Source organism: Cydia strobilella, chromosome 5 (assembly GCF_947568885.1).
Source record: "Cydia strobilella chromosome 5, ilCydStro3.1, whole genome shotgun sequence".
In the NCBI taxonomy this organism is placed as follows: domain Eukaryota; kingdom Metazoa; phylum Arthropoda; class Insecta; order Lepidoptera; family Tortricidae; genus Cydia; species Cydia strobilella.
The window spans coordinates 2,580,233-2,652,321 of NC_086045.1; the positions used below are offsets into that span (position 1 = coordinate 2,580,233).

The following is a 72,089-nucleotide window of genomic DNA, read 5'->3' on the forward strand; positions in this document are numbered from 1 at the left end:
TTAATCGAACTGAAGATGTACTATAGGTAGGACCTTGGGCCTTAGAAGGTTAGCTAGACGAATGACGAATATCAACTGTATTAAGCTTGCTCGTAAAAAGCAACAGGCGCTTTGAAACTATTGGAATTTTTTTAGACCTTATTTCTTCAGATATATAAAACAATATTTCATAACGTCGATTTATTTACCGATACAAATATGTTAGATAAGATGTTCTGCATGAATACCGTCAACCGGGGTGAATAGGGATGGCTGGGGTGAATAGAGACAAAATTTAAATGTGATTTGGTGCGTTATTTCAGACGCTAATTTTGATGGTGACATTCGATTGAAAATAATAATAGATTTTGTATGATACAATTTGTGTGGGTAGTTATTAAGAAATTTTCAGGTAAATCACATTTTAAGTTTTGTCCCTATTCACCCCAGCCATCCCTATTCACCCCGATTGACGGTAGTTTAAAAAATATAATATGAATATGGATTTCGGGTACCGTCAACCGGGATAAATAGGGATGGCTGGAGTGAATAGGGACAAATTCTTAAAAAATATCCACACAAATTGTATCATACAAAATCTACTATTAATTTCAGCCAAATAATACTATTAGTGTGGGTTTTTTTAAAGGAATTTGTCAGGTAAATCACATTTTATGTTTTGTCCCTATTTACCCCAGCCATCCCTATTCACCCCGATTGACGGTAGTTTAAAAAAAATACGATATTTCTTTAAAGTGCAGCAAATATTGGAGCAAAGTAGGGCCATGTTACGTTCTAAAAGCGGATTTTGGGTACGTATATTTACCAACTCTAAATTACAATAAACTGCAACATTGATAATGGTTTAATATGTACCTACGTACTGAGAAAACGGTTGTTTTAAATGCAAAATATTGAACTACATTGGATACTATTAAAATACCCACTTATATTATTAAAGTGCACCACGTCCTAACTTACTAAGTGAAATACAATATAATACTTATAACTAAGGCAGCCGTCCTACCGGCGGCGAGGAGACGGCTTAGGCCCTGGTCTGCAACAAACGCCAGACGCGGCGCACGGCGTCTGCCGTGTGAGAGAGACCACTATAGTGCATTTCCATAGTAAGCATTCGTACGTCGCGTACAGCGTCACGCCGGACGCGACCTACGGCGTTTGTTGCAGACCCAGGCCTTAGTTTCTTCGCGTTAAGAATGCAGTGAAATCAGCTTTGTCCGCCGGCCTAGCCACGCCCGTAACTAATCAGTTCCTAATAGGACCCCCTATTACTGCAATGTTCTGCCACCAGAGTGCAGCACTAGCCGTTTTAGTAAACCATAGAGTAACTTATACATACTGTGCTTTTAATATATTATGGAAATTGAATTTCTGAAATAAATAATTATTTTAGTTAATTTAAATTTAACAGTTTTTTGACAAGTTTTCAGAGACAATAAAATATGACATTGATGCATCAAGGCGGTTTGTTTACTAAGGATCTAGCGGGAAACGCGAATCAGAAATTTCGATATCTGCCTCTTCATCGCTCGAATATGCAAGAGTGACAAAGATGTTAGATAACGAAATTTCGATTTTCTAGTTTCAGATTGTGGTAGTGGCGCACTCTACGCAGAGTTTCGCGTAATAATCTCTATTGGAAAGTCAAGTTCAAAGTAACCATTTGAAGGCATATTTTCTAATTCGGAACTATTTGATCAGTTAGAGATAATTTTATAAAATGTAAGATTAAAAGGAAAGAAATATATGATTGTAATAAGAGACCTATTGTGTATAAGCCCAATGATTTAATTTTAGTTAAAAATGAAGTAGGAAATGCAAAGTATATACTTGGGCCCATATAAAGTATTAAGAGATCTTACACCTAACGTAGAAATAGAAATTAATAAGCCAGTATTAGTTCATAAAAATAGAACTAAGTCTTATTTTACTCCAATAAAAAAAAAACGTAATATTTTTTTTCGTTTTTCCGTGGGCTGGCTCCATCGCTGGGCCGGCGGACAATGATTTTACTGCATTCTTGACCCGACCGGACTATAGCGACTATTTTATTCCGCAAGAAACGTACTTGTAGATGCAGATTCCGTGCGTAAAAGAGATGTTTCTATAAAGTGAAATAAATGTCATATACGAAGCAAAAAATGACCAGCCTCCAGTGTCCAGAGCTGGAATCGAACCAGCGTACCCCGTTTACCGGACAGGTGCCTGAACCGCTCGGCTATCCGGTCACGGTGGCATGGGTCGAAATTTCCAAGTATATGACAATTTCCCGAAAGCTTGTGGCGCCCCCTGGCCATCTCTAAGGTAGAACAGTATGGTTCGACCTTCTAACTGAATCAACTCGGGTGATACGCTGGTTCGATTCCAGCTCTGGACACTGGAGGCTTTGGTCATTTTTTCCTTCGTATATGACATTTATATCAGTTTATTTATTTATTATTATTTATATAGTTTAAATAGTAGTGTGTCTACTTGAAAAAACACATATTAAAATATTTTCATAGAAAATAATTTAATTTGTTCTTAGAGACATATTTCTATTTGTCGTTTTTCACTGTTCACACTGCTGGCGAGTACGTAGAGAAATCAGGTGAAGTAACTCTCATCTCGCTGATCGCTGCCGGTTGGACAGCAGCCTAATTAAAATGTTGAAACTACGCTTACGATTCCATCATACCCTCTTTCGGATGCGAAAATGATTTTTCACCTCAGCAGCTCGAACAAGCCTACTTTCGTCACTCCCTGGAGTGAGGAAAGTGCGACTTTCCTCACTCCAGGGAGTGAAACAATGTAGCTTTTTAATTTAGTGAAGGCCATGAACTTCATACTACGGTACGGTACGGTAAATACGGTACGGTACGGTACGGTACGGTATGGTACGGTCCGGTCCGTATCGTATCGTATCTTATCGTATCGTACATATTATAATACTTTTTTTTTCTGTTTATTCTGTGTAATTCGAAATACATTTTAACCTTTAATATGTTCTCACTACTGAGGTGAAAAATTATGTGTGTAACACGAGAGCAAAGTTATTTTACATCTCGTGTTTTTGAGTCCCTCGCTACGCTCAAGATTCTACCTTAGAATCACTCGCTTCGCTCGTGATTCAATTATGGAATCTTTCGCTTTCTCGGGACTCAAAATAAACACTCGCAAGAAAAACCAACTTTCCTCTCTTGTTGCACAAATAACTATTGTGTATTTATAACTTTGTTTATTGTAAAATAGTTGCCTAACTATGAATTAAAAATAGATAGTTAGCTCCAAACTACACTACTACTACTATGCTTAGAAATGTTAAAATAGTTTCTGTTCTTACAGGTTAAACCTATTTTTTGTCTAGTGTCAAACATTCCCGCATCCAAAAATCCGGGGTACACTTATCAATCTTATTCTTATCATACATGTACGACGGGACCGGTCAAGTGCGAGTCGGACTCGCCCACCGAGGGTTCCGTACTATTTAGTATTAGTTGTTATAGCGACAACAGAAATACATTATCTGTGAAAATTTAAACTGTCGAGCTATCACGGTTCATGAGATACAGTCTGGTGTCAGACAGACAGACAGAGGAGTCTTAGTAATATGGTCCCGTTTTTGCCCTTTGGGTACGGAACCCTAAAAATAACACAAGATTACTTATATTATTACCACCCAATGTAAAATGAGAGGTGTTATTGTAATTTAGTATAAAGTGCGTTGGCATAAGATTGAACGGGTTTTTCATGAGGGGTTAGACAAAAAATCGTATATTATGCCGAAGCATTACGGGAAACTTTTCATCTTATCCCGCATGAAAAACACCTGTTCAATCTTACCCCAACGCACCCTACTTACTTTTAGGTCTCCTTAACCAAAGTGGTAAAACGAAACCCTTATACCTTTAGTTGGTCAAGCAGATCTTGTCAGTAGAAAAAGGTGGCAAATTTAAAAAAAATTAGGCGCGAAGAGATATCGTCCCATAGAAAATATGAATTTCGCGCCTTTTTCTACTAACAAGATTTGCTTGACCAACTATAGTAATAAAGTTAGTTTAAACAAATATTTTTCAGGGAGGCAGTTCATGAGTAATTTTACGGTTTACAGAAAAGGTAGCACATCTAGTTTTGAGGTTTATATGATTTACTATATTAGGGACCCTATAGTTTTTAGGGTTCCGGACCCAAAGGGTAAAAACGGAACACTATTACTAAGACTCCGCTGTCCGTCTGTCACCAGGCTGTATCTCATGAACCGTGATAGCTAGACAGTTGAAATTTTCACAGATGATGTATTTCTGTTGCCGCTTTAACAACAAATACTAAAAAGTACGGAACCCTCGGTGCGCAAGTCCGACTCGCACTTGGCCGGTTTTTTTTATATTAAATCTCCCCTAGTAGTGTGAAAGCCTCTTTCGTACAGAACCCAATAAAAAATTAAGTAAAATTAAAATTAAATATGAGTAAGGTCTATGTGGAGAAGACCGTCTATCAGGTAAGACCGGAAACAAGCTCTTTCGTCGTTTCGTCAGTTGTTCGGAACTGTAAAATTTTTGTTCTAACTGACAGGCCGATATCGTCCGGCGGAAGTACAAAAGGTCGGTAGAGCAGAAGGAGCAAAGCTTACTTTTTGTCTGTCTGAGCGAATTACGTACACTGAAAGGAATGATTGCATAACAGTACTTACTCGTAACAAAATATTTTGTTACTACTTATCCAAAAATTGGGGAGTTGGGCGAACTAGCGTTGGGCGTTATTTCGATAATTTCTTATCTAGATAATTATTTCAAATAAAATCATTTCAAATAAATTTATTCGAAGATAAATTCAATCACGAATAGTGCGTTGACAACTTTTTTATTTAGATAAATTATCTAGATGAAGATAACTGACCTCGTTTGTTATTGAGGTAATCTTATAATAATTTATATAGAATGTCACGTCGGGTCAAACCGTCACACTGACATTGCTCATAAAATAAAAAAATTATTGGTGCAATTTAATAAACGCTGCAATGTAGTCTTCTACATGACTGTACTTCTGACATTCATCTTTTATTTAAAATCCCAACTAATTTATCTAGATAAAAATGAAAATGATCTAGATAAATTCAAAATAACAAATGACGGATTATTTAATTACTAGCTTTTGCCCGCGACTTTGTCTGCGTGGACTTAGTAACCGCAGCTAAAGTAAGAATAGCGCCTGGAGAAAAACTCATAACAATCTAAATTTGAGCATATTATGCACACAAATCAGCAGGCACTTCGTTAATTATCTCAATTCCACCGCGCTTTTTACTTTCTTAAGGGATGATTTTCGGGATTAAAACTATCCTATGTCCTTCTCAGGGACTCAACCTATCTCTATGCCAAATTTCATCTAAATCGGTTCAGCGGTTTAAGCGTGAAGAGGGAACACACAGACAGACAGACAGACAGACAGACTTTCGCATTTATAATATTAGTATGGATTTCAAATAAAAGATGATTTAGTTATCTTCCCGGTTATAAAAAGAAAATTTTTGCCCAACTCTGCTAGCGAACTATGTGTTACACCAACCAACAGGTCGGTTTGTTACAACGAAATCAGTTGTAAGATATTGATCAAAATTCATTTCTTCATTACTCAAGTTCAGTTATTTTCTGAATACCTCAACGAGTTAGGCTAATTAGTTTTTTCAGTGTATACAAATACGAAATACGAGAATTAATTGCCTTATGACCGTCTTCGCCAACAAAATGTTCATATTTCTCCACATTGACCTGTGACATTTGAGAGTCCGGTTCAAAATACAGTAAAAATAAATTTTATTAACAAACAATAAATAAATGCACAGTTAAACTATAAAATAAATGCACCTAAACGTAGAACAGGCGGACTCCGGACGTTGTAAGCAGCAGATCCCCATCGAAGAATTTTGTCTCGATCACCACGTTGCCACTGGAAAAAAAAAATTGACACATTTGACACAAACATTGACATTGACATTTCATATTGACATTTCATATTTAAATCACTTTAATTCAGAATTTGACTATTTTATTTATAAATTTAATTTTTTTTGTTCACATTATTGGTTTGTATGATTATTTTATTTCTTGTTTTGTTGCTTATTATTATTTTTGGTTTACATTTGACGATCTTTTCGTGAATTTGTGATATTTTTAGGTGAAAATAACATGTAATTTCCAATTAGAAAAAAAAGTTTAACCTCTTGGGGTTCAATGTCCCAATACTAGTACAAATTAACTATAGTTTGAATCTTCTCAAATGATTTTTAGACCCTATTCTGTTTAAAATCCACCTGTATAAACCCATCCATTAAAAGTCAGTCTGTATCAAACCCATTCAAAAATTCCGCCTGTATATACCGGCCCTAAGGGAGCGTGCATAAACTGTAGGGGGCAGCACAGGAGACGTCAGATTTTTGGCGCGAAGCGTAAATGTGTAGTTTATGCTTCCAAAGTAGCCCACAAGATGGCGGCACTTGCTTTGGCGTGAAGTGTCAATGTACATGTTTATGGTTCCGATTCAGGCCACAAAATGGCCTTATCCCATATACATACAGTCTACATAAACTTACTTCAACCGCGTGAGCATTATCTGTGCAAGCATGGATAAAAAAAAAATAAGAACACAAAAACCCGGCCAAGTGCGAGTCGGACTCGCGCACGAAGGATTCCGTAAGTTTCCATCCATTACGCAAAAAACAGCAAAAAAATCACTTTTGTTGTATGGTACTTAATTTTTTTTTTCTGTTTTTAGTATTTGTTGTTATAGCGGCAACAGAAATATACATCATCTGTGAAAATTTCAACTGTCTAGCTATCACGACTCATGAAATACAACCTGGTGACAGACGGACGGACAGACAGACAGCGGAATCTTAGTAATAGGGTCCCGTTGTTACCCTTTGGGTACGGAACCCTAAAAAAGAAATTCGAAAGCTTACTTGAGCACGTTGGCGGGCATCATCTGCGATTCGGGCGCGGACTCTATTACGGACTGCCACGTGTTGGTCGAGTTGGGGATCACGTAACCGAACTCGAAAAACCACTCTTCCAGGCACCGCCCTTTGAATAGCACTTTCTGGAAATATACAGATTTTTTACCCTCTAGCGGCCCAGAGTCCTATTAAAAGGTCTCCCATTTCATTATAAAGTAAAGTAAAGTGAAATTTTATTTTTTTAAATCAGTTACATATTTACATCAAATTTGAATCTTTATTTTGACAAATCAAAATGGCAAATGGCAAGTTTTGACGTGTGGGCACAGAATAAATAATAGTACTAGGTACAGAAGATTCACTCTCTAATAAAACCCTTCTGTTACGACAAATATGGGCGCTAGGTGGCGCAAGCGCGAACAGGCGTCCGTTCCGTAGCGGTGCGCGGCAACTACTATGGCTAGACACCAAAATTGGTGTGGGCCGCATGTACTTGTAGCGACGCGACGAAATCGCGGAGTGAGCCACGCCTGGTGTGGGCGGCTGGTGTTTAAGTCGCCAATCGAAATATTCAAAATTCAGATTGATTTGAGCTTTTTCTACCCCCGATGCCAAAAAGAGGGCATCGTAGTTCTCAAACGGAATGCCCGAGTTCGATGCGGTTTTTTTTACATGAAATCGAGTTTCCTTGCGCTGGTTCTTAGCAATGTTAGATAAAAATGGGTCCAGAAGTATGAAGAGTATCAGCTCTTTTCCAAAATGATGTAAGGTATTTTTGGCAATAAACGGTTTAAAATCTTATGATTATCGTAGGGGGTTTTTTCGAGGGGTAGCGGGGCTCTTGCATATTCGAGTGATAGTCTGTGCGGAAAGAGAAGAGTCGTGGAATGTATGGGGCCTAATACATTCCATGTCTCTTCTCTTTCTGCACAGACTCTAGAGAAAAATATATTTACACTACCTTATTTATAGCTAGTGTTTTAGAGGTGTTTAAATATATATTTATATTTATAGAATGTTGGCTTGAAAGATGTTTGTGAATTCGATTATGCCCAAGGAATTATATGTCAATCAAGTAAATTCGGCATTACCATATACCTTAGGTTGTTATAATACTTGTAATGTAACAAACCTGTTCAAGCCGGAACCTCTCCAAAGCCTCAACGGAGCTGAAGTTCATCTCCCGCGACACCACCCTGCACTTCAATATGCGCTTCGGCACTCGGGCCTCGTGCTCCACATTTGGGTTTGACATGTCTTCGTTGTACTGCCACATTATTTTTCCTGAAAATTGTTGTAAATACAAGTGTTATTTAACGCAGCGTCTTACGTAAGCGAACAACTCGCGAATGCGATGCGGCGCGGCGCGGCGCGGCGGGCCCACAGCGTTTGCGTTCGCAACGAGATCGCCCACGTAGGACACACCTATATATATATATACAAAGTGCCAAAAATCCCATCGTCACCCAGTACCCATTGCACAGTCACCATCAGATATATCGGAGCGGCCAAGGTGTTCACAATATCTGAACACGCACTCTATCGCCTTGACAATAGAGGCGTGTTCAGATATTTGTGAGCACCTCGGCCGCTCCGATATATCTGATGGCGACTGTACAATGGGTGACGATATACGTACTTATATTTACATACACTCTTTTTTTTATTATCTAGTTTTTATAGAGGCTTTATATACCTATCTCCTTAGTATTACTAATGGTGTAATCGACTGCCCTGAGTTGCTAAGTAAACTGTGTTTCAAAACCCCCTCTCGTTCTAAAAGGTATCATCCCCCAATAGCAATCAAAAATGCATCTTCCAAATAGAGACAGAATAGTTTTTTAACGCGCGCCAGTCGTAACCTAAATGAGTTGTCTAATGAATTTGATGTAGATATATTCAACTGTAGAATTCCTAGCGTGAGACGTAATCTAGTGCAGAGATATTTTGAGTCTTTGGAGTGAGCGTGTTGTCGCCTTCTTGAATGCCTATACTAGTAACTTTATTACTTTCTTTTTTTTTCTTGCCTTTTGTCTTCATTGCTAAGTTAATTTGTATTTTAGTTACTCCCTTATTAGTTATCATTTGTATACGCTCTGTTTACATATGTGGCTGCGATAGTGCGCAACCTTAGTATAGTACCTATTAGTTTGTATCATGTCACTACCTGTGAGTTCCTATAATTGGCTTTCTGTATCAACCATAATTTTTATGTTAATGTCACAGCTGTTCGATCTCCAAATAAATAAAATAAAATAATAAAATAAATAAAAACAGCCATGACTCGGGAACAAATATCTGTGTTCATGACACAAATAAATACCCTTACCTTCATAGGCAGGGTCAGTACCAACTAGGCCAGACCGCTCGTCAAACAAAACGAAATATCAATAGAGAGATCTTAAAAATGTACACATACCCGAGTCTGCATCACGGAGATTCATCCAGTTACTGTTATAGAACTTGTTAAAGAAATTTCATACAGAGCAAATTCATAATGCTTCCTCTACACTATCGGCAATGATTGTTGATAGTATCATCGTCTATAATCGGCAAGATCATCGTGCAAGCATCCACATGATCGCCTGTACAACGCAACTCGGCGATTCCCTTTGATGCGTGCCCAAAAAACCAACGACTCACGGGTCGCAGGCGATCATTGGCGATGATAGACGATGACTGGCGGAGAATGCCCTCTACACTATCGTGCCTGCCAGTCAACATCTATCATCGCCGATAGTGTAGAGGAGCCATGATATGGGTCGCCAGTGTTTTCCTGCTAAAGTACGGACGCAAACCATGAAGAATTTGCCCGTGCCCATGATACCTGGGTCAATGCCAGTGTGGGAGTGGGACAGCAATATAATTATGCGCGTGCGATAGAGACAACAACAGGCAGGTTGATGTATGAAATACTTCGCGCTTAGCATTGTTACTTTATTTTTACACAAACTTGTATATAGCAAATTATCAAGCCTCAAATTTTTTATCGCATGGTAAGATGCAAGAAAACTATGGAGTTGATATTAAAACTAAAATTTAACTCATATTCATACTCATCCTCATTCATTTAATTAATATCGAAAGTTAATTATAAATGAAATAAATAATTTAAATTGAATTAGATTATATTTTAAATAAAAAAATTACATGCCACACCAAAGTAATCACTTGTTTAGGCAAACTCATATAGCATTGTCACTTATAGACTTATAGAGAATTTTCTATTATATATTACAATACATTTAATGGTATTATAATATGTATGTATGTATGTATAACTCTTTATTCTACAAAACACAGAACACAAATATGGCACAGAAATAGGCAGTACAAAGGCGAACTTATCCCTTTAAGGGATTTCTTTCAGTTAACCTTTAAGTAGATGAGAATTAATGAAGAACGGTAGACAAATATAGCACTGCGTACAATAGACTAGAGGAAAGTCAATATATTTATAAGAGAGGGCGAAAATAAATAACCAAAAAATAATAATACGTTAATAAAACGTGTCACTTTGGTCATTCATTTGCATCCGTAAAATACCACACGAACAACAAAGTTTAATTCAATATTTTTCAATTAAGAAAGTGGTTTTAGTACTCACTTATTTATTCACTCTATAGATAACATAAAATTATAATTTACCTAATACTAGATTAGTATTTATTAGTAACTTCACATGAAATATATAATTGATAGCACACTGATATAAAAGGATACACTTGAAAGCCTTTCATAATGGTTTCCACTCGGTCCTGTCGCGCCTCCTCTGCTGGCAATACCTCCGTCATCTTTATTAATGAATCCAAAATACTGCCCGTTTGCGACTTAATAAGCTTAAATATCTATCGATTTCTTGTAATTGTGGAAAAATTGTATGTTTATATTTCACAACATTAGTGACATTTTTGACAGGTACAGGTGATGGTGACGAATTTATCACAGATACTAAAAGCTTTTGTTCCTACAAAGGCGACATCTAGTTTTTGCTACTTACATTAATATGGAAAACAAGTTTTGTTAGTATAGTTGGTCAAACCAAATTGTCAGTAAAAAAGAACAAAAAGACTATACTCAACCTTTTCTTTTAGGTGCTAGTACTACTGTAAGACAAAGATAGTATGGTTCTCTCTGTCTATGTTTGAAATGAGACAGTCCAGTCCAAACACAAGAATAAAAAAAACTATACCTACTCACCTACCTCACTTTTTGGAGGTACAATTTACAATACTAGCATAAGAGAAATATGATGTGTCTCTCTGTGTATGCTTCACTGACAAACGATTCTTGCCAAACTTTATATTATTATATAAATATTAGACTATTAAGGTACATTCCCATTAGTCAAAAACGGGCAGATATGTCATCTTATTGACACCCTCTTTCCTTTCATTTCCTTTTTGAACCAATTACAAGATCTCGCCATGTTATTAATGTTAATAATGTTATAAAGATGAATGAGCTTCTTTTAGTTTTACTCCTCATTGTTTTGCTCCTCGATCTTCTAGCGTACCACGAGTACTTAAGTTTCTTAAGTTAGACAGCTGATCGTAAGCTTTGTTTTTCGTTTATCGGTCAATTTAAGGCTTCCTCAGTTTAAAGACAGAATGTGAAATCTTGAACTTTTTTCAGAAACCATATTTTTGTGCTTAAGGATAATAAAAAATAAAATGGTAAGGTAAACCGTAAAGGTAAAATAGGAAACAGTAGGTCTTTACATAAGTTTCAAGAAACTCATTATGTTCGCTGAGGTACACACAGACGGTTACGATGCGGTGTGGCGCAAAAAAACGGCCTCACTGCTTGACAGAGTAAGCGGGAGTAGCAACAGCATTCTAAATCTAAACATGATAGCATTGATAGCTAATAAGCTAGATTGTCCTTTGTTATGGGCAATGGGTCAGTGGACAAAGTCGCTTTTGTTTACAAATTATTAAATATTTTATTAGGTTAATTACTGTTGTTGTTGTTACTAACATAAGCGATAAGCTATAACTAACAAATTTATGGACCATATGACGTCTCAAATAAAGAAATTTTAATTTAATTTAATTAATACGAGCCGGGGTTTGCACCAATTAGTTTCTTGCGACCTTCTAGTTGTCAATGTTGCTGGTTGATGTATGCTGTGTTGCTTTGTATCAATGTGGTGTTCAAGGTAACATAAATGCATGAATCTAGTATAACCGGATCGGTCATGAGGGGTGGGGGGAAATGACCGAACGGGATAGTCTTATGTATCTTTCAGTAGGAGTAGCAGAGAAAGCGCTATTATTGTTCGTCCATGTCACAGTCTCACATTTTTTTTAATTCCCTACCGTAAATTTAGTATGGTTTATGGTGGGCTACAAATCTACAAATCTATGAAAGTGAAGGAAGCGAAAGGGTATGTCAGGATCGTAGCAAGTGGAAATCCGTAGTCTCTGCCTACCCCTCCGGGAAATAGGCGTGATTATATGTATGTATGTATGTATGTACAAATCTACTCGACCAATCATATTGTCGCATTGCGTATGTTTTGTCCCTCACGGGCGCACGCGTATTGCCAATCTATGTACTGCTAGGTCTATGCATAAATGATACGAAAAATTATAAACTTCGTACCTCACAATAGATGTCGCTAAAAAATAAAATGAAACGCAGTGATGATCTACTCGATTCGTATACATCGTTATTTGTACTAGACACGTTTGAGGATAACAAATCAATGTTCATTAAGCGTTACATCGTCTGGTATAGCGAAATAAAGCGTTTTTTAAGGCTAGTGAAACGTTTACCGTCTTATACGTTCCATTATACACAGGAAGACAAAATAATTACGTGCTAATTAACATTAAATTTAGTATTTTTAAAATTAATCCCTTGCAGCAGTGTTGAATTGTTAAGAATTTTCCTTAAAATAAATGGCTGCTTCATATAAACTAGTGAGATTAAAATCAAATTCTGTTAATATCATCCCACACTTGGAATGGAGCACGATTGTTCAAAATGGTTGACAGAATGACAGATCACAGAATAGAGTAGAACAAACTGGTGGGATTTTTTGTGTGGTTATTGTTTTGTATAACAATATAATCGCAATAATTGTCGAATGTACCAGTCCATTTTATTGCATTTATGTGTGCCCAGTGAAATATATCTATCAACTGATAGAATTAACTTCTATGAACTCAAAAAGCGAAACTGACGAAGCTTCAAGGTAAATATGTAATTCTCTGCTGCCTTGTGTTCAAGTTAGTGTACTAATTTATTTAGAAGTTTATTATAAGAAGGTTTTTTCCGTAAATGCGCTTATATTTTCTATTTATAAACAGCGAGCATGATGCGCAGTTGAGACAAGGTTATGTTATAGCATTACTTGCTACTTTCGTTTTTGTTTTTGTTCTTAAATGCGTGTAATGGCCGGTGTGGTGGGTGTTATATCATATGATTTTTATTTGTCAGGGGGAACGAAGCGTCATCGTCAAATAGTAACACAGCCCCAACCGAAAGGTGCTCTAATTCAGGTATATGTACGGAGAAAAACTCAAACTGTGGTGAGGACATTATGAAGCGAGCTGCTGCAAAACAGTTGATCGAGAGATACTTCTACCAGCTGTTGGATGGCTGCGGAAACCCCAGCTGTGACAATCAGTACTGTGCGTCTAGTGGAGAGGTAACTCGTGTACAGTGACCTTTACAGGGTGTATTTATAGAATTTTATTTTTGTTCCATAACAAAAGATGTTGCTCTCATGTGTAAACAAAGTTCAGAATGAATCTGCAACTTTTCAGCTTAACCATGAAATGTTAAATCTAAAATAATATGTTAAATGATTGCTTCGTATAATTTCTTGTCCTCTAGGGGCAATAACTTCAGAAGGATGGAAAATTACTTACATTTTTTTTAAATTTTTCTGAACCGACACATATAGAATGACATGGAAATCCATGAGAGATGAATATTATCATTTGAATATTATTGAATCACATAAACAGGTAAAATTTATTTCAAATGGGTATTGTTGTAATTAAACAATCCATACTAATATTATAAACGCTTACGCTTCATGTTTAAACCACTGAACCGATTAAGTTGAAATTTGGTATAAAGATAGATTGAGTCTCGGGGAAGGACATAGGGTAGTTTTTATCCCGGAAGTCTTCTTTTAAGGGGGTGAAAAAGGAGGGGGGAGGGTTGTTGTTGGGATTTGTATGGGGAATCATTAAAAAACAGATTGGATATAAAATAAGCTACCCAAATTACTAACTCCACACAGATGAAGTCGCGGGCAAAAGCTAGTTAATATATAAAGAGTGCTTGTCACATTAGTCTCTAAAACGTTGCTGTTATTAAGTAAATAGTTATTTACGATACAAGTGCAGAAAAGAGGAAATTCGAAACAAGTGGCAATAAAATAAAACACGACCGCAGGGAGTGTTTTAAATCGACACGAGCTGCGAATTACCTATTCTATATCTTACAACGTTTTACAGTACATATCGCCCTTTAAACTTTCGACATATGCACGAACAGTGCTCTTTACGCACTAGTGCGAGAAAGTAGCACCATATGTACTGTAAAAAATGTTACCTACTTGTTTGTGTTTTTTTTTTTATACCACATTGATTGCAAGTATGTGGAGTATGCATATGTCCCATGAAAGCTGCATCTGTATGAATGGGTTTTGGCTAGTTTATTTTTGGCTAGTTTAGGAACACTGGCAGATTGAAATCCACCCCCTTGTTAGTAGGGGAAGTACCATAGACCAAATCCCAAGCTGGAACCACATATTCAGCTAGTTGTTTATTATACTCATCATCATTAACTTAAGAGTTATTCTCTAGTCGGTGGAGTATCTTCCAGCTTTCCCTATCCTGCGCCAGCTCTTTGACTTTTTGATACGACACAACCCCTACATTTTCTATCACTTGATCTAAAATGCTGCGTCTGGGTTTTCCTCTACCCCGCTTCCTTCCTATCCACTCCAGGATAGTTTTAAAGAAGTAGTCGTGTCGTATTAATTGTCCAATCATTTTCCCGCGTCTATTTGCAATAGTGTTCAGAATAGCTCTTCTTTCACTCACTCTTCTTAGCACCTTTTTATACTAAAGACTGAAAATATTTGACAGGCCCGAAATCTGACACCAAATGAAGCTGCAGCGGAGGCCATAAAGCTGTTCTACAAGGAGGCACGGCTATGTGACAGTCTGCCCAACAAAGTGCCTCGTACTGGGACAAGCCCTTGCGACTCAACCAGGTAAACCCTCATTCTCAGGACTTATGTACAAGATATCTGACCAGTTGTTTCTTTTTGAAAGAAATCATCAATGATATAAAGTATAAAGCTTCTCAGCATTTTTATTGTAACATATGTAACTGTAAGTAAATCATAATGTAATATTTAACTAGCATACCTACTCATAAATGTAGCATGCACTGTTGTTAATGTTCTCCAGATAAGAAAGGGCGGTACCTCCTGGCACAGGCTATATTTAAAGCTTAAAAGGAAGTTCCAACCACTAACTTTAAGATGATGAGAATGTTAAAGAAAATAAACATTTTTGATTCTGATTTTTTTGATTTTTGAATGATTCAATATCAAGAAGTTCAATGATGTGTGCCCAGCAGTATATAGGCTATTAGTGGGTGACAATTTAAATTTAAATGGTTATCATATATGTATGATATGTATGAATTCCTAGTACAGTAATACCTCGCTTTACGCGACCCCGTTACGCGCGATTTTGCTTTAACGCGAATTTCAAATTTCACGCTAAAATGCCTCGCATTACGTGGATTGCTTATGTATAATTTGGCAAGCCATTTCCGCCGGTGGAAAATGTCGGCAAATTTAAAAAAATGTAGGCGAAGGGGGACCTCTAATAGAAAATGTGAATTTCGCGCCTTTTCCCACTCACAAAGTGGGTTCGCCAGAGTATACTTAAAAAAAAACAGTCATTTACTTCTTTGGTAGCAGAAATCCCCGCTTTGCCTGACCATTCTGTTAGGAAAAATTTAAGAGTAGGGGATTCCGTCAACCCTGATATACGCGAATTTCACTTAACCAGATTGCGGCACGTATCTCTCGCGTAAATCGGGATATTACTGTATGCGCAATCCTATTTCATGAAGGTTTATTGCCCGTGGTCATTGACTCTAAACTAAACTAAAGGCAGTGTGATTTGGGACAAGGTTTTATTTATTTTTCCGGGTCTGTTTTGAAATGAAACCTAAGGAATTTAAACTTAACAGAAATATCTTTAGTTTAATACTTATTTCTCAATTCACCAGCCCATCATCAGCGTGCACAGAGAAAGAAAAACGGAGTCATGATGAAAAATCTGAGCTACCCAGTTCGAGCGCCACAAGCTCCCGACAGGAAACTAGTCACAAACAGGACGAGTTCAAAACTAGTCACAGCAGTGAGTAATACTAAAATACTCTCCCAATATGGCGTCCAATAGGTTTGGCTATGAGTATAACAGTCCGAGCTACCCAGCTCGAGCGCCACAAGCTCCCGACAGGAAACTAGTCACAAACAGGACGAGTTCAAAACTAGTCACAGCAGTGAGTAATACTAAAATACTCAATATGGCGTCCAATGGGTTTGGCTATTCACTCGCACTCGCGGTCTCTAATAATGCGTGTTGCATCTTTCTCACTTTGATTGGTTTTGGTCCCACAATTGTCACAAACAGGCCAAGTTTATAAAATGAATAATTGCAGTAGTGACTAGTGAGTGCCACCAAATATTTTTCAATACTATTATAAACTAATTAAATCTAATCACAAACAAGGTCAGGGGGCCTCGCTAAACGCTATCTGTCTCCTTCTATCGCACTGATATGGAATAGTAATGGAGAGACAGATAGCGATTCGTTGTCGTGGCGCAAACGAAGATAATCTTGGCTAGGACCCCAGTTCAAAACTAGTCACAGCAATGACTAAATCGAAATTCTTTTTTTCACATCACCTATTCGAAAAAGGGCTTTTTCTTCCCCGCTAGGAGGGATCAAAGTGGCACTTTTCTTGCCTGCTAGGAGGGATCAAAATGTGCATATTATTTTTTTAGGTCAAATAATATTTGAGAACATAATAATTTCCTTATATGTGATGTGAAAAATAGTATGTGTCACATGGTAGTAAAATTGTTAACACTTGAATCCCGCACTACGCTTAGGATTCTAATTTAGAATTCCTCGCTACGCTCAGGATTCAATTATAGAATCCTTCGCTTCGTTCAGGATTCAATGTACGCCCTCGCCGTAAATATATCATTTTGCTCCCTTGTGACACAATCTACTATTTCTAAACCGGTTACTGCTAGATTTGACTGCTTGTAAGTATACTTTTCGTCAATAATACGCTTTTAAAGCTCCGCTGAAATGATTATATTTTATTTACTTCAAAATAAAAATGTTGTAAGTACGACAAATTACTATTTTTCTATTTACAACATGGTTAGTAATCAGCAAAATTCTCATTAACACTAAGAACAAATTAAATTACTTTCTATGAAAAATATTATAATTTGTGTTATTTCAAGAAGACACCACTATTTAAATTACAAACCATTACATTACATTCTCATCACATTGATTCTAACTGGCTACTAATGTCTAATTTATAAAATACATACCGAAAACCCATTAAATATAATGAGCTAATTAGGTAATTACTAAATTCCTCCATATTATTATAGTAATGAGCCTATTTGCCTTACATTCCTTTTATATCGAGTATGAAACAGTCAATCGTCATAGTGATACCAGCTTAGTGATCATGGGGAAAAGTGCGAAGTGGTTGATAGACATACTGGACGAGCTGCTGCTGTCCTTGTCAGGTACATTATTAAGGCCCCGTAGGTTCGTCCTCTTCTCTCACTCTCACCGAGCGTAAGCGTAAGCCTGAGCGAGATGGATGTGTAAACGGATAACAATTAGAATCTATCCTTCACATTCACCTTACAGGTGCTTACATTGTGTGTGCTTTAAATATAATAAATTGTGACCATCAAGACGGGCTTTCCTTCCTCGCCTTACTGAACCAGCCATTCCACCTCACCGCTGAACAGGATGTGCATGCTCGGGACCGCGGAAGTTTTACAAAAAAAAACCGGTCAAGTGCGAGTCGGAGTCGCGTTCCAAGGGTTCCGTACATTACACAATTTAAACAATGTATTTTTTATGTGAAATGTCTTTTAAAAACCCGTAGGGGTCGGATCAAAAACTAAGTAATTAAGTCCGATTCACGCTTGACTGCACATTTCTAATAGGTTTTCCGGTGATCTATAGGTAAAGATCTATTTTGTGTATTTTTTTCAAAATTTTTGACCTAGTAGTTTCGAAGATAAAGGGGGGGGGGGGGGGGTCATTTTTTGCCTATTTTCTTGAATAGCTTGTAAACTATTTATCTTAAAGTTAAAAAAATATATATCTGAGATTCTCACAATGAACTCTTTCATTTGATATGTAACACAATATAGTTTTCTCATTTACCCCCCAAAAGTGGCCCCAGTGTTTAAAATTAATTTGTTTTCGTTACATGTCTATTTTTGGGTCACAAACTTACATATGTGTACCAAATTTCAACTTAATTGGTCCAGTAGTTTCGGAGAAAATAGGCTGTAACAGACGGACAGACAGACAGACAGACGCACGAGTGATCCTATAAGGGTTCCGTTTTTTCCTTTTGAGGTACGGAACCCTAAAAAGTAGAGAAAGAGTTCTCTCAAAAATAAAATTGCTCATATTTAGATGTAATTTTCACTTTTTTAGCTTTTGTGCATAAATTGTTACAAATTTTAAAGTGCGTTTTAGACCTCTGTTTGTGATCTTTTTTCTGTCGAGCGAAAGTCAAAATAAAAATCTGGATTCAAATCGTTGAAGTCACTAGAGAAAATTCTCATGATTACTAATTGCGTCGTTTTCATGCCAAAGGTACCACTTTGTCGCTTGCCATAAGCACGCTCTGACATGTTTTTCGTATAAAGATACAAGCAATTTTCGTCCTTATGGTAAGCGACAATGTGGTACCTTATAATTGAAAACGTCACAATTAAATTTTAGGCAACCGTATCACCACACCTTATTATACAAAGTCACCCGCCGCGTCTGTCAGATTTCACAACAATAATCATTGATATTGCCGTCCCCAACACTCACAATCTACAGAAAACAATAACCGAAAAAATACATAAATATACCGACCTTAAAGACGAAATCACTAGGATCTGGAACCAAGAAAAAGACTACATTTTCCCCATAGTCTTGTCAACGACCGGCGTCATCCCCAAACATCTCCACCATAGTCTGAAGCTCATTGATCTGAAACGAAACACCTACATGCCGCTGCAGAAAGCTGCGATACTAAATACATGCAGAATCGTTAGAAAGTTTTTGCAACAAGATGAAGCTAGAACCGAATAAGCCGAATAACCTATTTTTAAAATGTATATCTTTGACTTTATGTCATCTACTTGGCTTAGGCCCGTAGCTGGCATTAACTATAAGCTTATGCTGAGATATAAAAAACCCCTGAAAATAATAATATAATATTTTCATTCTTGAGTTAAGTATTTGCATGCAACAATTTATTTTAATTGGTATGTGTATACCTAATTTCAAATTTGTATGCCTGTCGGCGAAGCATAGCGTTCTATAATACTTTTTGTACTTACCAACACTGTTACCTATGTTTACAAATAAATCATTTGAGTTTGAGTTTCAACAGAGAAAGTACCTTTTAAGTGTCTATACACTCTATACAATATAGATATTATCTTCTATACACTCTATACAATATAGATATTATCTTCTTCTTCTTCCACGCGTTATCCCGGCATTTTGCCACGGCTCGTGGGAGCCTGGGGTCCGCTTGACAACTAATCCCAAGTATTGAAGTAAGCACCAGTTTTTACGAAAGCGACTGCCATCTGACCTTCCAACCCGGAGGGGAAACTAGGTTTTATTGGGATTAGTCCGGTTCCCTCACGATGTTTTCCTTTACCGAAAAGCAACTGGTAGAATATCAAATGATATTTCGTACATAAGTTTCGGAAAACTCGTTGGTACGAGCCGGGGTTTGAACCCGCGACCTCCAGATTGAAAGTCGCACGCTCTTACCGCTAGGCCACCAGCGCACCTCAATATAGATATTATACATGTATTAAATTAACTACAGTTTTTTTTATCAGATGGTGCACCATTGACAGAAGAGCATATATACAAGTTGTGTGAGGAGTGTTTGGAGACCAAGGCGCCAGAACCTCTCATCAGGGCACTAGGTAACGTTACTAAATGTGGTATTTTCTATAAAAAGTTACCTTATTGTCGCCATTATTAGCGATGCTCCGATATGAATACAATGCCGCGCGACGACGTGACCGACAATAAGGTCCCTTTTCATAGAAAATGCCCCAAATATAGACCTTGGGCCCGTTTATCAAAAGCTTGTAGCTTGTAATACAATTGGAAATCCCTTTCTAACAAAAGCTGTCAAAAAGGGACTTCCACTTGTATTACAAGCTACAAGCTTTTGATAAACGGGCCCCTTTTGTCCTTGCAGTAAGGTTTACAGATGGTCAGTTAATAGTTTTATTTCATTTCATGTGACGTTTTCAACCAAAATGGCCCACTTTGTCGCTTACTATGAGTACGAAATTTGCTTGAACGTTTATACGAATAAACTGTCAACGCGTCCTTTATAGTCGTTTTTTTAGGGTTCCGTACCTAAAGAGTAAAAACGGGACCCTATTACTAAGACTCCGCTGTCCGTCTGTCTGTCTGTCACCAGGCTGTATCTCATGAACCGTGATAGCTAGACAGTTGAAATTTTAACAGATGATGTATTTCTGTTGCCGCTATAACAACAAATACTAGCGACAAAGTGGTACCTTTTGCTTGACTGTCAACGACACATATGTATATGTATTTTGTGTACATATGTATTTTTAATAACCTACGGAGGGGTGGCAGGGGTTGTTGCGTAATAAGCCGGTTTGCGCGCGTACTTTGTTTGATTTCACGTTTGAGACTTAGCCGGTGTGAGGTGACGCTGACATACTCCACTGACTTGCTGCCACATATTAAACATATTAATAACGGATCACTCACGTATTTTAAGTCGAAAACGCATTTGACAATAATGCCGTGCGCTCGGGTAGTTTCTCGCCCCCCCCCCCCCCCCCCCCCCCCATGATGACGCTCCTTGGTACGAAGTGAAACATGTCGAGCGTTTTCGACTTAAAATACGTAAGTGACCCGTTATTAATATGTTTAATATGTATGTGTCTCACGGAAGTTTTGTAATTAAAACTGCTGCCACTTAGGTTGAATCAGCAGAGCCATGCGAGCTTACAGTGCTATTTTGTATCGACATCGCCTCCCCCTTGTAGTCTCCTCTTCCTAATCCTTGCTGCAGGATCTACTGGCTGGAGTTACCCCAAGTATCATAATCAGTATATGTATTTTTAATAATTTATAGGAGAAGCGTTCACACAGCCGGCCATACTAGCACGGTGTTTCCAGGGGAGACCTCATGCGGACAGTAGTAATGGTGGAGGAAATACTAAAGGTAGGTGATTTACACAGGTGATTATACAGACTGAGGTGGTGTGGACATATGAGACGCGATGACCATGTCGTGAAAAAGGCGCTGGCCCTCCAGAAGACCACCGGTACTGACCCTGCCTACGAAACGGAAGGTCCCGGGTTCGAATCCCGGTCAGGGCATTTATTTGTGTTTATCACGAATTGTTCCTGAGTTACGAATGAATTAATGAAATTCTTTATTTTCAGGCAACTAGATAAATACCTTAAAACTAGCATACATATTATTATAAAAAAAACACAATTATGGCTGCGATACAGTTTGCAACCCCGCAGTATCAGCAAGCAGACTGCGGAATCGCCGGAACTTGACACTTATTTATTTATTTTTATACTCGAAACTCTGCGTAGAGGGCGCCAGAGGGCGCCACTACTACAATCTGAGGGTCTATCGTGAAACAAGAAAATTTCTTTATCTAACATCTCTGTCACTCTTGCATATTCGAGGGATAAAGAGGCAGATAGCGAATTTTCGGATTCGCGTTTCCCGGTAGGTCTTCTGTAAGCAAACCGCCTTGATGCATCAATGTCATATTTTATTATCTCTGAAAACTTGTCAAAAACCTGTTAAAGGTGCAGTATGTATTCTTCTTCTTCCTCGCGTTATCCCGGCATTTTTGCCACGGCTCATGGGAGCCTGGGGTCCGCTTTGACAACTAATCCCAAGAATTGACGTAGGCACTAGTTTTTACGAAAGCGACTGCCATCTAACCTTCCAACCCAGAGGGGAAACTAGGCCTTATTGGGATTAGTCCGTTTTCCTCACGATGTTTTCCTTCACCGAAAAGCAACTGGTAAATATGAAATGATATTTCGTACATAAATTTCGAAAAACTCATTGGTACGAGACGGAGTTCGAACCCGAGACCTTCGGATTGAAAGTCGCACCGCTCTTACCGCCAGGCCACCAGCGCTTACTATTTTTTTTTTATTTTTTTTTTTTATAAATACGTTTACACGACTTTACAGTAAACCAATACGTCATGAAACTAACACATAACAACATAGAATCATTACATTAAGTATTACATTACATTTCACACACGGATAACAAACATTACGTTACACTCGAGGGCCTAGCGTCCATCACCTCACAGAACCTCAAGCATTCGTTTCTCACAGCCACCCATCGCCATGCAATCAAATCGCATTCCGGTGCTGACGCCAAGAGCGCATTAAGTAGAGAGAGAGCGCGCGGGCGCGGCAGTGGCGAGTTTCTTCGCGACACAGTTCGCGCAGCCGCCACTGCTAAAAGAACGCGTCTCCGCGGTCTGAGATCTATTCTGGAGACATCTGGAACAAACAGTCGCACGAGGCGGCTCACAAGTTCCGGACAATCTGACTCTCCGCGCAGTGTTCGACACGCAGTAGATAGCAAACTAAAGGTCCGTCTGACTTCTAATGAATTGTATCCAAGGGTTCCCAAGAGATACTTGGTTGGATACAGGAACGGGTAGTACCCATAAATCTTCTTGTACAAAAACCTTAGGAAAGCTATTTGCACTTTCTCCAGCAGTAACGCGTAAGTTGATTCATACGGTAACCATGCGATCGACGAAGCCTCTAACTTGCTTCTCACCAAGGCGTTATAAACTAGCTTAATAGCCAGTGGATCGTTAAAGTTACGCAAGTTACGGATTACAAAGCCCAGTCTTCGATAGCAGTCGGTCGCAAGTGACACTATGTGCTCGTGGAATGTGAGACGAGTATCGAAGACCACGCCTAGATCCTTAACAGAAAACACACGATTTATAGGCTCTGATCCCAAAAAGTACTGCGCAAGTACTGGAGCGCGCGAACGGCTGAAGGTACAGACACTGCACTTGGCTGGGTTGAAAAGAAGTTTGTTCTCCATACTCCACCGAAAGACCAAGTTGATGTCCGCCTGCAATGATTCACAGTCGGTTTCTTGCTCCACCCCGTAAACTAACTTCAAATCGTCAGCGTAAAGGAGGCATTGACATGACTTTAGAACAGACTGGAGGTCATTAATCATTATTCCAAACAGGAATGGTCCTAGTATGGAGCCTTGACTAACGCCCGATCGAGTATGATAAGGAGCCGAGACAAAGCAACCGTGCCGGACAAATTGCAGTCGATCACGTAGATAACTTGCAAAGAATTTCAGCAATCCAGTAGAAAAGCCAATGCAGCTTAATTTTTGCAGCAAAACATCGTTATCCACGCGATCGAAAGCCTTCCTAAAATCGAGATACAGTACATCAACCTGGATACCTCTATCAAGGTGTTCCGAAATGCTATCGACCAAAATCAGGAGATTTGTGTTTACCGATCGATTCGGTCTGAAACCGTGTTGAGCATCACACAAAAGAGGTCTAGTCTGTACTGATAGAGTTCGATGGAGTATAGACTCAAACAATTTGGCCAGCGTAGGAAGAATAGCTATTGGCCTGTAATTTTCCACCGCAGTAACTATGTATAAGCATAGAGTAACTGATACTAGAGCGTTACTGTCATAGTAAATTTTGTAACCCCAGTAAATTCACTGCCATCTGTCGACACACTTTAAAACTAAAAATGAAGATTTATAAAAATACGATAAAATGTATTTAATTATTATTTATCTCCACGGGACTTAAAATTTAAGTAATAATGAGTAAAAATCGTGAAAGTTTAAATCAGTGAAATGTATTTAAATATAGATAAATGATTTATATTATTTGCATTAATTATTTTTATGGTTTTGACCCATGCATGTTCTTTCACTGATATGCGTTAAAATTGTTAAATAACAAACGAAACCGTCAACGCCATCTATACGACTGTAGGCCAAAACTAGTAGCGCCCTCTGAACGAGAATCAAATTTTCTTGATTTTCGAGGCACGTTTTTTCCTTAGACTGTATCCATCTATTACGGAGTTATATCTATCTTTGGTATAAGTTACTCTATGGTTTACTAAAAAGGCTAGTGCTGCACTCTGGTGGCAGAACATTGCAGTAATATCCCCTATTATTTTGTCCAGGAAACAAAGAAACAGAAGCTATGTGCTCGTCGAGTGACCCGGACAAGGACGTGGACAGCCTGGAGGGCCCCGGGCTCGACGTGGCGTCCTGTCGTCGCGCCTTCCAATACCTAGCTAAAGTGAGTAGTTGTGACGCTCCCAACCAAAAGGGCCCACTTTGTGCGCTTACTATGAGGACGAGATTTGCTTGAATCCTTATACGAATAACCTGTCAACGCATCCTTATTTATTTATCAGTTACTGGATTTAAATTGATACTAATCTAAAGATTGAGGTTTGCACTCTTCAAATACTCGATGGCCCTATCACTGTGGTTCGCGAGGTCTTCAATCCGTCCCATGAACTTGGTGAGAGGGGATTCCAGAATGATGTGTTCGACCGTCTGCTCGGGGTCACCACACATGCACTGAGGGGAGTCACACCAGCCCCATTTATGCCAGTTTCCAACGCCTGTTCGAATGCGCAACGCATCCTTAAACTAAGCGACAAAGTGGTACCTTTTGCTTGAAATCGTCACATTTGGCCAAACTTGCCTAAATAAGGGTTTATTTTATTTCGCAAACCTTTTCAGTGTGGCTACCACCAGTTTGGCACTAACACAGACGCTCGAGAACGTAAAATAGTTACTTTCTATGCATTTCGCTCGTACTAGCTGCGAGCGAAATGCATAGGGACCGTGCGCGTTGGAGGGTCTGCCATCTTGTGGCCTGAATCGGAACCATAAACATGTACATCACATGTACATTGACACTTCACGCCAAAGCAAGTGCTGCCATCTTGTGGGCTACTTTGGAAGCATAAACTACATATTTACGCCTCGCGTCAAAAATCTGACGTCTCCTGTACTGCCCCCTACAATTTATGCACGCTCCCTATAGAAAATAAATTACGTAGACATTAGCAAAGATAGATATAACTCCGTAATAGATGGATACAGTCTAAGGAAAAAACGTGCCTCGAAAGTCAAGAAAATTTGATTCTCGTTCAGAGGGCGCTACTAGCTTTGGCCAACTGTCGTATAGATGGCGTTGACGGTTTCGTTTGTTATTTAACAATTTTCACGCATATCAGTGAAAGAACATGGGTCAAAATCATAAAAATAATTAATGCAAATAAAAAAAATCATTTATCCATATCTAAATACATTTTATCGTATTTTTTAAAATATTTATTTTTAGTTTTAAAGTGTGTCGACAGATGGCAGTGAATTTACTGGGGTTACAAAATTTACTATGACAGTACCGCTCTAGTATAAGTTACTCTATGACGTTAGCGTATATGTCAGTTTTGACACTGTCAGTGACTCATGGTACGGGTACAGGTGATTCCAGGGACCACCGGCTAAAAACTATAGGCCTAAACCTTGTTTATATAAAGACTTACTTGCCATGCTTTTAACCTTTATATCTTTCCCAGAAAGCTCACTATATGCAGGGTTCGAAATTATCCAGATAATTATAGTCTTTGATAATTATCGCGATAATTATCCGATAAATATCGGATAATTATATCCAGGTATGGATGGTGCTATATTTATTTTATTTGATTTCTTTGATAGTAAAAAATAATGATTGGGGCGTTGCTTGCTATGTACAAATAAAAACTGAACCTAATATTGATTAGTATTTTTATTAACCATTGAATTATAAGATAATCATTATGTAACAATCTAATTATATTTCGTAAATTTTAGGTTATTATCAAATCGATAATTATCAGCCATAAAAATCACGATAATTATCCTTTCGAACCCTGCCGCTATATATGCAGGTTGTCGGTCTTCTATATTTACTATATAGGCGCTGGACCCTCGTTGTTACTATTTGTATCATCTCCCAAAGTCAACTCTAATCATTTAGAAGATATAACCTAAAACTTTCAAATATAGTACAATCTCACTATTCCGGCACTAATGCTGACACAAGAGAGCCGGATTACTGGACGTTAGAGCAAATCTGCATATTATATGGATATGTTTTTAGTATATCGTAGAAATACATTTTACTCATCATCTTCCTCGCGTTATCCCGGCATTTTGCCACGGCTCATGGGAGCCTCGGGTCCGCTTGACAACTAATCCTAAGAATTGGCGTAGGCACTATTTTTTACGAAAGCGATTGCCATCTGACCTTCCAACCCAGAGGGGAAAACTAGGCCTTGTTAGGATTAGTCCGGTTTCCTCACGATGTTTTCCTTCACTGAAAAGCGACTGGTATAAATATCAAATGATATTCCGTACATAAGTTCCGAAAAACTCATTGGTACGAGCCGGGGGTTTGAACCCGCGACCTCCGGATTGAAAGTCGCACGCTCTTACCGCTAGGCCACCAGCGCTTATGTAGTAGAAATACATTTTACTAAAATACTAAATTCTACTCTTATCTGTTTAGCACACGTAGTAAATTATGACATAGAATGATCATTTTGTACCCCAATTTTAGTGCCAGATTACGGGGTATACCGGATTATCGAGATTTTGTATATTTCACTAGACTTATATTGACCGGGATATAGACCGTGATTACCTTTTATTGTTTATGCGCTCTCGATATTTCGACGCAGTTACATGCATCTTGTTCACTGTATTTTTGTTTTCCAGGTGCCATCAGAATACTACAGTTCAGCCCTAGTGACCGCCCTAACGACCCTCGCCGAGAACATGGAGATCGACCTGCGAATAACGAAGAAGATGAGCGAAGAGGACGTCGTCAACTGCTTCGTGATCGCCTTCGAGGTGCCCGACCTCGGCTGCAGTGACTACCTGGAAATAGCGCTGCCCGCGTTATGCCATGCGGCCAAACACCTGCCTGTCAAAAGTAAGTGTAGAAAATAAACTTCATTTAGGTATAGAAAATCAAACCCAACAGGTCGACAAAACGGTTCGCGAGCCGAATGCGGATCTTTGGAGGTAACAAGTGCCATGCGGCCAAATATATGCTTGTCAAAAGTAAGTATAGAAAAAAACTTCATTTAGTTATAGAAAATCAAACCAACATGTCGATAAAATGGCTCGCGAGCCGAATGCGGATCTTTGGAGGTAACATTGCGGCTCTTTAAGACACCAAAACATCACATTTAGAGTTCTTAAAATATTAAAAACAACATTCGCAGCTCTTTGAATCCTAAAAATAATTTCTATTGCGATTGGCTCTTTTCAAAATTTTGCCAATCCCTGCAATAGGTCAATAATGTGTGGTCACAATTGAAGTTGGATAAATTAAGTTTCCATAGTCAAACATCTGTTAAAAAACTCCATTAAGGTCGCAAATGATACTTAAACTTCAATAAAGTGTGGTGGCAACATTATTACGAAAGCTAGACAAAGTATAGGAGCTGCGAATAACGAAGAAGACATCGTCAACCGCTTCGTGATCGCCTTCGGAGCTTGGCTGCAGTGACTACCTGGAAATAGAGCTGCCTGCGTTATGTCATGCGGCCAAACTTCTGCCTGTCAAAATTAAGTGTAAAATATAAACAAAATCATGTCTACCATATTAAATAAGGACTAAGGACCAAAACACCACCTTATCATGGAAGCTACATTAAGTAAATTAAGTATTAGACCTTCGAATAACCAAGAAAATGTCAAATGCGCAAAATGTTTGACATACAGAGATTTGTTTTAGCCCATCAAAACTTTTAGTGACCAAACAACTTTTTAGGGTACCATACCCAAAGGGTAAAAACGGGACCCTATTTCTGAGACTCCGCTGTACGTCTAGGAGTCTTAGTAATAGGGTCCCGTTTTTACCCTTTGGGTACGGAACCCTACAAACCGGCCAAGTGCGAGTCGGACTAGCGCACGAAGCGCAAAAATGTACTAAGAGCATCGTCTATATATATTCCGTTTCTCTGCCCCCCAAAAAATGAGTTTCCTTACTACTATTAGAACTGGATTCCCATCTGCTTGACTATTTTAATACAAACTATAATGAATGTCATTTATTAAAGAAAAATTGACGAAGCCAGTGGTGAAGGCATTTGAATAATAAATTTATTTCTCAAAAAAATAGTTATTTTACTCATATATGACAAAACATCATCTCCAAATATGAAAAACAAAAAAACCGGCCAAGTGCAAGTCGGACTCGCGCACCGAGGGTTCCGTACTTTTTAGTATTTGTTGTTATAGCGGCAACAGGAATACATCATCTGTGAAAATTTCAACTGTCTAGCTATCACGGTTCACGAGATACAACCTGGTGACAGACAGACAGACGGACAGCGGAATCTTAGTAATAGGGTCCCGTTTTTACCCTTTGGGTACGGAACCCTAAAAATAAGCTCAATTAGCTCAGGGCGGAATGACGTGTTCGGGACATTTTACAGATCACGTGCTCACTTTATGGGTTATTTTTTCTTTACAGCACAAGCAAAACTGGCTCGGATGTGGGCCCAGCACTGCAAAGACAGTCTACGTCACATACTGGAAACTCTACAGCAACTCATCACGCTACGTATAATATCCACCAACTACACGAGGAACTTCCAAGTGCAAGACGACGAGAGCGTCACCATGGCCACGAAGCTCATGAAGGTACCTTATTTCAATGCAGTAAAGTTCAAAATTGTTCTAGCATCACCTTACATGGCGACCGTGACAGCCCTCGCTATTTAGCCACATCATTACTCTGTTAAATAGTTTTTTCGAGACACTTCTACTATTGAACATGGATTAATGCACCGGTATCAAACAAAATTTTGTGAAAGTAAAAAGTACCTTATTACGACAGCGTAAGGTTTAAATTTGTATTCAGTAGCTCATCACACTACGTATAATATCCACGAACTACACGAGGAACTTCCAAGTGCAAGACGACGAGAGCGTCATGGCCACGAAGCTCATGAAGGCGGTACCTTATTTCAATGCAGTAAAGTTCACAATTGGTTTCTCGTATCGCCTTATATGGCGACCGTGACAGCCCTTGCTATTTGGCTACTTCCTATTTGGCTACTGGGGAACAAATAAAATTATTTTGAGTAGTCATACTATATATATAGTATGACTACTATATATATTATAAACTGAAATAAATATCCAAAGTGACCAAGTCCACCGGTGGCCAAGGCGGGAATCGAACCCGCGTCTTCAGCTTACGCGGCTAACGTCCAGACCACCTCGGCCACCGGTGGACTTGGTCACTTTTTCTTAGGTGTATGATATTTATTTCAGTTTATTTTAAGTTAATACCGGTGACGATAGTAAATATCGTTTATTTGATTCCAGATAGTCTACTACGCGAACATGATCGGCGGTGTCATAGAGTCCAGTTCACTTCGCGAAGAACCTGTATCTGTTCCTCAACAACTAGATCCACTTGGGGACGCTTTAGACCACCTCTACCCCCTAACATCCATCAAGAGCAAAAACCACCAGCACACAGACCCTCTAGGTACGAGTATAGTAAGCGAGACAGGCATATCCAGCCTGTCTCTGTCCCGCTAGACCCCCCTGGAGACGCTTTAGACCACGAATTAATAAACTAGTGGATGTGAAATGACTCCTATTTAGTATGAAAACCAGTGTCGCTAAACTCACACATTCATAGCCACGTTAAAATACGTCACACACTTACAAAATTGCTCTGATTCGTAGCAACTTTCCATACCAAAAGGTTATTACCGGTGGACATTTCTCGAACGAATATCAACTGTAGGCTACATGAGTGACGGTTTAAAATATAATGTCAAAGCTATATGACATACGACTCTTTCATTATCTCATTAATCTCACAAAAGCTCGCTCAACGTTCACCTAATACAACTACTCAACACCAGATGGCGTTATTTTATAGATTTAAAATCACTTACTTATTACAGGCGAGAAAAGGGCTAAAAAACCAGTATAAGTAAGGTCTAATTACGCATGGTTTGTTACGGATCTCACGGTCACGTTACACTGGTGTTTTCGAGATCTCTACACGCCTGCGAGTAGCTAACCGTTGGAACATCGTTCCATTCGATATAGGGAGGGGACAGTGTAATCGGAGTGTTTTATCGATATTTGTGTGTTCAGTTAGGTATTGATATTTCATTACCGTATGTACACATACACATATACACATTTAGATGATACTTTATTTATGATTATAATATAGGTAGTGATAATCGTGACTGTATGAAAAATAATATGTAGTACAGTACAACAAATATCTAACTAGAAATTTGTTTCTTATTAATTGACCAACTAGGTTGTTAATGTGAACATTAAATATATCTTAAAGTCAAACAGATAAAATCATAGTTCTTTAAAGGTCTATTAACTCGGTATTGCTGTTATTTTGGAATAACAAATCTGCAATTACTTACATAGGTAAGTATTCGTCTTTAACAATATATTTACTTGTAGCAGCATTTAAGGCCAGTCTAGACGGGACAACCTGATTAAATTGTCAAATTAATTGTATGGTGTGAAAGCATACATGAAACTGGCTCATCGATCCCACTTGATTTGATTGTAAGATTGTGACCTATCAAATCAGGAAAGGGGGCGGCAAAATTCCAATATTTGACGCTAGTTTGCGTGGTATGGAACACTTTTTATTAATTTAGTGAGCCCGAATGTCACTAATAATTACTAAATTAGTAACTAAGTTTTAGGCGTGTGGACGCTAGATGAGATGTATGGCAATTTTATCCCCAGAAATCTTTCTCTAAGAAATGCTCCGAGCAAATGGTGCTATATTTTTGCGGAAACTAATTTTCTTGCCCAGTAGCATTGATCCATTTATTTTTAATATCGGCATCTTGTGGGAACCTACAATAATTAATAATAAAGAAATAGAAAATATAAATCGTTTATTCATGGCACATTGCATGCATTGTACGCATAAGTACATTAAGTACCTAGTCTAATTATTTTAACGATGAAAATATGATGGGTGTAAAAAACAAAAACGTATGTAAAGGAATACGAAGGTTTGAAAGGTTGCCATGAAATGACCCCGACTTAACTTAGTGCTTGATGACCAGAGCTGCCATATTTACTTAGACATTGATTATCCCAAATAATAATTAGAAACGTGTCTAAAATAATAATTTATTACCGAACCAAACATCAAACTTGAAATATCGTAACTTTAACTTTATCGATATAAATATCGACATTGCGCAGCATCTGAGTAGCGAAGTTATTTGACATTTAGGATAGCGAATATTCCAGATAAACGTAAAGAATAGTGACAAAGGATTGTGAACTCTAAGTTTTAACTGATAAAATATAGATTTACTTAACGAACATTCGTAAATAATGCAAAATAAACAGATTTTTCGTATTAATCGGATTATATTTAAATAAATAACCACCGGTGACGGGAAATACCTCCACGTGAAAGATTTTTTAAACCGCTGTGATTTCTGCAGCTTAATACTGCACAATACGGCATTTTAAATTTAATTATCAATTTTTGTTAGACGAGCGTACGTACGACGTGAATGTCATTCGAGCATGAAGTTTACACAACAACTGAGCATAGTCTGTGCATAAAGTAAGTCGGTCGCTACTAACTGTCGGATAGACGGGAACGCCCACTTGCCATCTCCATCCTACTCCGTGCTTTAGACCACCTCTTGTCTCCTAACGTCCATCAAGAGCAAGGTACACCAACACAAACCCAATAGGTACAAGTATACTGAGTGAGAAAGACATATCGAACCTCTGTTCCATAACTAGATCCCCTAGGAGACGCTTTAGACCACCTTTACCCCCTAATGTCCATCACGAGCAAAAACCATCAGCACACAGACCCTCTAGGTACGAGTATAGTGAGCGAGACAGGCATATCGAGCCTGTCTCTGTCCCATTAGACCTGACACTTGACAATAGGGAATATTACGCGAAGTTTCGCGTACCATGCAGAGTTCTGCGCAGGGGGCGCCACTACCACAATCTGAGGGTCTATCGCAAAACAAGAAAATCGAAATTTCGTTATCTTATATCTCTGTCACTCTTGCGTATTCGAGCGATAAAGAGGCAAATAGCGAAATTTCGGATTCGCGTTTACCAGTAAGTTTTCTGTAAGCAAACCGCCTTGATGCATCAATGTCATATTTTAATATCTTTGAAAACTTGTCAAAAAACTGTTAAAGGCACAGTATATAAAATAGTTTTTTTGCCGGTACTGTACATGCAATTTTTTTTCTTGTTTCAGGAATTGAATTAGGTGTAAATGTATTAGACGCTAGGAAGCCCTACCTGCCATTCGAGGAGTTCTACAACGAGCCCCTCAGTGATACTATAGAAATGGATAAGGACTACGCTAACTATAGGACAGAAATTAGTAATGGTAAGTTAAAAGCATATCATGGATATGTACATTCGATTTTAAGGTATGGCATAACAATCTGGAGATACTTCACTGATAAAGCGCTGCATTAGAGCCATATTTTCTGTTCATCCTAAAGATTCATGCCGTCCATATTTTATAAAAGATAACATTCTTACTTTTCCCAGTCTCTATATGTATGAAGTTTCTGTTTTTGTCCACAAATATAAATACCTATTCACGGATAATAACACAATTAAAATAACTATAGAAAAGCTGAAGAAACCCATAACTTTAATCCCAGAAATAAATCAAAATTTGTTCAAAGTAAATCTAACTTTATCCATTTCAACAACAGCCTTAACAATATCGCAATTAAAATCTTCAATAAATTAAGTACTGACATAAAACAATGTAGTGACTTAAGAACCTTTGATATTAAAGTGAGAGATTATTTTATTAATAGACCATTCTACACAATTGACGAATATTTTGCCAACGCACTTGATTAAAATGATTCTAGGAATATATTGTAAAGTTGACTTTTTTTTATTTTATTTACATGATAACAATATTTGACATTCATATACCACCCGACATTATTTTATGCACTATATTTTTAGCTAGATTAAGTAATTGATTTTAATAACAAAACTTCCGTGAGACACAGACATATTAAATATATTAATAACGGGTCACTCACGTGTTTTAATTCGAAAACGCTCGACATGTTTCACTCCGTACCGAGGAGCGTCATCAGGAGCTTGCGTCCTCCTGCTGCTGCTGCTGCTTGCTCCTGATGACGCTCCTCGGTACGGAGTGAAACATGTCGAGCGTTTTCGACTTAAAACACGTGAGTGACCCGTTATTAATATATTTAATAAGTAATTGATGTAAATTATTGTACTACAATAAAAACTTACTTAAAAATATACTAGAACCAAGGACTGGATGTCCCGTGTTCATTCTCATGTGATAAACTGACGGTCTTTCCATTGCGTTACAACCGGCTGACTATTTTTTTAAATCACGATAGCATCTAAACTATCATCTGAGAAAGTATCAAGCGGGAGGCGATGACTGACGATATTTACTCATGGCCCGCGGTCTAATATGGTAAGGACCAAAATTCACCTCAAAATATTTATCTACATGCAAACTCCAGCTGAGGTTATAATATTCTTGAACTATGCAAAAAAAACTAACGCATCTAACGCTCACTTTACATTCCAGGTAAAAAATTCGCCTTCCTAAAATACCCGTTCATCCTGACGGCCGCGACGAAGTCCCTCGGCCTGTACTACGAGAACCGGATCCGGATGTACTCGGAGCGTCGCGTGTCGCTCCTGCACGCTGTAGTGGGCGCGGCGCCACCCATGCCGTATCTCAGGCTTAAAGTGCGCAGGACGCATATCATAGATGACGCGTTGGTTGAGGTTAGTATAGAAGTCCCTCGGCCTGTACTACGAGAACCGGATCCGGATGTACTCGGAGCGTCGCGTGTCGCTCCTGCACGCTGTAGTGGGCGCGGCGCCACCCATGCCGTATCTCAGGCTTAAAGTGCGCAGGACGCATATCATAGATGACGCGTTGGTTGAGGTTAGTATAGAAGTCCCTCGGCCTGTACTACGAGAACCGGATCCGGATGTACTCGGAGCGTCGCGTGTCGCTCCTGCACGCTGTAGTGGGCGCGGCGCCACCCATGCCGTATCTCAGGCTTAAAGTGCGCAGGACGCATATCATAGATGACGCGTTGGTTGAGGTTAGTATAGAAGTCCCTCGGCCTGTACTACGAGTACCGGATCCGGATGTACTCGGAGCGTCGCGTGTCGCTCCTGCACGCTGTAGTGGGCGCGGCGCCACCCATGCCGTATCTCAGGCTTAAAGTGCGCAGGACGCATATCATAGATGACGCGTTGGTTGAGGTTAGTATAGAAGTCCCTCGGCCTGTACTACGAGAACCGGATCCGGATGTACTCGGAGCGTCGCGTGTCGCTCCTGCACGCTGTAGTGGGCGCGGCGCCACCCATGCCGTATCTCAGGCTTAAAGTGCGCAGGACGCATATCATAGATGACGCGTTGGTTGAGGTTAGTATAGAAGTCCCTCGGCCTGTACTACGAGAACCGGATCCGGATGTACTCGGAGCGTCGCGTGTCGCTCCTGCACGCTGTAGTGGGCGCGGCGCCACCCATGCCGTATCTCAGGCTTAAAGTGCGCAGGACGCATATCATAGATGACGCGTTGGTTGAGGTTAGTATAGAAGTCCCTCGGCCTGTACTACGAGAACCGGATCCGGATGTACTCGGAGCGTCGCGTGTCGCTCCTGCACGCTGTAGTGGGCGCGGCGCCACCCATGCCGTATCTCAGGCTTAAAGTGCGCAGGACGCATATCATAGATGACGCGTTGGTTGAGGTTAGTATAGAAGTCCCTCGGCCTGTACTACGAGAACCGGATCCGGATGTACTCGGAGCGTCGCGTGTCGCTCCTGCACGCTGTAGTGGGCGCGGCGCCACCCATGCCGTATCTCAGGCTTAAAGTGCGCAGGACGCATATCATAGATGACGCGTTGGTTGAGGTTAGTATAGAAGTCCCTCGGCCTGTACTACGAGAACCGGATCCGGATGTACTCGGAGCGTCGCGTGTCGCTCCTGCACGCTGTAGTGGGCGCGGCGCCACCCATGCCGTATCTCAGGCTTAAAGTGCGCAGGACGCATATCATAGATGACGCGTTGGTTGAGGTTAGTATAGAAGTCCCTCGGCCTGTACTACGAGAACCGGATCCGGATGTACTCGGAGCGTCGCGTGTCGCTCCTGCACGCTGTAGTGGGCGCGGCGCCACCCATGCCGTATCTCAGGCTTAAAGTGCGCAGGACGCATATCATAGATGACGCGTTGGTTGAGGTTAGTATAGAAGTCCCTCGGCCTGTACTACGAGAACCGGATCCGGATGTACTCGGAGCGTCGCGTGTCGCTCCTGCACGCTGTAGTGGGCGCGGCGCCACCCATGCCGTATCTCAGGCTTAAAGTGCGCAGGACGCATATCATAGATGACGCGTTGGTTGAGGTTAGTATAGAAGTCCCTCGGCCTGTACTACGAGAACCGGATCCGGATGTACTCGGAGCGTCGCGTGTCGCTCCTGCACGCTGTAGTGGGCGCGGCGCCACCCATGCCGTATCTCAGGCTTAAAGTGCGCAGGACGCATATCATAGATGACGCGTTGGTTGAGGTTAGTATAGAAGTCCCTCGGCCTGTACTACGAGAACCGGATCCGGATGTACTCGGAGCGTCGCGTGTCGCTCCTGCACGCTGTAGTGGGCGCGGCGCCACCCATGCCGTATCTCAGGCTTAAAGTGCGCAGGACGCATATCATAGATGACGCGTTGGTTGAGGTTAGTATAGAAGTCCCTCGGCCTGTACTACGAGAACCGGATCCGGATGTACTCGGAGCGTCGCGTGTCGCTCCTGCACGCTGTAGTGGGCGCGGCGCCACCCATGCCGTATCTCAGGCTTAAAGTGCGCAGGACGCATATCATAGATGACGCGTTGGTTGAGGTTAGTATAGAAGTCCCTCGGCCTGTACTACGAGAACCGGATCCGGATGTACTCGGAGCGTCGCGTGTCGCTCCTGCACGCTGTAGTGGGCGCGGCGCCACCCATGCCGTATCTCAGGCTTAAAGTGCGCAGGACGCATATCATAGATGACGCGTTGGTTGAGGTTAGTATAGAAGTCCCTCGGCCTGTACTACGAGAACCGGATCCGGATGTACTCGGAGCGTCGCGTGTCGCTCCTGCACGCTGTAGTGGGCGCGGCGCCACCCATGCCGTATCTCAGGCTTAAAGTGCGCAGGACGCATATCATAGATGACGCGTTGGTTGAGGTTAGTATAGAAGTCCCTCGGCCTGTACTACGAGAACCGGATCCGGATGTACTCGGAGCGTCGCGTGTCGCTCCTGCACGCTGTAGTGGGCGCGGCGCCACCCATGCCGTATCTCAGGCTTAAAGTGCGCAGGACGCATATCATAGATGACGCGTTGGTTGAGGTTAGTATAGAAGTCCCTCGGCCTGTACTACGAGAACCGGATCCGGATGTACTCGGAGCGTCGCGTGTCGCTCCTGCACGCTGTAGTGGGCGCGGCGCCACCCATGCCGTATCTCAGGCTTAAAGTGCGCAGGACGCATATCATAGATGACGCGTTGGTTGAGGTTAGTATAGAAGTCCCTCGGCCTGTACTACGAGAACCGGATCCGGATGTACTCGGAGCGTCGCGTGTCGCTCCTGCACGCTGTAGTGGGCGCGGCGCCACCCATGCCGTATCTCAGGCTTAAAGTGCGCAGGACGCATATCATAGATGACGCGTTGGTTGAGGTTAGTATAGAAGTCCCTCGGCCTGTACTACGAGAACCGGATCCGGATGTACTCGGAGCGTCGCGTGTCGCTCCTGCACGCTGTAGTGGGCGCGGCGCCACCCATGCCGTATCTCAGGCTTAAAGTGCGCAGGACGCATATCATAGATGACGCGTTGGTTGAGGTTAGTATAGAAGTCCCTCGGCCTGTACTACGAGAACCGGATCCGGATGTACTCGGAGCGTCGCGTGTCGCTCCTGCACGCTGTAGTGGGCGCGGCGCCACCCATGCCGTATCTCAGGCTTAAAGTGCGCAGGACGCATATCATAGATGACGCGTTGGTTGAGGTTAGTATACAAAACCGGACAAGCGCGAGTCGGACTCGCCCACCGAGGGTTCTGCGTGTATCATTACGAAAAAAAACGGCAAAAAAAATCACCTTTGTTGTATGCCCCACTTAAATATTAATTTTAATCTGTTTTTAGTATTTGTAATTATAGCGGCAACAGAAATACATCATCTGTGAAAATTTCAACTGTCTAGCTATCACGGTTCATGAGATACAGCCTGGTGACAGACGGACAGCGGAGTCTTAGTAATAGGTTCCCGTTTTTACCCTTTAGGTTAATTAATAACATCAAACTATGTGTTTCAGTTGGAGATGGTTGCAATGGAGCGAGTGCTGGATTTCAAGAAGCAACTTGTGGTTGAATTCGAGGGCGAGCAGGGCTTGGATGAGGGCGGCGTCAGCAAAGAATTCTTCCAGCTCATCGTTGAGGAGATCTTCAACCCCGATTATGGAATGTTTACTCAGCAGCGGGACAATGGGACAGTGTGGTAAGACCTCAATCACTAGTAAGCCATCATTAGATCTTGAGCAGCTGGAAAGCGTCAGCAAAGAATTCTTCCAGCTCATTGTTGAGGAGATCTTTAACCCCGATTATGGAATGTTCACGCAGCAGCGGGACAATGGAACTTGTTTACATTAACAGAATGTTTTCGTTTAAAAAAATCTGTGAACAGTTATTTATTTTTCATTGCATAGATTTTAATACTAAGTACACAAACATAAAGGGGCCCACTGATTACCAGTCCGCCGGACGATATCAGCCTGTCAGTTAGAACAAAAAGTTGACAGTTCCGAACAACTGACAGGCTGATATCGTCCGGCGGACTGGTAATCAGTCGGCCCCTTTATCAAGAAAATACCGACGATGACGAGCCAATTTATTTATTTTCACCTCAGCAGCTCGAACAAGCCTACTTTCGTCACTCCCTGGAGTGAGAAAAGTGCGACTTTCCTCACTCCAGGGAGTGACGAAAGTGCGACTTTTGCTGACTCCAGGGAGTGAAACAAAGTAGCTTTTTAATTTAGTGAAGCTTCACTTCATACTTCTATTACAAATGCGTTTTTTTTTCTCTGTATTATTCTGTGTAATTCGAAATGCATTTTAACCTTTAATATGTTCTCACTACTGAGGTGAAAAAATATATGTGCAACAAGTGTTGCACATATAGTTGCAAAGTTATTTTACATCTCGTGTTTTCGAGTCCCTCGCTACGCTCAAGATTCTACTTAGAATTCAATTATAGAATCTTTCGCTTTCTCGGGACTCAAAATTAACACTCGCAACTAAAACCAACTTTCCTCTCTTGTTGCACAAATAACTATTTCAAAACACATTCTATAAAATTCTGAATGATTATACCATGTTCACAGGTTCAACTCACTATCGTTCGAAACGGAAGCTCAGTTTACCCTGATCGGTATAGTGTTGGGTCTAGCCATATACAACAATGTGATACTGCCAGTCAACTTCCCCATGGTCGTGTACCGAAAACTGATGGGGAAGAAAGGTTCCTTTGAAGATCTGGCTGACTGGAATCCTGTGAGTATTCTTTTTAAGTTTCCGTACCCAAAGGGTAAAAACGGGACCCTATTACTAAGACTCCGCTGTCCGTCTGTCTGTCACCGGGGTGTATCTAGTGATCTGTGATAGCTAGACAGCTGAAATTTTCACAGATGATGTATTTCGGTTGCCGCTATAACAACAAATACTAAAAACAGAATAAAATAGAGATTTAAGTGGGGCTCCCATACAACAAACGTGATTTTCGACCGAAGTTAAGCAACGTCGGGCGGGGTCAGTACTAGGATGGGTGACCGTTTTTATAGTTAATGGTACGGAACCCTTCGTGTGTGAGTCCGACTCGCACTTGGCCGGTTTTTTTAATGTTCACTAAACTACTACTGTAAAAAAAAATTGCCATCGCATCCCGATTGAAACTTTTTCAGGTGATAGTTTAGATTTAATGCAGAATATAATAGTACGTACGGAAAGGAAACTTCCTACAAAACCGAAGTTCAGGGTCGAATCGTGATGTCCCTTTCTAATATATGGCACTATCCCTTTCGACTATTTAGGGTTGTCAAAATTCAAGTCATTATCTGTGGTCGACCATCACCAAAGTTAAGGAAGATGTATAATGAAGCCTCGTGAACATCAGCTGCTCCGTTGGTGGGTTGAGGAACAATGACCATTGTAACAAACCAATTTAATTGATACATATTTCTAATTATCACACTTTGCTAAGTTAATTGAAATATGTGAGTTCAAGTCTCGTCTGCCATTTGGTGCTCTGTGACATCATAGTGATGTCGATAGGGACCGTGCGCGTTAGAGGGTCTGCCATCTTGTGGCCTGAATCGGAACCATAAACATGTACATTGACACTTCACGCTAAAGCAAGTGCTGCCATCTTGTGGGCTACTTTGGAAGCATAAACTACACATTTACGCCTCGCGCCAAAAATCTGACGTCTCCTGTGCTGCCCCATACAGTTTATGCACACTGCCTATATTACTACACCTTATAAAACAAAGTCCCCCCGCCGCATCTCTCTGTTTGTCTGTATGTATGTTCGGGATAAACTCAAAAACTACTGAACGGATTTTAATGCTGTTTTCACCTATCTATAGAGTGATTCTTGAGGAAGGTTTAGGTGTATAATTTGTTAAGGTTTTGTGTAACACGTACGACTCCGGGGCGGGTCGCTAGTAGATATACACGGTGGCTAAAAAATAAGTGCATTCCCGTTGCCAGGGTGGTTTTGGGATTATACTGAGCAACTTTTACTATGGGACCAACTCCGAAATCGCCAAAAAAATTTGGCTGTGTCATACATTTTGGCTGGTCCATTTTCTATGGGAGGGTAAATTATTTTTTCGCGATTTCGTGTTTGGTCCCATAGTAAAAGTTGCTCAGTATAATCCCAAAACCTCCCTGGCAACGGGAATGCACTTATTTTTTAGCCCACCCTGTATATAGTCGGGATAACATTGATGTAGGTTCCGAAAGGTTTATCAATTCATGGAAAGGTAATTCAAGTTAATTCATTAATTTGTTTCAGATATTATACTCCGGCCTAAAAGACATGCTGGAATACAACGATGATGACCTGGAAGAAGTATACTACCAGACCTTCAGGATATGCTACCGCGACGTTTTCGGCAATGTTATCTTCCATGATCTTAAAGAAGACGCTGATAATATCTTCGTCACGCAGGGAAACAAAAAGGTAATAAGTTTTTGGCAAAACTCATTTTCGGTACAAGCTTTTATCGCTGACTGTACTTTTCTTTCCACAGGCAACTAATACTCATCGAGACAATTCTAAAAACCCCAAACACAATTAGGTTGCGTTGTTTTATCACAGAGTTCCTATGACCAACACCTGTCTCCATCATCAGCTCGATGGTACCATAATATTGCATTGTTACCCGACTTACATATGCATGCAAATTTTCAGCTTCATCGGAAACCAGAAAGTGGGTCAAATTTAACTTGCAAAATTTGACCCGTACATACATCATAGGTACATTGCAAGTTAAATAAAAACTTGTAAAAAGGAAGCATTTTACCGTTCATTGATATTGATAAAACCAAAAAAGAACATTGGTATTTATACTTAATTACGTAATTGAAATACAAGCCTTAAAAGTGTTAGTGCAACGAAATCAAACCTAAAGACTAAAAGTGCTGAGACTGCTTAGCCAAAATAAAACCGGCCAAGTGCGAGTCGGACTCGCGCACGAAGGGTTCCGTACCATTACGGAAAAAAAAACAGCAAAAAAATCACGTTTGTTGTATGGGAGCCCCATTTAAATATTTATATTATTCTGTTTTTAGTATTTGTTGTTATAGCGGCAACAGAAATACATCATCTGTGAAAATTTCAACTGTCTAGCTATCACGGTTCATGAGATACAGCCTGGTGACAGACAGACGGACAGACGGACGGACAGACGGACAGCGGAGTCTTAGTAATAGCAAAGATAGATATAACTCAGTAATAGATGGATACAGTCTAAGGAAAAACATGCCTCGAAAATCAAGAAAATTTGATTCTCGATCAGAGGGCGATACTAGCTTTGGCCTACTGTCGTATAGATGGCGTTGACGGTTTCGTTTGTTATTTAACAATTTTAACGCATATCAGTGAAAGAACATGGGTCAAAATCATAAAAATAATTAATGCAAATAAAAAAAATCATTTATCCATATTTAAATACATTTTTTTTATTGAGAATTTATGGTATTTGTATAAATCTTCATTTTTAGTTTTAAAGTGTGTCGATAGATGGCAGTGAATTTACTGTGGTTACAAAATCTACTATGACAGTACCGCTCTATCTTATTATATCCTCTTTGGTAATAGGGTCCCGATATTTATAATAATATTTCCCATCAGGCGGCTCGTCTGCTCGTTTGCTGAATATCACATTAAAAAAAAAAAAAAAATTTTTTTTAAAAGGGTAGGAACTTTTTAGGAAATTTACAAAAAAAATTTAAAAAATCCATTTCACTAAGTTATTGGCATATTTTTAGAAAATTTCCGTTGGAAGTTTGTAGTAGGGTGGCTAATCATTACAAATATACAGGATGAATTCTTTATCGTGATTCGACATATTTTTATCTAAGTCCATACTCTATTAACAATCGGCTGCACCTGCAATTAACTCATTTGAAACATGGTTATTATTGTTTTCACTTATAATTAAATTTATTCCTACTTGTACTAAATTCTTCGTCACCCACAAAACGCCCACCCACGTCACAAATAGCTGTCACGAAATTGAAGGAGGATATATTTAATCTATTTCAAACTTCTTGCAAAATGCTGGCTGGATACCCTTTTGGCATTCATTGCAGGGACCGGACAACCCTTTCCGCGATAAAAACCTTTCAATGGGCGACACTTAAACACGGCTAACACATTGAAAGACTTACCCTTTTGAACTGCAAGCCCATTCATACCCCTACCTTTGACTAACCCTTACCGAAAAGCTAACCAAAAATAAGGCTAGCCCTTAATAAGGGTTACCCTTATCTTTAAGCGCTTTTTATAAAGGTTTCCCTTTGCGTGAAAGAGACAGGATTAGTATATATCTACGGTAGTGTATGAAAAGGAAAGAAAATACGTGCCTAGTCAAAGAACGCCGCCGTCGCCGCCGACGATCGCTCGGATTCGAAGTAATGTGTGCTTTATGAACAAGGTAGACGACTTAAATTAGCACGGTTATATGCTAAAAGGGAAGCCCTTTATAAGGCTAACCCTTATAAGCAATATGCAAGGTGTTGGTGAGCGGATGATAAGGGTTTTGTAAGGGTATTTGGGCTACCGATTACTCAAATGTGGTAGCTTTATATAAGGGTTTTTAAAAGCAAAACAAAGGGTTTCGTCTGGCAAAGGGTATGGTGAGTTAAGCCTTATGCAATACCCTTATAAAACCCCGATAAGGGATAGCGGGCCGGTCCCTGATTCATTGTCAATTATGTCAACAATGTAAACATTAAATTTAAAAGTGGAAAAATTACTGCCTTGGGTGAGACTTGAACTCACGGCCTCTGGATAGATACTCCAGCGCTCTGCCAACTGAGCCACCAAGACCTCATCCATAGTCAGCAAATCTTCCCACTATATGGGTCTAGGGGACCCTAGCGACATCGTAGCGATACCGTAAGAGTGTTACACTTCTTAAACGGCCACCGGAGTTCCAAGTCATATTGGAAATTCACCAGTTACGATGTGCTACCCATTCTAAATTAATTTAAAAATTAATGTAAACATTGTTATGTCTCAAAATTCAAATTCAGATAAATTCAAATTAAAATAATTTATTTCATGAAGAATAATAAAATTCCATATACAATTACATTTAATATTATCTAATATTAAATTTAAATTAAATATGTTAGTAACAATAGGTAATACTTAAGAAACTATGTTAGTACACAAGAAAAAAATATTAATAAAATACATTTAAATGAAAAAAATTATATAAAAAAAATTACAATTTTTATCCATTTACAATTTAAAATTTATAAATGGATTTATTTATCAAAACTGTAGTATATGGAATTTTTATTCTGAAATAAATTATTTGAATTTGACTATACATCTGTAATTTCTTTTTTTTTAATTCCAGGAATTCGTAGATCTGTACGCGGATTATTTGCTGAACAAGTCGGTGGAGATCCAGTTCTTGGCGTTCCGGCGCGGGTTCGTGATGGTGACGGACGAGAGCCCGCTCGCCGCGCTGTTCCGGCCCGAGGAGGTCGAGACGCTGGTCTGCGGGAGCAAGGTGGGCTATCCTCATACACCCTGTATAATACAGGGTGTATGCGCGGGTTCGTGATGGTGACGGACGAGAGCCCGCTCGCCGCGCTGTTCCGGCCCGAGGAGGTCGAGACGCTGGTCTGCGGGAGCAAGGTGGGCTATCCTCATACACCCTGTATAATACAGGGTGTATGCGCGGGTTCGTGATGGTGACGGACGAGAGCCCGCTCGCCGCGCTGTTCCGGCCCGAGGAGGTCGAGACGCTGGTCTGCGGGAGCAAGGTGGGCTATCCTCATACACCCTGTATAATACAGGGTGTATGCGCGGGTTCGTGATGGTGACGGACGAGAGCCCGCTCGCCGCGCTGTTCCGGCCCGAGGAGGTCGAGACGCTGGTCTGCGGGAGCAAGGTGGGCTATCCTCATACACCCTGTATAATACAGGGTGTATGCGCGGGTTCGTGATGGTGACGGACGAGAGCCCGCTCGCCGCGCTGTTCCGGCCCGAGGAGGTCGAGACGCTGGTCTGCGGGAGCAAGGTGGGCTATCCTCATACACCCTGTATAATACAGGGTGTATGCGCGGGTTCGTGATGGTGACGGACGAGAGCCCGCTCGCCGCGCTGTTCCGGCCCGAGGAGGTCGAGACGCTGGTCTGCGGGAGCAAGGTGGGCTATCCTCATACACCCTGTATAATACAGGGTGTATGCGCGGGTTCGTGATGGTGACGGACGAGAGCCCGCTCGCCGCGCTGTTCCGGCCCGAGGAGGTCGAGACGCTGGTCTGCGGGAGCAAGGTGGGCTATCCTCATACACCCTGTATAATACAGGGTGTATGCGCGGGTTCGTGATGGTGACGGACGAGAGCCCGCTCGCCGCGCTGTTCCGGCCCGAGGAGGTCGAGACGCTGGTCTGCGGGAGCAAGGTGGGCTATCCTCATACACCCTGTATAATACAGGGTGTATGCGCGGGTTCGTGATGGTGACGGACGAGAGCCCGCTCGCCGCGCTGTTCCGGCCCGAGGAGGTCGAGACGCTGGTCTGCGGGAGCAAGGTGGGCTATCCTCATACACCCTGTATAATACAGGGTGTATGCGCGGGTTCGTGATGGTGACGGACGAGAGCCCGCTCGCCGCGCTGTTCCGGCCCGAGGAGGTCGAGACGCTGGTCTGCGGGAGCAAGGTGGGCTATCCTCATACACCCTGTATAATACAGGGTGTATGCGCGGGTTCGTGATGGTGACGGACGAGAGCCCGCTCGCCGCGCTGTTCCGGCCCGAGGAGGTCGAGACGCTGGTCTGCGGGAGCAAGGTGGGCTATCCTCATACACCCTGTATAATACAGGGTGTATGCGCGGGTTCGTGATGGTGACGGACGAGAGCCCGCTCGCCGCGCTGTTCCGGCCCGAGGAGGTCGAGACGCTGGTCTGCGGGAGCAAGGTGGGCTATCCTCATACACCCTGTATAATACAGGGTGTATGCGCGGGTTCGTGATGGTGACGGACGAGAGCCCGCTCGCCGCGCTGTTCCGGCCCGAGGAGGTCGAGACGCTGGTCTGCGGGAGCAAGGTGGGCTATCCTCATACACCCTGTATAATACAGGGTGTATGCGCGGGTTCGTGATGGTGACGGACGAGAGCCCGCTCGCCGCGCTGTTCCGGCCCGAGGAGGTCGAGACGCTGGTCTGCGGGAGCAAGGTGGGCTATCCTCATACACCCTGTATAATACAGGGTGTATGCGCGGGTTCGTGATGGTGACGGACGAGAGCCCGCTCGCCGCGCTGTTCCGGCCCGAGGAGGTCGAGACGCTGGTCTGCGGGAGCAAGGTGGGCTATCCTCATACACCCTGTATAATACAGGGTGTATGCGCGGGTTCGTGATGGTGACGGACGAGAGCCCGCTCGCCGCGCTGTTCCGGCCCGAGGAGGTCGAGACGCTGGTCTGCGGGAGCAAGGTGGGCTATCCTCATACACCCTGTATAATACAGGGTGTATGCGCGGGTTCGTGATGGTGACGGACGAGAGCCCGCTCGCCGCGCTGTTCCGGCCCGAGGAGGTCGAGACGCTGGTCTGCGGGAGCAAGGTGGGCTATCCTCATACACCCTGTATAATACAGGGTGTATGCGCGGGTTCGTGATGGTGACGGACGAGAGCCCGCTCGCCGCGCTGTTCCGGCCCGAGGAGGTCGAGACGCTGGTCTGCGGGAGCAAGGTGGGCTATCCTCATACACCCTGTATAATACAGGGTGTATGCGCGGGTTCGTGATGGTGACGGACGAGAGCCCGCTCGCCGCGCTGTTCCGGCCCGAGGAGGTCGAGACGCTGGTCTGCGGGAGCAAGGTGGGCTATCCTCATACACCCTGTATAATACAGGGTGTATGCGCGGGTTCGTGATGGTGACGGACGAGAGCCCGCTCGCCGCGCTGTTCCGGCCCGAGGAGGTCGAGACGCTGGTCTGCGGGAGCAAGGTGGGCTATCCTCATACACCCTGTATAATACAGGGTGTATGCGCGGGTTCGTGATGGTGACGGACGAGAGCCCGCTCGCCGCGCTGTTCCGGCCCGAGGAGGTCGAGACGCTGGTCTGCGGGAGCAAGGTGGGCTATCCTCATACACCCTGTATAATACAGGGTGTATGCGCGGGTTCGTGATGGTGACGGACGAGAGCCCGCTCGCCGCGCTGTTCCGGCCCGAGGAGGTCGAGACGCTGGTCTGCGGGAGCAAGGTGGGCTATCCTCATACACCCTGTATAATACAGGGTGTATGCGCGGGTTCGTGATGGTGACGGACGAGAGCCCGCTCGCCGCGCTGTTCCGGCCCGAGGAGGTCGAGACGCTGGTCTGCGGGAGCAAGGTGGGCTATCCTCATACACCCTGTATCATACAGGGTGTATGCGCGGGTTCGTGATGGTGACGGACGAGAGCCCGCTCGCCGCGCTGTTCCGGCCCGAGGAGGTCGAGACGCTGGTCTGCGGGAGCAAGGTGGGCTATCCTCATACACCCTGTATAATACAGGGTGTATGCGCGGGTTCGTGATGGTGACGGACGAGAGCCCGCTCGCCGCGCTGTTCCGGCCCGAGGAGGTCGAGACGCTGGTCTGCGGGAGCAAGGTGGGCTATCCTCATACACCCTGTATCATACAGGGTGTATGCGCGGGTTCGTGATGGTGACGGACGAGAGCCCGCTCGCCGCGCTGTTCCGGCCCGAGGAGGTCGAGACGCTGGTCTGCGGGAGCAAGGTGGGCTATCCTCATACACCCTGTATAATACAGGGTGTATGCGCGGGTTCGTGATGGTGACGGACGAGAGCCCGCTCGCCGCGCTGTTCCGGCCCGAGGAGGTCGAGACGCTGGTCTGCGGGAGCAAGGTGGGCTATCCTCATACACCCTGTATCATACAGGGTGTATGCGCGGGTTCGTGATGGTGACGGACGAGAGCCCGCTCGCCGCGCTGTTCCGGCCCGAGGAGGTCGAGACGCTGGTCTGCGGGAGCAAGGTGGGCTATCCTCATACACCCTGTATAATACAGGGTGTATGCGCGGGTTCGTGATGGTGACGGACGAGAGCCCGCTCGCCGCGCTGTTCCGGCCCGAGGAGGTCGAGACGCTGGTCTGCGGGAGCAAGGTGGGCTATCCTCATACACCCTGTATAATACAGGGTGTATGCGCGGGTTCGTGATGGTGACGGACGAGAGCCCGCTCGCCGCGCTGTTCCGGCCCGAGGAGGTCGAGACGCTGGTCTGCGGGAGCAAGGTGGGCTATCCTCATACACCCTGTATAATACAGGGTGTATGCGCGGGTTCGTGATGGTGACGGACGAGAGCCCGCTCGCCGCGCTGTTCCGGCCCGAGGAGGTCGAGACGCTGGTCTGCGGGAGCAAGGTGGGCTATCCTCATACACCCTGTATAATACAGGGTGTATGCGCGGGTTCGTGATGGTGACGGACGAGAGCCCGCTCGCCGCGCTGTTCCGGCCCGAGGAGGTCGAGACGCTGGTCTGCGGGAGCAAGGTGGGCTATCCTCATACACCCTGTATAATACAGGGTGTATGCGCGGGTTCGTGATGGTGACGGACGAGAGCCCGCTCGCCGCGCTGTTCCGGCCCGAGGAGGTCGAGACGCTGGTCTGCGGGAGCAAGGTGGGCTATCCTCATACACCCTGTATAATACAGGGTGTATGCGCGGGTTCGTGATGGTGACGGACGAGAGCCCGCTCGCCGCGCTGTTCCGGCCCGAGGAGGTCGAGACGCTGGTCTGCGGGAGCAAGGTGGGCTATCCTCATACACCCTGTATAATACAGGGTGTATGCGCGGGTTCGTGATGGTGACGGACGAGAGCCCGCTCGCCGCGCTGTTCCGGCCCGAGGAGGTCGAGACGCTGGTCTGCGGGAGCAAGGTGGGCTATCCTCATACACCCTGTATAATACAGGGTGTATGCGCGGGTTCGTGATGGTGACGGACGAGAGCCCGCTCGCCGCGCTGTTCCGGCCCGAGGAGGTCGAGACGCTGGTCTGCGGGAGCAAGGTGGGCTATCCTCATACACCCTGTATAATACAGGGTGTATGCGCGGGTTCGTGATGGTGACGGACGAGAGCCCGCTCGCCGCGCTGTTCCGGCCCGAGGAGGTCGAGACGCTGGTCTGCGGGAGCAAGGTGGGCTATCCTCATACACCCTGTATAATACAGGGTGTATGCGCGGGTTCGTGATGGTGACGGACGAGAGCCCGCTCGCCGCGCTGTTCCGGCCCGAGGAGGTCGAGACGCTGGTCTGCGGGAGCAAGGTGGGCTATCCTCATACACCCTGTATAATACAGGGTGTATGCGCGGGTTCGTGATGGTGACGGACGAGAGCCCGCTCGCCGCGCTGTTCCGGCCCGAGGAGGTCGAGACGCTGGTCTGCGGGAGCAAGGTGGGCTATCCTCATACACCCTGTATAATACAGGGTGTATGCGCGGGTTCGTGATGGTGACGGACGAGAGCCCGCTCGCCGCGCTGTTCCGGCCCGAGGAGGTCGAGACGCTGGTCTGCGGGAGCAAGGTGGGCTATCCTCATACACCCTGTATAATACAGGGTGTATGCGCGGGTTCGTGATGGTGACGGACGAGAGCCCGCTCGCCGCGCTGTTCCGGCCCGAGGAGGTCGAGACGCTGGTCTGCGGGAGCAAGGTGGGCTATCCTCATACACCCTGTATAATACAGGGTGTATGCGCGGGTTCGTGATGGTGACGGACGAGAGCCCGCTCGCCGCGCTGTTCCGGCCCGAGGAGGTCGAGACGCTGGTCTGCGGGAGCAAGGTGGGCTATCCTCATACACCCTGTATAATACAGGGTGTATGCGCGGGTTCGTGATGGTGACGGACGAGAGCCCGCTCGCCGCGCTGTTCCGGCCCGAGGAGGTCGAGACGCTGGTCTGCGGGAGCAAGGTGGGCTATCCTCATACACCCTGTATAATACAGGGTGTATGCGCGGGTTCGTGATGGTGACGGACGAGAGCCCGCTCGCCGCGCTGTTCCGGCCCGAGGAGGTCGAGACGCTGGTCTGCGGGAGCAAGGTGGGCTATCCTCATACACCCTGTATAATACAGGGTGTATGCGCGGGTTCGTGATGGTGACGGACGAGAGCCCGCTCGCCGCGCTGTTCCGGCCCGAGGAGGTCGAGACGCTGGTCTGCGGGAGCAAGGTGGGCTATCCTCATACACCCTGTATAATACAGGGTGTATGCGCGGGTTCGTGATGGTGACGGACGAGAGCCCGCTCGCCGCGCTGTTCCGGCCCGAGGAGGTCGAGACGCTGGTCTGCGGGAGCAAGGTGGGCTATCCTCATACACCCTGTATAATACAGGGTGTATGCGCGGGTTCGTGATGGTGACGGACGAGAGCCCGCTCGCCGCGCTGTTCCGGCCCGAGGAGGTCGAGACGCTGGTCTGCGGGAGCAAGGTGGGCTATCCTCATACACCCTGTATAATACAGGGTGTATGCGCGGGTTCGTGATGGTGACGGACGAGAGCCCGCTCGCCGCGCTGTTCCGGCCCGAGGAGGTCGAGACGCTGGTCTGCGGGAGCAAGGTGGGCTATCCTCATACACCCTGTATAATACAGGGTGTATGCGCGGGTTCGTGATGGTGACGGACGAGAGCCCGCTCGCCGCGCTGTTCCGGCCCGAGGAGGTCGAGACGCTGGTCTGCGGGAGCAAGGTGGGCTATCCTCATACACCCTGTATAATACAGGGTGTATGCGCGGGTTCGTGATGGTGACGGACGAGAGCCCGCTCGCCGCGCTGTTCCGGCCCGAGGAGGTCGAGACGCTGGTCTGCGGGAGCAAGGTGGGCTATCCTCATACACCCTGTATCATACAGGGTGTATGCGCGGGTTCGTGATGGTGACGGACGAGAGCCCGCTCGCCGCGCTGTTCCGGCCCGAGGAGGTCGAGACGCTGGTCTGCGGGAGCAAGGTGGGCTATCCTCATACATCCTGTATAATACAGGGTGTATGGGGTACTGAGGGCAGCTACCTCTTTCCGTGCTCCGTCAAAATCTTATTATGCTTTCCCTAACATTGAATTTATGGAAAAATGTAAAATTAGCGACAAAATCCACACAGATTGAAATCCACACAGATTGCTTTGTATTTAATTGTCCTCTACTTGGATATTTGTATTATCATAGAGTAACTTATACTAGAGCGGTACTGTCATAGTAAATTTTGTAACCCCAGTAAATTCACTGCCATCTGTCGACACACTTTGAAACTAAAAAAAAATATTTATAAAAATACGATAAAATGTATTTAAATATGGATAAATGATTTTTTTTATTTGCATTAATTATTTTTATAATTTTGACCAATGTTCTTTCACTGATATGCGTTAAAATTGTTAAATAACAAACGAAACCGTCAACGCCATCTATACGACAGTAGGCCAAAGCTAGTAGCGCCCTCTGAACGAGAATCAAATTTTCTTGATTTTCGAGGCACGTTTTTTCCTTAGACTGTATCCATCTATTACGGAGTTATATCCATCTTTGAAAATACTGAAGCACTAGATTTTATGACTTCACACTAAATTCTAAAAATTACCCTTTTCAGAACTTCGACTTCAACGAGCTAGAAAAATCAACAGAATACGACGCCGGCTACACCTCCGAGTCCCAAACCATCAAAGACTTCTGGAGCATAGTGCACAGCCTCTCCCACGACGACAAGAGGAAGCTGCTCCAGTTCACGACCGGCTCGGACCGGGTGCCGGTCGGTGGCCTAAGCCATCTCAAGCTGGTCATCGCGCGGAACGGGCCTGACTGCGACCGCCTGCCCACCGCGCACACATGTTTTAATGTGCTGCTGCTTCCTGAATACGAGAGTAAAGAAAAACTCGAGGACAGACTCATGAAGGCCATTAGCTATTCGAAAGGATTCGGGATGCTCTAATGTACATTATAATGCGTCTTTATATTAATTAAAGTTTGTTTTATTTATATACGTCGCTTTTTATTTGCAGTGCGCGATATGTAACTAAGTATGGAGCGCGCGAAATTTCAATCCCGTCAAAAATATAAATGTGAATAGGGAATATTACGCGAAACTGCGAAGGGGGCGCCACTACCACAATCTGAGGGTCTATAGCGAAACAAGAAAATCGAAATTTCGTTATCTAACATCTCTTTCACTTGCATATTCGAGCGATAAAGAGGCAGATAGCGAAATTTCGGATTCGCGTTTCCCGGTAGCTCCTCTGTAAACAAACCGCCTTGATGCATCAATGTCATATTTTATTATCTGAAAACTTATCAGAAATCTGTTAAAAGGTACAATAATATGTATAAGTTACTCTATGGTTTATTAAAAAGGCTAGTACTGCACTCTGGTGGCAGAACATGAGAGCAGAGTTTAATTATTGAGAATATGCGTCTTTGTTGACTTCGCCCGCAAAAGAATTCAGATCTACAACGTGTCTCTACCAAAGAATATAATCCTCACTGTCTCTACTCTCTGGATATAGACCTAGATCCCTAGTAGTTCCTTCTCAGGAATGTTCTGATATGGTAAATTATTTGATTAGATCAGCGGTTCTCAAACTTTTGACGTGATAACGTCTTATAAATCGATGAACACCGGTGGCTTGAACGAAAAAGTGTCACGTTGTGGACAGATCTCCATGGTAACGTTACGGTCTTTTCATCAATGTTTTCTTATGACGTTATTACGCAAAATTATCCTCCGTAAACCGCCTTTACAGACCATTATTTTTTTGGTGACGGAACCCTTTTGGAAAGCAAATTCAATTTGACAGAGCCCCAAATTAAAAAAAATTCGTGACTGTGGATCAGATATACCAATGGAAGAGCTGGTTTTTTTCTTATTATTACAAGTATTCTCGCGGAGCCCTAACAGAGGCTTTGCGGAGCCCCAGGGGTCCGCGGAGCACACTTCGAGAATGGCTGGCTGGAACTTTGACATAAAAATTAAATATTTTAAAAGCTACAGTAGTTCAAATAAATCATCAATAAATATTAGCATTCTGTATCGGTCTTTCACAATGTAGGCCAGGAAATGAATGCCCAAAAAAAGCTAGAGAGAAATGCTAGGAACACAATTTTTGACTTCGTAGCTTTGTTTGGACTATTTAGGAGGTGAACATATCAAAAGTCCCCGGCCGTAACCCTGGTGCTGGGGGGGAAGAGTGCGGTTTGAAGGTTCCATTTTTCGGTTTTTCGATTATATCTCGGAAACTATGCGTCTGAGCGACATGGCCACTTGTACAAAATGAAAAGTGATTTAATTCGTTACAAGTTTTATTAAGTCAAGTTTTTCGATATCTTGTATAGTTTTTGAGATATCCGCTCTTGAAGGTTTATTTAGGGCACACATTTTTATCTTAATTGTCTACATCAGTGAAGCTGCTAGGCTGGGTTTGGTATCGTTTTCGTATAAATCGGGGGTGCTGAATTCATTTATGGTATCAGACATTAACACCATTCCTAAGTAAAAGGGGTGAAGGGGGGGGTGCCGAGCCCGTACTGCAAAATGACACCACTGTCATAACGCCCAACATTCATAACATTCCTCAGCCGTGCACGGAATTCGCGCGCGGACAGTAGGTTAGAAATACCCTAATCGACACGTCCTGCTCATATATGTCCAGAAGGTAAAAACACGTATATGGGTGCCGAGTTCTACTAGTTCACTTGGGATGTAGGTACCTAAGGATGGTTGGTTCAATGTCATTGCGTCTCACTTAGCAAAATGTGAGATGCAAATACACATTAGACCAAGAAATTGGGTAGATGAAACACCACCCTAATTAAAAGGATTTGAGTTTAGTTCGCCCCGTAGGAGCGCGTGAAGCGATATCGCATCGAAAATGTGTAACGCTGTAAGCGGTCGCGTTCCCGTATGCCTAGGCATCTATACGAGTGTAGGCCAAAACTAGTGGCGCCATCTGATCGAGAATCAAATTTTCGTGGTTTTTCGAGGCACGTTTTTCCTTAGACTGTATCCATCTATTACGGAGTTATATCTATCTTTGGTATAATGTACGATTCCCACCAAACGGGCGGACGGAGTCGGCATTTCACATTTGTACAGGTGCAAGCCGGTCGACTGCTCGCGGACGCGGTCGGCTCCGGACGGACGCCATCGCTTCTGCCATACATAATGTATATTGATATCAGCACTTCAGATAATATCACTATCAGCCTTTTCAGACCCACCGTCAGATATGATATCGGGCCGAAATTATCGGATGCAGGATCTTACATCCGATATTACGGAATACTGCGGAAGCAAATGTAGGATCCTAGATATCTGATCGGACAATGTGAAAACGCTCTAATGTAATCGGTCTAGAAGTTTTGTGTGGTGGTCTATGCGAGTAAGCTAAATGAGGTTGGCATGCTTCTTAAGAGTCCCTGGCAAGCTCGGTTCTCCATACAGACGTAGTTTACTCTCATTTTAAAATGAATAGGCAGATTGCTCTGAAACTTTGTTTCATGAAAGTTTCATTACAATCCAACACGTAGTTTTAACGAAATTCCGTTTGTATGGGAAGGTAAAATTCGGCCGAGCTTGCCGCGGAGACTTTAAATTAAATGCTCCAAGGAAGAAGAATATATTTATTTATCACTGTAAAATGTAACTTAATTACGAAACACTCTGCTAAGGTCGCAAACCTCTCATCTCCTACAACTCCTCTTAACTCCTTTGGAGGAGATAAGAGGTTTGCGACTTTAGCCGACAACTATGGCCACTTTGCTGCAATCACTATTTTATTTGAAGTACCAAGTTAATAGTCGGAATGGGGCAACACTCACGGGGACACGGTGACTGCTGTAATAACAAATAACAAAATTAATTGTTTATTTTTAGTGTCCGACCGAAACCTTTTTTTACCGAAGGTTTGGTTTGCTCGTAGTTTTGGCCGAAACCAAAACCTTCGGCCGAAATGTGATTTTTATGCCGAAAACGTCGGAACTTCGGTCGGGCACCAGTTTTTTTCAATTGGAAACCCTTTTGAACTCCCAGAGAGGCTCTTTTTTCGAGTGATTCCCATTTGTTCCATAAAACAACAACATACTAACTTAAGCTGGCCATACACGCTTTGTATAGTTATTTTATCTCTTACATAATATTACTATCTTGTGAGCGTTTTGGGGTCACCTGTAAGCCCGCAGGAGATTTTCACAAATAAAACAAACAAAACAAATAGGGTACGCCTGCGCAGTTTTACCTGCACAACTGTACGCTCCTTTTTAACTGCGCTAGCTAATAAGATATACCTTATCCTATATCCTGTAATTAGTTTAAGTAGCCTCAAATAGCATAGTTAAAAAAATACAGCGAATTCAAGTTTTTCGTACAAAACTTATATCTGCTCTGTGTCGTTTGTTTTATAAGCTGGAGCTAGGTTTATTGACTAATTACAGGCATAGATATACCTCATGTCATTGTATGTGCAAAGTTTCATTACAATCCAACACGTAAGGCCTAGTTTTAAAATGAGAACGAAACTCGCCGAGCTTGCTGCGGACTCCTAATTATACGAGTCCGAAAAACACAGTCGAGTTTTAAAACAGAGGATTCGACCAACCAACACTAATAACACACATACGAGTATTAGTAACTGGATTAGCTACATTCAAGAGCCCCCTGAGAGTTCACAAGGAGTTAATAGAACACGACATTTTTGTTTTCTTTTTTTATGTTTAGGACTAGATACCCTTCTCGAGATGCAATTTACGCGCGGCGGCGGTGACGGAGTCGTCAAAACTTTTCTTCTGTTTTGTTTTTTCTTAACTTCTTTGCAATGGGCGTCTCCGAGTTTCTCTTCGGATTCAACAGGCTGGGGTGTAGGAACCTTTTCTAAATTTAGCCGTTCGTTTAGAAATCGCTCAATGAGCATTGCTCGCTCTATTCTCAGAGAATTCATATCTCTAAGAGGTTTCGTCCCCCGGTGCGTAAAAGGGCCCTCTTCATCGATGTCAAAAGAAGTCGTTTCTTCATGAACATCGACTTGTGGTAGTTGTGATAGTTCGTAAGTCTGTTTGACCTTCTTTTTCTTCTTTGGTTTTTGATTTTTCTTGCGCTTTCGTTGATGCACAAACATTGTGGAGGTTATGCTGGAATCGCGGCGGGCAGCGGAGATCTGACGCCAAAAGAAATCAATCAATTATATACTCGTATTAGCATCACGAATCACGAGTACGTCAAGACCAATACAATTTACTCTATATACCTACTATGTATAACGACTAGGGATTTTTATTAAGGTATTCTGCTTTTGTAATCTTCATAAGCAGTTCTACTTCATCAACCATATTTTCCTAAGTACACAAATAACTATTTTTATTAAATACGTGCTTGTCCGCAAAAACCTAATGACGAAACTCTGATGCTTAAGGCAAATTACGCGTGTTTTATGCTATTTGTGCACTTTGTAAATAATGTATATAATGTTTGTTTGTATTTCTCTATGTAAGTGAATTGTAATATTATTTTGGAGAAATAAATTCTTAAACCATAACCATATAATATCTTTTGGCCTAGCTGGATCATAAACGCTCACTTATGGATAAATAATAGCAAACAACCTCTGTAAAGTATAACGATGCGCACGGAACACTAAATGCCTCGAGCTTTGACTCGGGCTTGGCCAATTTTGTTATTTATTGTGGAACTTCGTACCACATTATTACAATCTATAAATTGTATATACAGATGTCAATCACAATGAAAAAATCAACGATGATCAGCTCTGGTCAACGTGGGACTCGAACCCACATCCTTGGATGCTCACAAAATCCATTTCATCATCGATCATCGAGTTGATCATCGTTGATTTTTTCATTCTGATTGACATCTGTATATACAATTTATAGATTGAGATACTAACTAACCGAATACGGATACGAAGTTACCTAAGGAGATACAGACCTACGAGGAAATGACATTGGATTGGGCATATCCTCAGGAAACCTGACACTATCCAAAGCGGCCCCGATCTGACAGATACCCGGCAAACTTACAAATGGTAGTCCTAAATTTACTTGGCACAGTTCTGTGTAGCAAGACCTGGGTCTATTGGGGATGGGGTGACGCAGTTCGTACCAACACTACCTACATCAAAAATTTGCTGACCTGATCATACAAGTGTTCCTCTGACTCCTGCTTGTTGCAGATGTCCAGCAGTCGGTTGCAGACGATCCTTAGATTCTTGATGCGCTGTTTCTTATTCTTGCCTATGTTTATGCCATCCGCTTCACCCAGTCTTAAGGTTCTGACAAATAAAATAAACAATAGGCAAGTTAATGCGGCTGCGTCGACGGATCTTTCTTAAGGGTAATTGCACAAAAGATGCCTATGGGTCGAAAAGTATCCGCAAGGGTCCCCGAAAATCATAAGATAAGATAATGTGGCTGTATTTGTGTTGGTTAAGACGAAGTCATTCGAATCCTCTGCTTGTATTAACTCAAGTGTGTTTTTCAGACTCAATATAATTGAGTACTAACTCTTAACTCGGGTTTTTTTTCACTTTGTTAGAGACCCAAGTCTGTTTTAGAGGTTTGATTCCTTCATAGAAAACTCGTAGGTAATTTAAAAAGAAAAATCTTAACGCATTTTTATACCTAAATGTAAAATTCATGAGATAGATACCATAAAACAATGCTTACTTTCTTTACTGCAACTAGTAAATTGATAAAACCTACAAAATTGTTGACGAAGTCTTTATTCGGTGGCTCGAATCCTTTTGAGATGCGCTTAAAAGACTTTATAACGTACTCGACTTGTGGCTTGGAAGTTTTTTTAGCCCAATCTCGTATAAAAGACTCCTATATACTATCATCCTACAATGGTAGGAAACAACACTAGATTTGGTCTCGCGGCGTCTCCAGCTCACAGAGGCACTAACTAGCAAGGTAGGTACATGATTGTGACGGGACTTACTTAATGACCTTAGGTTTGGCCACATTAGGCTGTTCAGGTTCCTTATCCTTTTCATCCAACTTCACCGCTGTATCCCATATGTTCTTGAACAACTCTCTGCGTTGAGTATAACTGTCCTTACTGTGGTTAGACTGTGTGTCCATTTTAGGTGTTTCGATATTATTATATTTGAGAAATTACACCTCGGGCCTTTGCTAGTCAGAGGTAGAGAATAGGTAGGTATCAACAAAGACAGATATAACTCCGTAATAGATGGATACAGTCTAAGGAAAAAACGTGCCTCGAAAATCACGAAAATTTGATCCTCGATCAGATGGCGCCACTAGTTTTAGCCTACTCTCGTATAGAGGGCGTTGACGGTTTCGTTTGTTATTTATAATTTTAACGCATATCAGTGAAAGAACATGGGTCAAAATCATATAAAAATAATTAATGCAAATAAAAAAATAATTTATCCATATTTAAATACATTTTAACGTATTTTTATAAATCTTCATTTTTAGTTTTAAAGTATGTCGATAGATGGCAGTGAATTTACAGTGGTTACAAAATTTACTGTGACAGTACCGCTCTGTCTTATTATATCCTCTTTGGTATCAACAATGTTAATTTAGATTATTAGCAAGAAAACGACCACCTACCTAACCTACCTAGGTACTCCTGCCAAGATGGCCTGCCGGCAGGAGTTTTAATTCGGACACGCCCGGCACAATGTTGTTAATATCATTTTAGTTTAAGAAAAGCATGTATTTTGTTAGCATGGTGTTATTTTTACATATTGTATTGAAGGTTGACAGATTTACATTGATGTCTATGTTTTTAATTAAAAATAAGTGTAAACATTTTGAAATAAGTTTGGCACAAAAAAGTATGAGTACCTACCATTGACATAATAATATAATAATAAAATACTTTATTGCACACTACAAAATAAAGGTTACAGAGAATATATTGGAATTTAACGGCGTAGGTAACAACAGGCGGTCTTATCGCTAAACAGCGATTTCGTCATATATATGTTACATATATATTACTTCGAGGCTTTACTTTTATGGCGTTATTCATAAACGCGTTACTGGCCTGAATTAGCTATGAATCGTTTGTGTCTCCCTAACAACCATTTTCGGTCGCCGTTACGACACGGTGTAGACACATCTTGCGTCGACACCGTCTTTTCCGGTCACAAAACGGTCGCAGTGTGGTCGCCGTTACGTCGTCGTTACCAAAATGGGGAAGGCTCGACACAGACACATTTCAGTCACAAAGTGTCGTCGCCGTGTGCACACATTGTTACCAGTTTGCGACTAGTTATCTCAAAATCATTCGTTCATTTTGTTCGTTTCAAATGGGAACTGTCAGATGGAAACATACTTAAATAAAAATAAACAAGTGACAAACGCCATCGCTAAAAAGGATTTACAAGACGTAAGTATTTATTGTTTGCATTTATATTACATTATGGCTTTAAATACTATGGGAAATTAAACTGCTCGAGTGATTTGATTAACTAGGTGTAATTTTATCAACGCGCCACCTCATTATTTTAGTTTATCCAGAAATGAAATTATTTACTTCTCAGTGCATGTGTTCATAACTACATTATTTGATGCAATTTTAGTGCTCCGATGCATATACTATACCTAAATAATAAAAAAAACGCTTTACATACTACTAAACTTGGTAGTTATGATGTAAAAATATGGTTTAAGGCTGAGAAAAATTCCAGTCACAAAGTAGTCGCAATGTTACGACTCTGTGTAGACTCTGTGTAGACACTGTGTAGACATATGTCAAAAGTAGTAACAAAGTTACTGGATTTGCAAAATGGCTCCTTGTACTCATTTGTTTTCAGATCAGTGTTGCCAGAGCTTTTAGTACGATTTTACGTACTTTTTGAATAGCATACGTACTTAAAACGTACCTCGCCCAAAACCGTACTAAAATCGTACTTTTTGGCTAAACCTCACATTTTAGTACGATTTTACGTACTTTTCGTATGAGCGATTCAAAAATATATATATATATATATATAATATATAATGGCGTAGAAATAATAGTGACAGACCAAAAAAGTACGATTTATTTGCGTAAAATTTGCGACTTTTTTGTTTTGGTATTTCTGTGCCTTACTATTTTGCATATTAATACTGTTCCTTTTTCCCCGAGAAAAACAAACTAAACATAGTTTTTTGCCCAACGTGACCGCAAGTTATCTTTATTTTCAGATCTAACCAATTGCTACAGAATACAAATGACAAAGAAAAGAAGCAAGAAGGAAATAAAACAAACAAAAATACAAATGATTCCTCGACGCAATCGGGTGATTCTTAAATTGTGTCCAGATTTTTTGTTTTTGTCATAAAAGTTTTTATAAGAGTTTTGAATGATTCACGGCTAGTTTCACTACCTATATAGACCGTGATTACCTTTTGTATTGTTTTTGAGCTCCCGATATTTCGACGCAGTTACATGCATCTTATTCACGGGTGACTGAAGATAGCGGGTGGGTGTCAAAGTTGTGTAGACTGCGCTGTGTCTACCCTCATTATATCATATCGGGGATATCGGGAGCTCAAAAACAATACAAAAGGTAATCACGGTCTATATACCGGTCAATATAAGTCTAGTGAAAAGTCATTTTAGATCATTTAAAGCTTTTTTTTTTCCATACAAAACATGGTACTATATTGGTGATTCTTGAATTGTGTCCAGAAGTTTTTTTGGCATAAAAGTTTATTTTTCACATATTGTTACATATAAAGTACATACAAAAAGTGAGCGTTCCGTGACATCTCTTGCATTTTTTAAATATGTACTCTTTATCTATGAGGATCTCACTAGAATACCTAATATAATTAAGTCGTTAATTTTTAATGATCCTGTATAATGATCTCAGCAATTCGAAAATGAAAATGAAAATTCGTTTTAGTAGTTTAAGTTTTAAACAACTATTAAATAAGTACAAACGGATGGTTGTGATATAATATATAGACTGCGAGCCACGAACCGATTTTAATGACCTATAGCCTCCCGGGCGAAAACTCGTAAAGTGGAATACCTAATATAATTAAGTAGTCAATTTTTAATTATTATTTATAATGATCTCAGCAAGTCGTTTTAGTTTAGTAAGAGCCTGTTATCGATTTTAGTCGCAAAAATGTAAAATTGTTAGATTAAGTCGCAGAACTTGTACACCTTTTAATACGTACTTAATAGAAATAACAAGTACTGGTTTCTATTAGCACGTCTTCTCATCTTGAAGTTTTACAGATCAATTTTTTGAAAACAGACTCTAAATTAGTAACTGATGGACGTTTAGCGCGCGTAAAGCACTGATTTTGTCGCTCATATTTATTTGTAAACTTCGTAAAGTTTGGACTGCTAAAAATAGTAATTTGTATTACACATATCCTGTACTCTACCTTTTACAGACTAAATTTTTATTATTATGACTTTGAAGTAGTGTAAGTTAGACGAAATCAATTTCTAGTATATTGTTCTGGAAATCATTTTAGATCATTTAAAGGTTTTTGTTTTCATACAAAACATGGTACTATATTGGTGATTCTTAAATTGTGTCCGGAAGTTTTTTGTATAAATTTTTTTATTTTTCACACATTGTTACATATAAAGTACATACAAAAAGTGAGCGTTCCGTGACATTTCTTGCATTTTTTAAATATGTTTTCTTTATCTATGAGGATCTCACTAGAATACCTAATATAATTAAGTCGTTAATTTTTAATTATCCTGTATAATGATTTCAGCAATTCGTTTTAGTAGTTTAAGTTTTAAATAAGTATTAAATAAGTACAAACGGATGGTTGTGATATAATATATAGACTGCGAGACACGAACCGATTTTAATGACCAATAGCCTCCCGGGCGAAAACTCGTAAAGTGGAAAACCCTGGTTTTTTTCTTGTTATTTTTTAATAGTTTAGTATGGTTAACCACTAAACAAATATTAAAATTTAAAATATTTTGAGCCTTGCCAAGATAAGGGTTAAAAAAGTATGCTTAGAGAATGTTAATAATTAATGTTTATTTATAGAAGCGTTGATAATATTGGAAAGAATACCATTTCGGTATTGCAATCCATATCAAAAACTTTGCATTTAATGTCGTCTAAATTATATTCTCTCAATTCTTCAGTTTCATAAATGAGCGCTGTGGCATATATGTTTATGTTTGATGATTTAAATGGCAACTCAAAAAAATTATATTTGTTTTTTATATTCCCGCCGGAGACTTTTATTTTTCCTTCTACACAAGTAGCGTATTGCATTTCTGTTAAATTTTTGTCAGTAGTTAGAAACCACTTGTCCTTATTGTTTTTAGATATCGAGTATTTTTTACTAATTCTGACTGTCTTAAAAACTTTTTCACCAGTTTCCAGTAAAATTTCGTTTTTGAGGGCGGGATCTGATTTTTTGCAAGTAGTCTCTATATTCAATTTCGACAGTTCTTGTATGCGATTCGCTACTTGCGCCAATGGTTGGTCCCCTTTTCGTAACAGGTTTTTTATTAAAAAAGCATACCGCATACATACTGTAAAGCATACATACTGTAAAGCATACCTTCAAAAGGATAGGCGCTAAGAGAAGGTAGAGACCCGAACTTCATAACGTCAATCATTGACAACATGGCATAAAATCTTTTTCCCCTCACTAGCTCGGAAAGTTGTCGTTTATCCTTCAATACAAGCGGGGAAAAACGCGTTTTATCCACTATTGGGGAAAGTAATTTGACCTTGGATGGAGCGTGTTTAAGTAGCTTGACAGATAACAAAACGTAAAACGCTCATGATAATGGTTCGTTCGATATTAATTATCATCAAATAAATGGTTTGAGAATCTAATAAAAATACCAAATTTAGCTTTATTTAATGATTTTAAGTCATAAACCTTAAAATTCCATAAGAAACGTTTGTTTTTTTATAATGATGCTAAATATAATTCTGAACGCACAAGTTGAGTCGATGCAATTTCAAAACGCATCGTTGACATTTCATACATCAGAAATGTCAACATTGTCAACAATTTTTTTACTTAAAACCTTTTCTCACCGACTCGCGTAAAAATACACAACTTCCAGAGTTTTCTGTTATAATATCGTAAAGAAATGAGTGATTCCAGTGATGAAGATGATCTAAACGCCTGTGGATGTTGCACTTTCCTCGCTATAGTGAGGTGAAAAGTTTTGTGTTACACACGGGCGCAAATGTATTTTACTTCTCGTGTGTTGAAACACTCGCTACGCTCAGGATTCTATTTTAGAACCACTCGCTTCGCTCGTGGTTCACCTATAGAATCCTTTCGCTTGCTCGTGTTTCAATTCTACACTCGCGGGTAAAATACAACTTTGCACCCTTGTATAACAAATAACTATTATACTGCACGCTCGATGCCCAAAAGGGACGGTAGTTCGGAAGGGACGACAAAAGGACGGTGTGGCATTAAAAAGGACGGAAAATCGTCCTATTTGGGACGATCTGGCAACACTGCTATTAATGGACAGTTTGACAAACCTTGGTTTTCAAGAGGTATTTTATATTGTCATTTGCGGTCACAATGTTTCGAAACATTTCAGTAACCGTTACGACACATTGTGTAGAGATTTGGTCACAAACTGAACGCAAAGTGTACACAATGTGTCGACACCTTGTTACCGAAAAGTGTACACACGGCGACGACACTTAGTTACTGAAACAATTCTGGTAACATTGTGTGCACACGGCGACCACACTAAGTTACCAAAACTGAACACAGTCGCAAAGTGTAGTAACGGTTACGACACCGTTTCGACACATCTGACATTTTGTTACTACTTTGATGATTCTGCGACCGGAATGGTTATATGGGCTGTCATTTTGACTTATATATTTGTAGGAAAGGGATAAAACATAATTTAACTAAATCAGGCCCGTAAAGTTTTATGAATATGGGGGTTAGAAATTAGCCGTAAGATTTAAGCTTTAACCATTTACTTTATACAGTAGCGAAAGCGAATGCACGCTGAAAGTTCAGGCAAAAGCACGACATTCAAAGCGCGCTTTGCGCGGTCTCTCAACTAAGCGCCTGTGGGGTCCATCACACTAAAATCATTCACATAATAGGCGCAATACGCAATACTCATTTGAAGAGTTTACCAATCATTCCAAGAAAAAACCTCCGCATTCTTATACTCGTCAGACAGCGTCAGACAGCTCGAAAAGCAACAAGTTGTTAGAACAACGGTTCACCAATTGCTCTGCGAATGCCAAACCATAGAGTAACTTATATATTGCCAAACTCGCTTCAACCACCTTTAACCGAGTCAGTTCCCGCCCGCGAGTCAACCACGTAACTTCGACGCGTAAATACTTTGCCGATTTTCACCAGTTATGTGATAAAATGGCAATTTGCCAGAAAATAATATATCGTATTATGAGCGGTTTTATGAAATGACTTTTAGTGAAAAAACTTGTTTCGAAAAGACACGTTTTATTATAAGTGTTTATATTATAAAAACGTGTAGGTACATTTTCCAAAAATTTAAATAGGTTTTTTATGTATTAGTACTTTTGGAGTATTTCTATTCAGTCAGGAATTTAGATAAAAAAGTGACTAATATTGTCTTCGGTTACTACAATAGTAACTCATGAACTAAAACTATGAAAACGGATTATATCGCGATATAATCAGTTTTATACATTTTCTTTCACATTTTCTTTATTATTATATTTCATTATATTAAACACTAAGTATAAAAAAATCAAAATTACAAACTAAATTAAAAACTAAAATTAAAAACTAAACTTAATTTTTTTTAAATAATGCTCCTTTCTGATATTCGGACCAGTAAAACTTATATTTTTTCCCCTCACTAGCTCGGAAAGCCGTCTTTTATCCTTTAAAACAAGCGGGGAAAAACGCATTTTATCCACTAGTGGGGAAAGTAATTTGACCTTGGATGGAGCGTGTTTAAGTAGCTTGACAGATAACAAAACGTAAAACGCTCATAATAATGGTTCGTTCGATATTAATTATCATTAAATAAATGGTTTGAGAATTTAATGATTTTAAGTCATAAACCTTAAAATTCCATAACAAACGTTTGTTTTTTAATAATTATGTTAAATATAATTCTGAACGCACAAGTTAAGTCGATGCAATTTCAAAACGCATCATTGACATTTTATACGTCAGAAATGTCAACATTGTCAACAAAAATTTTACTTAAAAACTTCTCACGTAAAAGTACAGAATTTCCAGAGTTTTTTGTTATAATATCGTAAAAAAATGAGTGATTCCAGTTGATGAAGATGATCTAACGCCTGTGGATGTTGCACTTTCCTCGCTATAGTGAGGGGAAAAGTTTTGTGTTACACACGGGTGCAAATGTATTTTACTTTTCGTGTGTTAAAACACTCGCGAGTAAAATACAACTTTGCACCCTTGTATAACAAATAACTATTCTAAGATCACCCTATTTTTGGACACGGTTTACATAAATTGTAATTTAACTTTTAGAAATACCGATATTAAAAGGAGACCAGACCATGGCCCACTTCAAACCAATCGCGTAATATTCATACTAATGGGTAAAATAAGTACTCACTCATTTTATTACACAAAACAGACTTATATTTTTAAAAAGAAACCTGAATCATAAACACAATAAAATGATATGTTTTGATCTCGCTCCCATCCTAACAATACTAAAGAAAGGAACGTGATCATGTCACAATGCCAGACAAATATGACCCGAACACTCTATGGGTCGCGCTCAACGAGCTCGGCGAAGGAGACATTTTCCAAGTATACCCCCGTCTCCTGGCGGAGCTGCTCCTTCAGGAGGAGGCAGCGAGGCAGGATGGAGACACCAGCGAGGCGGAGAGGCTCGTGCTGCCGAGCGACAAGGAGTGGCGGCTGCAGCAATACTTCCTGTTGGTAGCGATGCAGAAGGGCCTGGAGATGAAGAACGTATTGTGAGGGTTTTACATTTGTAGTGTGTCTAGCAGATTTCCGATTTTAAAATATGTTAAAAAAAGTATAACGAATCATTTTTTACTTTTTTTAACATATTTTGAAATTACAATACATATGATGATACAAAACGATTTATTTTTATGTAAGTCACATTATCTAAATGTCCACTTTCGCTGTGTACGCACTCCTCCAACATTTTCCACATGTTCGGAAATTAAAGCAAAATTTACGCCTTGCATATAAATGGACGATGCGCCTGAGGCACTTAGCAAACTGGATATGATTCGCACGTTGACGTTTTTACATTGTTCGATCCGATATCGGATGTAGGATCCGACATTCGCGTAGTCAGACCGCGGGGGCGCGCGCGCGGGCGCCGTCTTTAGCGGTCACGCATACTACAACAAGCATTATGCCTACACATAAGCTCACAAACAAATAATATCGGTCCGACAGCTGACGGGGAGCTTCGACATGACTGAATTTATTGGAAGCGCCTTTCCGATATCGGATGTCGGACGGCGCCTATGACAAAAACAATTGCAGGATTGGCATTAAGATTAAGTACGCCTTTTTTGCGTTATTTATCGTTTTTAGTAATAATGATTAATTAAATGCATAAATAAATACAGAGAAACACATATATCTTACATTTTACTTCCTTCCGACATCCGATATCGGATCGGACATTGTGAAAAAGCTCTAATACGTGCATCGCTCAAACATCGGAGCAATGTGCTAATCGTATCGAGTGTGCTAAGCGCCTAAATAACATATGCACGCTGCTCTGCTGCCCAAGGATCCATTGTCATTAATATGTCCGCAACACTCACAAAACTTTCAGTTCTCATGGTCCTCAAGGAAACTTGGAAAGTCAAATAAACTTCGGAAAATACAGAAAACCCCCATAACAATCAAAACTAGAGATGGGCCGAATGTTCGGTTCAGATCTTACCGAACCGAATAATTCGGCCGAATTGTTCGGTTCGGTAAGATCTGTATCATCCTAATAAACCATTTGGATGTAACGCTTTAATTTAAGTGTTGTTAAAAGACTAGTCTTTAAGACTTTTGAACCTTAACGACTCGCGAACCTTTAAGGCTCAAGCTTTGAAAGCTAGAGCGTTAAAGGTTTGCTCACAAAGCGGTTTAGAACCTTAACGACTCAAACTTTTTATGACTTGTCAAAATGAAGTCTTTAAGACTCGCGGGCCTCATAGGGAACTCTAGCTTTCTTAAGCTCAAGCCCCCGAACCTTAAAAGCTTGTGTCAAGCTTAGAGCTCATACGTTGGGCTCTCTTTGCAGAAATTATTTTTGTGTAGAGAATTTACGAATATTATAATAAAAACCTTACAGACTTAAACCTTCAAAGCTTAGGAGGCTTTAAAGCTTGAGGCCGAAAGACTCGAGGTTTCTTTGCTCGTAAGCAGCAACACGAACTCTTAGTTCGAGTCGTTAAGGTTCCGAGGCTTTAAGGTTCGAGGCTTCAAGGCTCAGCAGTCGCGACTCAAGTCTTGTAGTTTACGCCTCAAAGCTTAAATCCACAACACTACTTTAATTACATTAGCAGCTAAATAATGAATCGCTTTATATAGGCCCAGGCCTAACTGAAACAAACAGGTCAAAAGGCAAGGGACTCGCAAACAAACACTATCCAAATTATCAATATATCGTATGGATTCAACATGTCTCATCACGTGTTAACGTAGCCTGATTTTGTACTTGAAAAATTAGAGGAGTTTTTACAAGACAAACATAATAAAAAATATTTGCCGCACATTCGGCAATAATTCGGCCGAATAAGAAAATTGGAAAACTTGCCGAATATGCCGAATACCGAATAAAATCGGCCCATCTCTAAATTCAAAATCCTATAATAATGCCTACACACGAGGTAATTTGCCGATTTCCTACATAACAATGTGTGCCGACATCCGACATGTGTGTGGCCCTGACCTGCTAAAGGTCTTATCGAACATCTCCGCCTAACCCTACGACGGGGAAGGTAAGCTTAATATTGATAGAGTTAGACCAAGAAAAATCTGCAGCGATTTTGATAGCATACGCGGTGCAAGTGTTATTTTAAACGTCAAACTTCTATGAAATTATGACGTATAAATAACACTTGCACTGCGTGTGCTATCAAAATCGCAGCAGACTTTTCTTGGTCTAACTCTAAAAATATACATGATAACAATATACATAAATTATGTACGAATCAAAGAGAGACTTTATTTCTAAGACTCCGCTATCTGTCTGTCCGTCTGCCACCAGGCTGTATCTCATGAACCGTGATAGCTAGACAGTTGGAATTTTAACAGATGATGTATTTCTGTTGCCGCTATAACAACAAATACTAAAAACAGAATAAAATAAATATTTAAGTGGGGCTCCCATAAAACAAACGTGATATTTTCGCCGTTTTTTGCATAATGGCACGGAACCCTTATTGCGCGAGTCCGACTCGCACCTGGCCGGTTTTTTTTACCTGCATATCAATTTCAATTTATTAATTTTGCTTGAACATACACAGTTGTCATGGTTACATGTCATTGGGGTATTGTACCAGTTGTAAATACATATTGTAGCTTAATTGTAGCTTTTGGTGTATGGTGTGTATATGCATGTATGGTCTACCAGAATATGGCATGCAAAATCTGAGACTAAAGGGGCCCACTGATTATCAGTCCGACGGACGATATCGGCCTGTCGGTAAGAACAAAAATTTGACAGCTCCGAAGAACTGTATATGTCATAGACATAGTATAGTAGTTATAGACATGAAACTCCAGGTAGCAAAATGACGTAATGTGACGTCATTTTGCTACCTGGGACCGAGCGACCAGCCCGCGCAGCATGGTTTCCGCTATCACTAAGTCCGTCACTTTCGCACTCACATACTTGTTAGAACGTGACAGGCATGGTGATAAGCGTACCGTGCTACGACTCCAGGGGTAAGAGAAAGACATATTCATGCATTGACAGGTTAATGTATGGCAGCATAACCGTTTTTAGGGTTCCGTACCTCAAAAGGAAAAAACGGAACCCTTATAGGATCACTCGTGCGTCTGTCTGTCTGTCTGTCTGTCTGTCCGTCTGTCACAGCCTATTTTCTCCGAAACTACTGGACCAATTAAGTTTAAATTTGTGACCCAAAGACGAACATGTAACGTAAACAAATGAATTTTAAACATGGGGGCCACTTTTGAGGGTAAATGAGAAAATTAAAAAATAAAGTTTTTGAAACTATATCGTGTTACATATCAAATGAAAGAGCTCATTGTGATAATCTCAAATGTATTTTTTTTATAATTTTAGGATAAATATTTTAGAAGTTATTCAAGAAAATAGGCAAAATATGACCTTTCCCCTCTTTATCTCCGAAACTACTGGGTCTAACATTTTGAAAAACATACACAAAATAGATCTTTACCTATAGATCACAGGAAAACCTATTAGAAAAGTGCAGTGAAGCGTGAGTCGGACTTAATTACTTAGTTTTTGATCCGACCCCTATGGGTTTTTTTAAAGACATTTCACTCACGTTTCACATAAAAAATACATTGTTTAAATTGTGTAATGTACGGAACCCTTGGAACGCGAGTCCGACTCGCACTTGGCCGGTTTTTCTCTTTCACTCTTTTAAATTTCGGTATTTCGCCATCGCCTATGCATAACCCGACCATGAAAAAAAACCCGGTCGATGATAAGGACAAAGCATGGCTCTATCTTCTCTTTCCTCTTATAGGAATCGCAATAAGACTATCTTTCTCTATCAAAGAGTGTCAGGCCCTTGGTATATGTAAAGCGATATCACTGTCAATATGTTATTCTTCACAAATAGAGGACGGCAATGTTCATATTACCTCAATGGTTCAAGTCGTCTTATCAACATGACGGCAACTGTACGAAAACTGACTTTTATGACCTCTACTGCGTTCAGAATAAAGATTATTAACATAGATACCTGTGACAATTGTATAGTCGCCATCAGATATATCTTAACAGCCGCGAGGTGCTCAAAAATATTTGAACACGCACTCTTTCGCCTTGAATATAGAGGCTTTGTTCAGATATTTGTGAGCACAAAATATTGATCAGTACGGTTTTTACTCACTATTATTTTTAGTCGCTTTTGGCGACATGTTTCGGATTCTTTGGGAATCCATCCTCAGGCACGAGTGTCCGCGGCGGTTGTACGTAATATTTTGAAATATGTCTCACGATAGTTTAAGTGCGATTTGTGAGCACCTTGGCCGCTCCGATATATCTGATGGTGACTACATTCAAGGGCATAAATATAATTATATACATTCCCAAAGTTTTAAAAATATGTGTACGCTCTTACACCTTAGACAATAAAGTCGTGTTCACATATTTTTGAGCCATTTGTCTGGATCGATATTTTTGCCTTCGACTGTACATGAACTTAGGTAAGCTATTATGTGTGAGGCGTCGGAAATAGGTAGTTTGCATGTTGCATCTCAATGCTATTATCGGTACCTACCACCAAAGATAGATATAACTCCGTAATAGATGGATACAGTCTAAGGAAAAAACGTGCCTCGAAAATCAAGAAAATTTGATTCTCGTTCAGAGGGCGCTACTAGCTTTGGCCTACAGTCATATAGATGGCGTTGACGGTTTCGTTTGTTATTTAACAATTTTAACGCATATCAGTGAAAGAACATGGGTCAAAATCATAAAAATAATTAATGCAATTAAAAAAAATCATTTATCCATATTTAAATACATTTTATCGTATTTATATAAATCTTCATTTTTAGTTTTAAAGTGTGTCGACAGATGGCAGTGAATTTACTGGGGTTACAAAATTTACTATGACAGTACCGCTCTATTATAAGTTACTCTATGCTACCACGATTAACCTAATTTTCTAAGGTACCTAGCAATTCACGAGCTTAAAATAGGCTTGAGTCCGTTCCGTCTAAGCTAACTCTGGACTGAATTACCCGCAACAAAGTGTGGTAGTGCTATTATCAAATTTACGTTTAGGAAAGTGCTTCCACAGTTCCACACTAGACGTTGAATTATTATTAATGTTTGCTATTTATATTGAATAATTTTTATTTTTATTGATAATGTAAATGTCATCGGAAGTATCTTTGAATTATTTAATTTAGAAATTTAGAAATTAATCAAATCTATGTTATATTAAGTTTTGTAAAGTATTTTAATTTTTAAGTATGTCCATGCTGTTACAATTAAAATTATTATAACACCTATATGTACCCTGGATTGCAGTAAATAAATGAAATGAAATGAAATGAAATTACGCATTGACGCCAGTGTTGGCCGTAATTGTTAATTTTAATTAACCATTGATCAATTTTATTAACCATTAGTTCCGCCATTAACCAATTGCATTAAAGTTAATTCGGATTAAATTTTTGAGACGTTAATGGCCATTGAAGTTAATTCGGATTAACTTTAATTCGGATTAACTTCAATGGCCATTAAAGTTTCAAAAAATTAATTAGAATTACTCTCAATTTGCATTAAGGTCTAATAAAATTACATTCGTGATATTTTAAAATGAGACAGCAAAATGACCCTGACTGAACCCTGGCAGTAGTAGCAGTACCTACCTACTACCTAGTAGAATTCTGGTTTGGTGCAACACAGACATACGCGGTTTTGGTCATTTAAATCGTCTTGATGAGCACTTCGGAGAGCCGTACCCATGATAGAGCTGATGCTGAACCCTGGCAGTACCTAATGGATCTAAGGTTTGGTGCAACATAGGCACACGCTGTTTTAGTCATCCGACTCGTCTTGATGAGCACTTCGGAGAGCCATACCCATGATAGAGCTGATGCTGAACCCTGGCAGTACCTAATGGATCTAAGGTTTGGTGCAACATAGGCACACGCTGTTTTAGTCATCCGACTCGTCTTGATGAGCACTTAGGAGAGCAGTACCCATGATAGAGCTGATGCTGAACCCTGGCAGTACCTAGTGGATCTAAGGTTTGGTGCAACATAGGCACACGCTGTTTTAGTCACCCGACTCGTCTTGATGAGCACTTAGGAGAGCAGTACCCATAATGGAGCTGATGCTGAACCCTGGCAGTACCTAGCGGAACTAAGGTTTGGTGCAACATAGGCACACGCTGTTTTAGTCATCCGACTCGTCTTGATGAGCACTTAGGAGAGCAGTACCCATGATAGAGCTGATGCTGAACCCTGGCACTACCTAGTGGATCTAAGGTTTGGTGCAACATAGGCATACGCTGTTTTAGTCACCCGACTCGTCTTGATGAGCACTTAGGAGAGCGGTACCCATGATAGAGCTGATGCTGAACCCTGGCAGTACCTAGTGGATCTAAGGTTTGGTGCAACATAGGCACACGCTGTTTTAGTCACCCGACTCGTCTTGATGAGCACTTAGGAGAGCAGTACCCATGATAGAGCTGATGCTGAACCCTGGCAGTACCTAGTGGATCTAAGGTTTGGTGCAACATAGGCACACGCTGTTTTAGTCACCCGACTCGTCTTGATGAGCACTTAGGAGAGCGGTACCCATGATAGAGCTGATGCTGAACCCTGGCAGTACCTAGTGGATCTAAGGTTTGGTGCAACATAGGCACACGCTGTTTTAGTCACCCGACTCGTCTTGATGAGCACTTAGGAGAGCAGTACCCATGATAGAGCTGATGCTGAACCCTGGCACTACCTAGTGGATCTAAGGTTTGGTGCAACATAGGCACACGCTGTTTTAGTCACCCGACTCGTCTTGATGAGCACTTAGGAGAGCGGTACCCATGATAGAGCTGATGCTGAACCCTGGCAGTACCTAGTGGATCTAAGGTTTGGTGCAACATAGGCACACGCTGTTTTAGTCACCCGACTCGTCTTGATGAGCACTTAGGAGAGCGGTACCCATGATAGAGCTGATGCTGAACCCTGGCAGTACCTAGTGGATCTAAGGTTTGGTGCA

The 72,089-nt window shown here is 41.3% G+C and overlaps 3 protein-coding genes across 3 annotated transcripts; 1 reads left to right on the forward strand and 2 right to left on the reverse strand.

The window, feature by feature from the left end:
• Positions 1-5,775: 5,775 nt before the first annotated feature.
• On the reverse strand, positions 5,776-10,850 carry LOC134741286 (retinal rod rhodopsin-sensitive cGMP 3',5'-cyclic phosphodiesterase subunit delta). Its single transcript, XM_063674002.1, has 5 exons — positions 10,655-10,850; positions 9,351-9,382; positions 8,064-8,215; positions 6,938-7,074; positions 5,776-5,925 (listed from the first exon to the last, which is right to left on the reverse strand). The coding sequence occupies exons 1-5, from the start codon at positions 10,723-10,725 to the stop codon at positions 5,844-5,846; spliced, it is 474 nt and encodes a 157-aa protein (XP_063530072.1). The 5' UTR covers positions 10,726-10,850; the 3' UTR covers positions 5,776-5,843.
• Positions 10,851-12,920: 2,070 nt separating this feature from the next.
• On the forward strand, positions 12,921-51,192 carry LOC134741327 (ubiquitin-protein ligase E3A). The gene is made up of 17 exons (XM_063674078.1): positions 12,921-13,133; positions 13,379-13,589; positions 15,046-15,173; positions 16,208-16,338; positions 20,112-20,201; positions 21,401-21,490; positions 24,511-24,629; positions 27,110-27,326; positions 28,878-29,047; positions 29,738-29,903; positions 32,661-32,795; positions 34,008-34,210; positions 37,779-37,960; positions 38,844-39,012; positions 40,535-40,702; positions 43,614-43,769; positions 50,805-51,192. Exons 1-17 carry the CDS (start codon positions 13,099-13,101, stop codon positions 51,141-51,143), a joined length of 2,709 nt encoding a protein of 902 aa, XP_063530148.1. The 5' UTR covers positions 12,921-13,098; the 3' UTR covers positions 51,144-51,192.
• Positions 51,193-53,975: 2,783 nt separating this feature from the next.
• On the reverse strand, positions 53,976-57,313 carry LOC134741741 (uncharacterized). Its single transcript, XM_063674634.1, has 4 exons — positions 57,156-57,313; positions 56,349-56,487; positions 54,931-55,356; positions 53,976-54,038 (listed from the first exon to the last, which is right to left on the reverse strand). The coding sequence occupies exons 1-4, from the start codon at positions 57,296-57,298 to the stop codon at positions 53,976-53,978; spliced, it is 771 nt and encodes a 256-aa protein (XP_063530704.1). The 5' UTR covers positions 57,299-57,313.
• Between the last annotated feature and the right edge of the window lie 14,776 nt (positions 57,314-72,089).

What these genes read in the sequence shown, in the direction of transcription:
- LOC134741286 (XM_063674002.1), bottom strand. Translation starts at nt 10,725, where the DNA reads ATGACGGAGGTATTGCCAGCAGAGGAGGCGCGACAGGACCGAGTGGAA. An exon ending in ATTATGAAAGGCTTTCAAGT is followed by an intron (nt 9,383 to 10,654) that starts GTATCCTTTTAT and finishes GTTCTATAACAG; the next exon opens with TAACTGGATGAATCTCCGTG. An exon ending in ATGCCCGCCAACGTGCTCAA is followed by an intron (nt 5,926 to 6,937) that starts GTAAGCTTTCGA and finishes TTTTTTTTCCAG; the next exon opens with TGGCAACGTGGTGATCGAGA.
- LOC134741327 (XM_063674078.1), top strand. Translation starts at nt 13,099, where the DNA reads ATGAACTCAAAAAGCGAAACTGACGAAGCTTCAAG. An exon ending in ACCTCTCATCAGGGCACTAG is followed by an intron (nt 20,202 to 21,400) that starts GTAACGTTACTA and finishes AATAATTTATAG; the next exon opens with GAGAAGCGTTCACACAGCCG. An exon ending in CCAGCACACAGACCCTCTAG is followed by an intron (nt 29,904 to 32,660) that starts GTACGAGTATAG and finishes TTCTTGTTTCAG; the next exon opens with GAATTGAATTAGGTGTAAAT.
- LOC134741741 (XM_063674634.1), bottom strand. Translation starts at nt 57,298, where the DNA reads ATGGACACACAGTCTAACCACAGTAAGGACAGTTATACTCAACGCAGA. An exon ending in GCCAAACCTAAGGTCATTAA is followed by an intron (nt 56,488 to 57,155) that starts GTAAGTCCCGTC and finishes TTTATTTGTCAG; the next exon opens with AACCTTAAGACTGGGTGAAG. An exon ending in AGGAACACTTGTATGATCAG is followed by an intron (nt 55,357 to 56,348) that starts GTCAGCAAATTT and finishes TTTTGGCGTCAG; the next exon opens with ATCTCCGCTGCCCGCCGCGA.